This window comes from Chelonia mydas, chromosome 20, assembly GCF_015237465.2.
Source record: "Chelonia mydas isolate rCheMyd1 chromosome 20, rCheMyd1.pri.v2, whole genome shotgun sequence".
Lineage (NCBI taxonomy): Eukaryota > Metazoa > Chordata > Testudines > Cheloniidae > Chelonia > Chelonia mydas.
This window is the reverse complement of record NC_051260.2, coordinates 13513071-13575771: the sequence shown is the minus strand read 5'-3', so window position 1 is coordinate 13575771 and position 62701 is coordinate 13513071. Positions and strand designations below refer to the sequence as shown.

Genomic DNA, 62701 nt, shown 5'->3' with positions numbered 1-62701 from the left:
ACTTCCGGAGGCCGTGGCATCCCCGTCACCGGAGGTTTTGAAGAGCAGGTTGGACGAACCCGTCAGGGATGGGCTGGGCTTATGGGCTCCTGTCTCAGCAGGGGGATGAGCTAGTGACCTCTCCAGGTACTTTCCAGCCTGACGTGTCTATGATTTGGTGAGTGAAACGGATGAGAGCAAAAAGCATAAATGGGTCGTAGGCCTGATCCTGGCAGTGTGAGCGTCCTTACCCTGCTCTTGCAATCTGTACATCCTGAGGCGCTTTACCAAGCAGGTCAGTATCATCACCCCTGTTTTACACATGGGGAAACTGAGGCACAGAGGGGTGATGGGACTTGCCCATGTCACCCAGCGGGAGAGCCAGGAATAGCACCCAGGTCTCCGGAGTCCCCATCCAGTGCTCCATCTGTTAGGCCATTGGGATGCCCCAGGCAGGCACACCAGAACACGTCTGAAAGTGAACAAGCCTGGCCCTGTCCACTTTTCGCCATGGGCCTGGCCCCCCACCCTTCTCCCCAAGGCCCCACCCTCCAGCCAGACCAGAAACTAGATCCCTGACCAGGTAACATAGGCCCAGGCAGCTGCGGGAAGCCATGGACCCTCCACCTGCCCTGGGCAGGGGCCCCAGGACATGAGCACATGGGCTGGGGGCTGTTCTCAAGGCCCCCCCACCCCAGGCAGGTAGAGGGGCTTGGCTCCCGGCCCAGCTCCAGCTTCCGGCTTGGCTGGGGGGCAGGGTCTCGGTGGGAAGAAGAGGGACAGGGACGGGGCCATGGAGGGGGTAGGGCTTCGTGTGCCCCCTGCCACTTTTAGGAAGAATCTGTCGCCCTTGGCCCCGGGTGCCTAATTATAAATATTTGCAGGAATGGGCCCGAAAAGACTTCAATGAGCTCTGAGGAAGCAACATGGTCTAGTGGATAGAGTACTTGGCTAGGATTCTCTTCTCAGCTCTGCTACTAACCTGCTGGGGACCCTGGGGCTAGCCAGTTCGCTGCCCTCTGCCTCAGTTTTCCCTCCCATCCCATGTCTTTTTCGACCAGAACCTCTCTGGCCAGTGCTGTCTCCCACTATGTGTCTGTGCAGCTCCTGGCACAATGGGGCTATTGCAGTCAATTATACAGCTCCCGTGACCATTGTGTGTGAGCGCCTTACACTTTTAACATACTCCCTGGCAAAGAACTTTGTTAATGCAGAGTTCAGCCAACCTCCACCCTCTGAAAACCCAGGAATTGAGAGTTCATCCATTCCTAGATGCCAAGGCCAGGGGGAACCATTGTGATCAACTGACTCCCTGTACAACGCAGGCCAGAAAACTTCCCCAAAGCAATTCCTTTGGAACGAGAGATCTTTAAACAAAAGTCATCCTGATCATCTAATTGCCAGTGATGGAGGATCCCCCACGCCCATACAACCTTAACTCTGCCCCTGGCGTGGCCAGAAGTCTCTGGCTGCTCTCCGGCTGCATTCACTGAGCTGGGTGCAGCTGCCCTGAAGGGTGAAGGGATTAGCTGGAGCTGCTTGTCAGAGCTGTGATTGTGATACGAGGAGAGCCGGGGGGTGTCTGAGCCCCACCCCCATGCGTGAGATCAAAGGAAAGGGGCGCACATGCCGTGTGAAGGAGCCAGAAAGCCCGGCTTTGGCCCAGAGTTCTGTAAGACACAGAGAGGCTAAGTGACTTGCAGACAGACACGCAGGGAGCCTGTAGCAAGGCAGGGAACTAAACCCATGGACCCCACGTCCAGGGTCAGCACCATAACCACTGGGCAGGTTCTGTGCAGCACCCAGCGCAGTGGGGTCCTGATCTGGCCTGGGGCGACTGCAATTCCAGTGACACGCTGTAAAGTGTCTGAAGCAGGGGCTGGTTTTATGTCATGTCCCTACAGCCCCTGGCACGACGGGCCCAGTGAGTGCCACTGCAGGGTACAGCACAGTCAGGATTAATGCACAGAGCCCAGCATTTCCCACTCTTCCTCTGCTCCGTGGTGTAACCCACCTGCGCGGCTTTCTCTTCAAAGGGTCCCGCTAGCTCCCAGCACCAAGTCGTCCGAGCTGGTCAAGCCATAGGGCGCTGTGCCAAGGGGAGGGGGTGGTGCCTCCACGCAAAGTTTCAGTGACAGACAGCGCTCGTGGGCATGTAGCCGCCCTGCTGCAGCGTGTGTCTGCCCAGCTCTGAGCGGAGCACCTCGCTCTGGCTCCCACTCTCATTGGGTCATCTTCAGGTTTGGTCCTTTTTTCAAAGGTGATTTGTTTGTGTGATTGTAGCCATTTATGGACTTACAGCATTCAGCGATCATCCACCTATCCATCCCCAGGCATGCTCTCTTTCTCTCCCCATAGTATCTATCTGTCCATCCCCACACACCCCTCTCATCTAATCTATCTATCCCCATCCACCCCCTCTATCTATCTATCCCCATATACTCCTCTCATCTAATCTATCTATCTATCCCCATACACCCCTCTTTCTAGCTATCCCCATATAACCCCTCTATTTAATCTATCGATCCCCATATATCCCCTCTATCCACCCCCATACACCCTTCTCATCTAATCTATCTCTCCCATACATCCCTCTATCTGTCCATCCCCATACACCCATCTCATCTAATCTATCTATCTATCCATCCCCATACACCCCTCTATCTATCTATCCCATACATCTCTCTATCTATCCCCATGCACCCCTGTATCTATCCCCATACATCTATCTATCTATCTATCTGTCCATCCCCAAGCACCCTGCTCATCTATCTATCTATCTATCTATCTATCTATCTATCTATCTATCTATCTATCTATCTATCTATCTATCTATCTATCTATCTATCTCCTTGGTATCTAGGCACTAGCATCAGAGCACCAGGTCTCCTTGTGCAAAGCATCCCCATGGACGCCAGAGTTGTAACTTTTCCTAGCGCCGCAGCGCCCCCTGCTGGCCAGTCCCCCCCCACTGCGGGGCCCACCATTTACGCCTTTTCTTTCTAACCCACTGGGATTCCGGGTTTATTTTGTTTAATTTCAGGGCAACAAGTGAGGTGCTGGGGGCTAAGGCCCTGCCCCCCCGCAGCGGCGCTGGACGGGCCTGGAAATGGCTCCGGGCAAAGGTGCAACGCCCAGCGGGGTGAGACCTGTGCTGTTGGGGTACGTGTAGCTTGTCGGGTGCAGGGTGGCTGTAGCCGCGTTGGTCCCAGGATATTAGAGAGCCAAGGTGGGTGAGGTCACAGCGCCCAGCAGGCCACTGCACCGCTGTGGGGCACTGGGGCCCTCACTGACAGCCGGGGGAGCATGCCCCCTACTGAGCCCCGCACCCCACCGCCTGCCGCACAGCGCCCCCTAATGACAACATCCCTTCTCTGCAGATGTATTTAAAGCCTGATGACAGAGCCTAGTTCCCGCTCGTCCCACATCCAGAATGAGGCCAGCCTGGGGCTTGGTAGGGTGGAATCATTGTCTGCTTCGTTTGATAACGAATCCCCCCTGTTTACACATTGCCCATCGGTCTGCCATATGCCCAACATTCCTGCGTGGGGGGGCAGCGTATGGGCTTCTGGCACGGAGAGTCGCCAGCTGGGCTCCCACCCACGAGGCTGCAGCAAGGACACCATCAAATTAATGCAGGCCACTTGGGATCTACATTGCTCACAAAGCCCCAGGGTGTTACCAGGGGGTGCTGCAGATCAGTCCCGGCAGGGCAGGGAGAAAAAAACCAACCAACCAAACAGACAAAAGATAGGTGATTAGCAGCAGGAAAATGATGAATTCCGTGGTGGAAATGCTCTGTCTTGCGGTAACTTGGAGAACGGCCCAATACCACAGCTGTGCAGCCCAGGGGGCAGAGGGGAGGGCTGTTTGAGATGAGCACGGCATCATGCCTCACACCACTCTGATAGAATTCTTTGGGGGATCAATACACATGTGGACAAGGGTGATCCAGTCAGTGGATATAGCATGCTTGTGTAACACTGAAAGACTGGTCGACAGTGGGCAGGATCGAACTTGGGATCTCTCGAGCTAAATGCATGAGCCTCTCCTGCATGAGCTAAAAGCTGCGTGGCCCTTAGCTAAGGCTGTAGAGAAGACTCATTCATCTCTCTCTAAGTGGTCTCGGTGCCACTAGACAGGACAGAACACCACACCCAGGACACGTGTGGGTTACACTTGGACTTGCAGAAGGGCTTTGACAAGGTCCCTCAGCAAAGGTGCTCAAGCAAAGTAAGCAGTGATGGGATAAGTAAGAAGATCCTCTCATGGATTGGTAACTGGTTAAAAGACAGGAAACAAAGGGTAGGAATAAATGGTCTCTTTTGACAATGGAGATGAGTAAACAGCAGGGTCTGTGCCGGGACCAGTGTTGTTTAACATTTCCATTCATGATCTGGAAAAAGGGGTGAACAGTGAGCTGGCAGTTGGGAGATGATATAAAATTACTCAAAACGGTAAAGTCCAAAGCTGACTGCGAAGAGTTACAAAGGGATCTCACAAACCTGGGTGATGGGGCAACAAAATGGCAGATGAAATTCAGTGTTGAGCAGTGTAAAGTAACGCACATTGGAGAACGAAAGCCCCACTGTACATACAAAGTGAGTGGGTCTAAATTAGCTGCTACCATGCAAGAAAGAGATCTTGGAGCCATCGCGGATACTTCTCTGAAAACATCCGTTCAGTGGGCAGCGGCCGTCGAAGAAGCGAACACAATGTTGGGAACCATTAGCAAAGGGATAGAAAATAAGCGAGGAAATATCGCAATGCCACGATATAAATCCATGGTCCAGCCACATCTTGAATACTGGGTGCAGCTCTGGTCACCCCGTCTCAGAGAAGATATGTTGAACTGGGACAGGTGCAGAGAAGGGCAACAGATATGATCAGGGGGACGGAACCGCTTCCGTACGAGGCGAGATTAAAAAGGCCAGGACCGTTCAGTGTAGAAAAGAGCTGACCGAGGGGGGATATCGACACAGGGGACTATAAAATCAGGAATGGGGTGGAGAGATTGAATATTTGCCCCTTCACGTAACACAGGAACCCGGGGTCACCGGATGAAATTAACGAGCAAACGGAACAATGGGCTTCTCCGCCAAGAGCTGGGACTGGGCTTGGAGCAGACCTGGCCAGGTCCATCAATGGCTGCTAGCCAAGGCGGCCGGGTTGGTCCCCTGGCTGCCAGCAGTCCTGCCCATCCCCAGTTAAGGCGCCTGCCCACCATGGCCCAGCCTGGCCCTTCTGCGCCTCTGATCCTGGCTGGAAGCTCCTGCCAGCACTCAAGATGGCGTCCCGTTGCCTCCCAGCCCAATGGTGTCTTTCTTTGCCATCAATCAAAATGGCGTCTCACCCCGGGCTTCGCGTGCCCTTTGCACCGCCCGCACTCAGGATGGCAGATCTACCCCCCAAGGAAACCAGTGAAAGAGCGCGGTGACTGACAGGCGAGGCGACGCAATCAACAGGCCGCTTGGAAAGATCGACAGCTCCATCAGCCAATCAACTGGCAATGCGTCTAATTGCACCGCCTCCTTCCGGCGTCAGGCGGGCTTCGGGCCTGGCGAAGACCAATGAGAATGGAGGGCGCGGCCGGAGTGACGGGGCACCGCCCCAATGGGGGCGGAAACGGAAGGAACGCTCTGTCGTCGCCGGGAGGAGGACAAGCCGCGCGGGAGTCGGAGCCGGAGCGCGGCACCACGTGAGCGGCCTCCGGGAGCGCGAGGTGAGAGCGGCCGGGCGGGGCGGTCACGCGAGCCCGGGGCTTGGCCTGCGGCCTGGTCCGGACCCGGGGTCGGGGGCCTGTTGCGGGAGATGCTCTGGTGTCCCCAAGGCGGCGGCCCCCCCCGCCCCCTCCCCGCTCTGCGTTCCCGGGGTCGGGGTGGCTGGGCTCGATCCCCGACAGGAGCAGCTCTCGTGGGGGGCAAGTTCTATGCAGGAGTTTCCCGCCCCCCAGCTCTGTCGGTGCCCCCCACTCCCCGACCCGCAGCCCCCTGCTCGCCCGGCCCTGCCCCCCCCCCAGCTCTGCCGGCGCCCCCCACTCCCGACCCGCAGCCCCCTGCTCGCCCGGCCCTGGGCTCCCCCCCGCACCTCTACCAGCGCCCCCCACTCCCCGACCCGCAGCCCCCTGCTCGCCCGGCCCTGCCCCCCCCAGCTCTGCCGGCGCCCCCCACTCCCAACCCGCAGCCCCTGGTACCTCAGCCCCGGGCTCCCCCCAGCTCTGGCAGTGCCCCTCAATCCCGACCCGCAGCTCCCTGCCAGCCCTCCCCCCCCCCCCAGCTCTGCCGGTGCCCCCCACTCCCAACCCGCAGCCCCTGCTACCCCAGCCCTGGGCTCCCGCCGCACCTCTACCAGCGGCCCTCAATCCTGACCCACAGCTCCTGATACCTCAGCCCTGGGCTCCCCCCAGCTCTGCCGGTGCTCCTCACTCCCGATCCGCAGCCCTTGCTAGCCCAGTCCTGGGCTCTCCCCCCACTTCTACCAGTGCCCCCAATCCCGACCCGCAGCCCCTGCTAGCCCAGCACTGGGCGCGTGTCCCCCCCCACCCAGCTCTGTCGGTGCCCCTCACTGCTGACCCGCAGCCCCCCGCACCTCTACCAGCGCCCCTCGATCCTGATACGTCAGCCCTGGGCTCCCCCCAGTTCTGGCAGTGCCCCTCAATCCCCACCTGCAGCCCCTTGCTAGCCCAGCTTCAGCTCCCCACCAGCTCTGTGGGTTCTCCTCAGTCCCGACCCGCAGCCCCCTGCTATCCTAGCCCTGGGCTCCCCCCAGCTCTGCCAGTGCCCCTCAATCCTGACCCGCAGCCCCCTGCTAGCCCGGCCCTGGGCTCCTCCCCGCACCTCTACCACCGCCCCTCAATCCTGACCCACAGCTCCTGATACCTCAGCCCCGGGCTCCCCCCAGCTCTGCCGGTGCCCCTCAATCCCCACTTGCAGCCCCCTGGCAGCCCAGCCTTGTCCCCCTCCGCGCTCTGCCAGTGCCCCTCAATCCTGACCCGCAGCCCCTGCTAGCCCAGCTCTGGGTGTGTGTTCCCCCCCCCGCCCCCAGCTCTGTCGCTGCCCCTCACTGCTGACCCGCAGCCCCCCACACCTCTACCAGCGCCCCTCAATCCTGACCCGCAGCTCCTGATACCTCAGCCCTGGGCTCCCCCCAGCTCTGGCAGTGCCCCTCAATCCCCACCTGCAGCCCCCTGCTAGCCCAGCTTCAGCTCCCCACCAGCTCTGTGGGTTCTCCTCAGTCCCGACCTGCAGCCCCCTGCTACCCCAGCCCTGTTCCCCCTGCCCCTGATCCGCTGGTGCCCCTCAGTGCGGACCCGCAGCCGCTGAGCGTGTCTGTTCCTCACAGAATGGCTGAGCAGGACGTGGAGAACGAGCTGCTGGATTATGAGGAGGACGAGGAGCCCCAGGTGGTGGCGGATGCGGTGCCCCCTCCAGCAAAGAAGGACGTGAAAGGCTCCTACGTGTCCATCCACAGCTCGGGCTTCCGGGATTTCCTGCTCAAACCTGAGCTACTGCGAGCCATCGTGGACTGTGGCTTTGAGCACCCGTCTGAAGGTAGGAGCGGAGCCGAGGCCCCCGGCCCCCAGGAGCGCAACCCCCTTGCCAGCCCGCCTGGGAGGAGCTGCGGGCGGGGGCCGTAGAGAGCGGCGCTGCCTGGTGAGAGCTGCGGGGGGACGGGGGCGTCGGCAAGGGAGTGAGATCCTCGAGATCTGCCCTGCCAAGTGGGGGAAGCAGGGGCTCAGCAGGGGGCGCTCTCCCCCACAGTCCGTGCTGGCTCCAGTGCAGCACTAGGGGGCGCTGTGCTGCAGGGAGTGGGGTGGGGCTCAGCAGGGGGTGCTCTCCCCAGTGTTGGTCCCAGTGTGGCACTAGGGGGCACTGTGCCCCTGGGAGAGGGGTGGGGCTCAGTAGGGGGCTGACCCTAATGCTCCAGAGCAGGAGGGGGTTGGGGTTTAGTGGGTTAGAGCAGGGGGCTGGGAGTCAGGACTCCTGGGTTCTATCCCCAGCTCTACCTCGTTCTGTTGTGCCCCGTGTAACGGCCGTGCGTCCGCCTTTGCTCCCACAGTGCAGCACGAGTGCATCCCGCAGGCCATCCTGGGCATGGACGTGCTGTGCCAGGCCAAGTCGGGCATGGGCAAGACGGCCGTCTTCGTGCTGGCCACGCTGCAGCAGATCGAGCCGGTGGATGGACAGGTACAGGGTGGGGGCGGGTGTCTGTGTGCGTGTGTCTGGGCTGTGGGATTTGCTGGGGAGAGGAGCAGGCTTGCCTCCCCGGCCCCCTCGCCTCTCTCTGCCCCACCCCATGTGGGAAGGCACCTGGGGTCTCTCGCATGGCTGTGCTGTGGGGTAGACTTGGCAAGGAGAACATGGCACCAGATGCTTCAGAGGGAGTGAGCGGAGCAGGGCAATTAGCGAGTGATCCATCCCTTGTCCCGCAGTCCCAGGTTTAGGGACACCCACTGCGTCCTTGACCATGCTGGCTCATAGCTGTGGCTGGACCTGTACTGCAGGAACTCAACTCATTCGTTTCTGAGCCCACGTGTACTTTTGGCCACCTCTTGCTTGCGCTGTTGCTCGTTAAGCAAATGAGGGCCGCGCGTGGTTCACAGCGAAGGGGGTTAACCCTGGGAACGACGCCAGGGCAGGGCTGGATTCTCCGCGTCTCGATGCCTTGCACGCGAGCCGCCGTGGGGAAGGTGCCTTAGCCTGATGCGCTGTTGGGCTCAGTACAGGGGTGAGCGGAGGCCGGTCCCTGGCCGTGCTACAGGAGGTTGGAGTTAGACGGGCCCCTCTGGCCTGCAGCTCCTGGGAAGTGGATCCCTGGGAGGCTGGTTCTGGGCCTGCCCCTGGCGGGGACTTTGGGGTGCTGCTGATGCAGTGGGAGAATCCAGTGTGGCCAGAGCCGTGTGTTTCTCTGGCCCAGGCTAGCCTCGGAGTCCAGGACAGGCTGTTGCTGAGAAGCATCCCTTCTGCCTTCAAATCTGACTATGGGTTGGGGGGGGAGGCCAGGGGTCCCTGGTGGGGATCACACTGGGCTGTGGGGCTGGCGCCACCCCAGCGATGCTGGAGGGATCTCCGGAGCAGGTGGGGACCGGGCAGCAGCAGGGAGACTGCTGCGGTGCTGATCCGAGAGCTGGCGAACTCGCTGCATGTGAGCGCCCTGAAGCGCGGCCCTGGGCCCTCGCTGACCCAGCTGGATGTGCCTCAGGAGCCTGCTGCCTCCCGGCCACGCCCTGCTGCCCCCGGCACTGCAGGGAGCATGGGGCTTTGCCCACTCCTGGCTGGGGATGGGCCTGCCTGGGCGCTGCTGCCATGTGTCTGGATCTCCAGTGGCTCCACTGCCTCGGGGGGCTGGCTCGGAGCCGCCAGCCTGGCACTGGGCTGGTGCTGGGATACCCCCTGTGGGCTGGATCCTGCCCCGGGACAGCCTCCCAGCGGGCCGTAGCCGCATGGGGCTGGCAGCCACCGAACTCTGCTCCGCTGAGCCCGGGCCACTGGGGCCCATGGCCTGCCCCGGATCCATGGGCCAGAGCGATCCTGGCTAGCAGTGGGGCCTGTTCCTGCTGTTGCAGCATTAGCAGCATGGACCCTCGTTGCTCTGGATTAGTCCGGTCTTCATGGGGGTGGGGGAAGTTCTGAAAGCTCAGGGGAAGGGGCAAAGATGGGGGCACCTGTTCTCCAGGATTTGTGGGAGGTGGCAGCTATCCCTGAGGGGATGGGGGAGGGGTGTCTCTGAGTGGGGGCGTCGGGCTGTATCCCAGGGGGGCAGGGCAGGGTCTCTGCTGGGGTGACCCCTTCTCTTCTCCCCCCCGCCTCAGGTGTCGGTGCTGGTGATGTGCCACACGCGGGAGTTGGCATTCCAGATCAGCAAGGAGTACGAACGCTTCTCCAAGTACATGCCCAGCGTCAAGGTGAGCCTGGCCCCCCGGCATCGAGGGGAACCCCCTCCCCCGCGCCCCTGGTGCCTCCGGTGGAGCCACGAGTGTTACTCCCCCCACTCCTCACTCACTGGAGCCAGGCTGAATATCTCCCCTTCCAGGGGGCTAGACCTTGGAGACACAGCCCCACCCCCCACAGCGTGAGCCGCTCAGCAGCTGCCCATATGACTGTGTTGAGGGCCTGAAGCTTGGAAGCTGCAAGGGTGGGTCTCCGTCTTCTCCGTCCTCATGTGGGAGACCCAGAGAGTGGCTGGGGGTGGGTCAGGACTCCTGGGTTCAAGTCTAGGCCCTGCCACTAAACTGCCCTTGGACAAGTCCTGTCCCTCCTGCCTCAGTTTCCCCCCAGTGGGAGTGGAGGGATGCTCCCCTAGCCCCAGGCCTGCCCGGTGCTGGGGGTTCGCTGCCTGGCCACTGACCCTGCTGTTCCCCCGGCCGCCTGCAGGTGGGGGTGTTCTTCGGGGGCCTGTCCATCAAGAAGGATGAGGAGGTGCTGAAGAAGAACTGCCCCCACATCGTGGTGGGGACCCCGGGGCGCATCCTGGCCCTGGTGCGCAACAAGAGCCTCAACCTGCGGAGCGTCAAGCACTTCGTGCTGGACGAGTGCGACAAGATGCTGGAGCAGCTTGGTGAGATGGGGTGGGGGGCGCTAGGGGGTGTGGGTGTGGGGGGGGGATCCCCAGAGTGTCCCAACCTGCCTGGGGTACCTGAGGCCTAGGGGCTGTCTGCATCATCTGTCAGGGCTCCTGGGTTCTAATCCAAGCCCTGGGAGGGGAGTGGGGCCTAGTGGTTAGACCAGGGGAGACTGGGGGGTGGGGAGTACGGCCCCTGGGTTCAAGCCCCGCTCCCCTCCCAGCGCTGGGAATACATGACAGGGTCTGAACCTTCTCCAGCTGCCTGGGTGGCGAGCGTCTCCTTTCTCTGGGGCAGGGATGGCGACAGCTGGTTCTGCCCTAGGGACCCTGCCAGCATCAGGGCTGGAGCTGCTGTGTGTCCCTGGGTCCTGCTGGTCTGAAGGCCAGGCCTGTGTGTCTGGGGTGTGACCCCAGGCCGGGGGGGGGGGTGCAGACACCTGGCGGGGAGCGAGGGGGAGGCTGCCTGCAGGGGAGTGGGATCAGACAGTCTGGGATTAAGTCACCGGTTGCAGGGAGCGACTTGGGGGGGCTCAGCTGGCTCTAGTCTGGGGGGTGGCTGGAGCTTTCACCCCAGCGGCCTGGTTCTGGGCCTTGATCCCAGGGCTGGACCTCTGGGGGTTAAACGTGAGGCCCCCCAGCTGTCTCCAGTGCAGTGACCCTCCCTCCCCACAGACATGCGGCGGGACGTGCAGGAGATCTTCCGGCTGACGCCCCACGAGAAGCAGTGCATGATGTTCAGCGCCACCCTCAGCAAGGAGATCCGGCCGGTGTGCCGCAAGTTCATGCAGGATGTGAGTCCCCGGCCCCCCCCGGCCCGGCCCATCACCCCTCACCCCCTGCCGCCCAGCCTGCCCCCAGCTCATCACCCCGCGTGGGCCTGGCCCTGCCCTCCCAGCCCATCACCCCTCCCACCCCCCGCCACCCAGCCTGCCCCCGACCCCTCACCACCCGGCCCATCACCCCTCGTGGGCCTGCTCCTTGGCCCTCCCCCCCCCCCCCCAGCCCATCACCCCTGCCACCCAGCCTGCCCCTGATCCCTCACCCACTGGCCCATCACCCCTGCCCCCCTCGGCCTCTCACCCCCTGCTGCCCTGCCCCCCCTGCCCCCGGCCCATCACCCCTCATGGGCCTGCCTGTGGCCACTCACCCCCTGCTGCCCAGCCTGCCCCCCTGCCACTCACCCCTCATGGGCCCTGCCCCTCACCTGCTGTCACCTGGCCCGCTCCCCTGCCCCTCACCCCCTGCGGCCCAGCCTGTCCCCCTGCCCCTCACCCCTCGTGGGCCTGGTCCCTCCCCAGCCTGGCCAGGAAAGGTGCCCTCAATCCCCGGCTGGGCTCAGCATTGAACAGCCCTAAGCCTCCGGGCCTGGCCACCAGCAACTCACCCAGCACCTGCTGGCTTGATGGGGGCACCCAGCCAGGTCCCCTGCTCCGGGCAGGAGGAAGCATGGTGGGGGGCCAGCTGGTCTGGGGTTCCTGGCCCCCTCACGCAGGGTCTCTGGGACCCCAGCCTTGTGTGGGAGGGTCTGCTGTGGAAAAGCCTTCCCACCACTCTGGCTGCTGCCCCAGGCCCTGGCACAGCGAGGTTTGGCGGTCCTTTGCCCCTGGCACATCCATAGCCTGGGTGAGGCAGGCCCTGCTGTGGGGGTGTTGCTGACCCATGCTGGAGGTGGAGCTTTGACTCCCTCTGGTGGCTGGGTGGTGTGGGGAGGGTAAGGGTCTACTACGGCTGCTGTCGAAGGGAGCTCCTCCCCCAGCTCAAGTGGCGGAGCCCCTGCTCAGTGCTGGGTTCAAACCGGGGGTTGGCTCACGGAGAGCTGGATTGAAGCCTCTTTGGCAGTGAGGGGGTGTCACTGAGCTGCTCCCTCCCCCCAGCCCATGGAGGTCTTCGTGGACGACGAGACCAAGCTGACGCTGCACGGCCTGCAGCAGTATTATGTCAAGCTGAAGGACAGCGAGAAGAACCGCAAGCTCTTCGACCTGCTCGACGTGCTGGAGTTCAACCAGGTGTGTGTGTGCGTGTGCGGGGGGGGACGCCTGGGTCCCGTCCCCAGCTCTGGGAGGGGAGCGTGGGACTGGGAGCAGGACTCCTGCGTTCCGGCTGGCTGTGATGCCAGGGCCAGGCTGTGGAACCTTGCCAGAGCCACCCACAGCGCTAGGCCCCTGGGAGAGCCAGGAGGGTGAGGAGCCTTGCTTGGTTCGGGGGGGCGGGGGGGTTAGAGCATGCTCAGTCTCCTCTGGCTGCACTCTGTGTGTGTGGGGGGGGGGGGGGGGAGGGGGGGAGGGGCAGTGACACCCCCCAGATGGGAGACCAGAGCAAGATGGGCCCTTTAGACTCCACTGCAGAAGGGGTGAGGCCTGTGGATGGCTGGGAAGAGGGGGGCAGGAGCAGGATTGACCTTGGGGGGGTCTGATCCCAGGCAAGATCCGGGGGGTGGTCCGGGCTGGGGTTGAACAGCTGGTGTCCTGTCCGCCCCCCTTCACCTCCTGTGCTGATGGGGTGGGGGCAGGGAGGAGGTGGAGCTGTCTGGTGAGGTGGGGGGTGCTGGGTGCTAACCCTCCACCCCTCCCCCAGGTGGTGATCTTCGTCAAGTCGGTGCAGCGCTGCATGGCCCTGGCCCAGCTGCTGGTGGAGCAGAACTTCCCGGCCATCGCCATCCACCGGGGCATGTCGCAGGAGGAGAGGTGGGTGCTGGGCACTGGAGGTGCTGGGCAGGGCCTGGCGAGTCTCGTTGACCTGATTTGTGCTGGCACCAGGCTCTGGGAGGGGAGCGGGGCCTAGTGGTTGGAGCAGGGCTGGGGTCTCAGGTGTGATTCCCCCCCCCAGGCTGTCCCGGTACCAGCAATTCAAGGATTTCCAGCGCCGCATCCTGGTGGCCACCAACTTGTTCGGGCGGGGGATGGACATCGAGCGTGTCAACATCGTCTTCAACTACGACATGCCCGAGGACTCGGACACCTACCTGCACCGGGTGAGCTCTGCCGCTGGGGAGAGCCGGGCCTGGCCCGGCATGCGGGGGGGGGGCCTGACCCTGTGGCTGCTGGCCCAGGCACATCATGGGCATCGGTGGGGAGCCTCATTGCCCACAGGCTCTGCCCAACACTGGGGGCCCAGCACCCCTGGACCAGCTGCTACTCTGGTATCTGCTGTTACTGGAGCAAGGGGTGCCCTTGCTGACAAGCGGTATGGCCCTGGCTGCCCAGGGATGGGTTTGATCTGGGCCTGTTGTTAAGGAAAAGTTAGCATATGTGACTCCATTTTGGTTTGGGACCCACCATTGTCTAAAAGCAAGCACATCATGCACCCGGAGGGGTGTTCCTTAGATACTGCATTCCTGTGAAAGCCCCCCCTTATCTCCGGCCTGTCTCGACTCCCGGTTTCTGTTCTTTGTCTGTTTCTAATTCCCTGCCTCCTGGCCTTGATGTGAGCCTCCCATCCTGATAGGAGAGGCTACTGGTGCATTGCTTTGGGACCATGTTGTGGGACCATGTTGTGTAGTTGAAGTAATGGTCTAGCACGGGGAATGTACCTAGCAGGGACAGGTGGTAGATAAGGGAAGGGTTTGTCTACTGGCTAAGGTTTCCGATGCACGAGGGCAACATGCTTTGCTAAAAGGTATATAATCTCTGTATAACCTGCATTCGGGGCCCCCTCCTGACTAGCAGGGGGGCACCACGCTCGAGCGTAATTAACTTAGTGTCTCTGGAAACTCTGCAGTTGTAGACTTTGTTCGTGTGCCTCAGCCGAGGCTCGAACTGTGCGTGACCTATCGGGTGTAATTCATAACACTGTCGGGATGTGGGGGGCTCTTTGCCGGGCTCTTTAATAATCAGGCAGGGCGGGTGCTTGGCAAGTGGCCCCTGCTGATGCCCCCATAGGGTTGGGGGGGCATACCTGGGGGGCCTCAGAGTTGCCTTTGCCCCTCCCCCCCCCGCTGCATCGCCCAGGGTGGGTCACAGAACCCCAGCCTCTCCTGGCCCCATGCCCTCCCACACCTGCGCTGGGCTCCCAGGCGGTTGCAGGTTCCTAGGGGGAGGAGCTCCCAGGAGTCCAGTGCCTTGCCAGCCCCATCGTGTTCCTGTCACATGGTGCAGGTGGGCGTGGCTCCTGGAGGCCCCTCCCCACTGACAGCCCCGCCCCGTTCATTGCAGGTGGCACGTGCCGGGCGCTTCGGCACCAAGGGCCTGGCCATCACCTTCGTGTCGGACGAGGGCGACGCCAAGATCCTCAACGAGGTGCAGGATCGCTTCGAGGTGAACGTGGCAGAGCTGCCTGAGGAGATCGACATTTCCACGTACAGTACGTACCGGCCGGGGGGCAGCCCTTGGCCCTTCGCCCTCCCCCCAGGGAGCAGCTGCGGGGCTTGGGCCCAAATCCTGTCTTTCTGGGGGACATCACAGCTGGGGAGCCCCATGCCCTCAGGGCGCCCAGGTGCCATGGTGATGGGCCTGTAGATTAGACTCAGCATGGGGTGGGGCCTCTCCTGATCTCTGATGCTTGTGGAACGGCAGCAGCCACTGACTCCTCCCCCCATGGCTTCTGCCCCCATGACTGTAGGGGGAGGATTCTGGTGGCTGCCATGCCAGCTGCTCCGGGGGGCCACAGTGGTGGAGCCCCCTAGTGGTGGTGGTGGGGAGTCTGGTCACAGTGAAGAACTGAATGGGGTGAGGGAGCCCTCTGGTGGGAGCAGTGGGATTAACAGCCTCTTTCTCTTACAGTTGAACAGAGCCGATAACGGGATCGGACCCCCCTGCCCAGAACCAGCCCGGCTGCTCTTTTTAACCCTTTCTAAGTCAGATCACGGGTATTTCATTTTTTATGCAGTTTTTAAACCTGTAGATGTGTGTGTAACAGTGTCTCAAATAAACTTTTTATTACCAAGTGCCTGTGGTGGGGTTTTAGCTTCTTGAAGGGCTTAATGAGATTTTAATTTGTTTTGTGTGTAATGGCCCCCTGCAAGGGAGGTTCTAATTAATTTGGTTTAAATGCCTTATCTGGAGTGGGCTGGAAAGTGGCTGCAGCTTTTCACAACAGCTGTGTCCCACCCCAGAGATGGCCGCATCTATCTGTGGGATTAAAAACGGTTTCAGAGTATTACATGTTCTGTCTCCCCGAGACACTGGGAGTCAGGACTCCTGGGTTCTATCCCAGCAACGAGGGGAAGTAGGGTGTCGTGTAGGCCATACTTGCAGGAGGGGGACGCTATCCTGCAAAGCAGATTTGGGGTTATGGTGGATAATCGGCTGAAGAGGAGCTCCCATGGCAATGCTGTAGCTAAAGGATGCGTGAAGAGGGGATGCTCAGGTAGGAGTAGGGAGGTTATTTTACTATATAGCTGGCCCCGGGCTGTGTGCCACTTAACTAATGCCCCCACTTCTAGATAGATGCTGATAAATTGAAGAGAGGCCAGAAGGCCTGCGAGGATGGTGGAAGGATTCGCAAACCTGCCCTGTAGTGACAGACTCCAGGAGCTCAATTTGGTTAGCAAAGAGACAGGGACGGGGTGACTTGGTCAGTCTACAGGGACTTTGATAATGGGCTCTTCAGTCTAGCAGCCACAGGGCTGGAAGTGACACCAAGTCACGCTGGAAATCAGCAAAGAGGGTAAATTAAGCACTGGGACAGCTTCCCCTGGGCGGGGTGGATTCTCATCACTGGCCTTTTCCCAATGGAGCTGGGGTGTTCTGCTCTCAATGGAGCAGGAATTAATCCAGGGAGGGCGCAGGCCTGTTCTGCAGCTGGTTGGACTCAGAGGATCACAGGGGGCTCAGCTGCCCTTAGAACATGTAACAGAGGGTTACAGCAGCGGGGGCTGGGAGTCAGGACTCCTGGGTTCTCTCCAGCTGCCCCACACATGGCTCCTCGAAGCAGCTGTTTGTCACAAAAACTTAATATTTTAATAACTTTAAAAAGGTCATTTTAAAAAAAAGTGTTACCCGTGAGACACAGACAGCCGAGCCCTGGGGGCTGCCGCTTGCCTCCTTCGGCTCAGGCCGTGTGGTACCGTCATCGAAGCCAAGGGCAGTGGCTGATGCTGCAGACCCTGGGTGGAGGGTTCATCACCGCCGGCTGGGCTCATCTCCACTGCACGCACTCGGCCCAGCCCATCGTGGTGCCGCAGGCGGGGACAGGGAACCGTTCGTACCAAAGGGAAAGGCGCCCCCAGGTGGCCAGAGTACATCGCGTCGGAGCCGAGCGGCAGCCCTGCTGGCCGCTGCATGCAGGCCTGGGGCTGGCGCGAGTGACCAGCGGGTGGGGGCAGCTGGGCAGCGTAATGGTGCCCCCCGCTGCCTGGCAGGTTCCACTGGGCAACCGTTGAAGCATCTGCGTGCGGCGAGTCCAGGTGCGTGGTGGGGCTCCTGCTCACGGGCCCTGCCGGGCAGGGGGCCGGGTTTTCTTACGTGCAAAGCTGCGGTGTCCAGAAATGGGCTGAGCGCAAGAGTGCTACAACCCTGACTCCTGCGAAGGCTGGAGCCCCTGCTGGAAAGGGGTGGGGGGGGGGAGTTAGAGCAGGACTTAACCCCCCACTCTCCCCTCCCCTCCCCCTAGGCTGGTCACTAGTGGCCCTAAGGCCTCATGGTGAGTCAAAATGACAAATGGGGTCCTGGCTCTCAGCCCCACCCAGAGCTGGGGACAGACCCCAGGGGTCCTGGCTCCTAGATTTCCCCTCCCCTCCCAGAGCTGGGCACAGACCCCAGGGCTCCCAGCCCCTCTCTCTGGCTTCGACTTCCTTCTCAGCCCAGCTCTGCCTCATTTCTCTTCTAACCCCCGCCCCTCCCCCCCCCCCAAACACAGGGAGGAGGCAGTGAGCACTTGCTGGGTGGGGTTTGGCTGTGGGGGCCAGAGCAGGAGGAGAGGGATGGGGGGGGGAAGGGCTGCAAGGCAGAAGGCTCCTGTGCTGTTGTGGGGCACGGCCTGGCCCCCCTTACCCGTGTGGTGGTCGAGCTGCTGAACTCAGAGTACTTGGCCGGTCCCTTGAGGCCGCCGCACCTCAGCCACCTGCGGTACTCGTCCCTCACCTGGCAGGAGAGAGGAGAGGGCTGGTCACCCCACGGCGCAGGGGAGCTCACAGGGGTGGGGCCTCAGCTGTAGGGAGACAAGGGCCCAGAACTGGCTGGGGCGGGGTGGGGGGGAGAGCTCTGATACTCCAGCCCCTCACAGCAGAGGGCACTAGGGAGAGCTCCCAGTGGGGGGGAGCCCCCAGCGGGGGAGGGGGGGGGCTGTGGGGTAGGGGTTGAGCACCAGCTGTGGAAGGAGCCCAGGGGTTGGGCGCTGGCTGTGGGGGTGCTGGGGGGGGGCTGCTGTGGGGCAGGAGCGCTGGCTGGTGGGGGGTGTCTGGGGGGGGCTGCTGTGGGGCAGGGATTGAGTGCCAACTGTGGAAGGAGGCCACGGGTGGAGTGACACTGTGGGGCAGGGAGTGAGGGCTGGCTGTGGGGTGGCCGTTAAGTACCGGCTGGGGGCAGTTGAGTGCTGGCTGTGGAAGGAGCCAAGGGGTGGGGTGACACTGGGGCAGGGGGTGAGCGCTGGTGGTGGGACAGGGGGTGAGCGCTGGTGGTGGGGTGGCCGTTAAGCACTGGCTGTGGGGCGGTGCTGGGGGCAGTTGAGTGCTGGCTGTGGAAGGAGCCCAGGGGTGGGGTGACACTGTGGGGCAGGGGGTGAGCGCTGGCGGTGGGGCGGTGCTGGGGGCAGTTGAGCGCTGGCTGTGGCAGTGCCCGGGGCGGGAGGGGGGCACGGTGGGGCTGAGGTTGAGCGCCGGCTAGGGGGAGACTGGCCTGTTGCTTGAGCAGACAGTGCAGCAGGAAGATGAAGAGCCCCTGCAGGGTGTTGAGGATGACGAAGATGTAGGAGACGACCAGGCTGCGCTGGTTGAACTGGAACATGCCAAAGATCCAGGTGGTGCCCAGGATGCAGAGCTGGGCAATGGCCGTGATGGTGAGCACCCTGCGGGGGAGGGGGGGAACCAGTCACATAGCCCCGCCTCTCAGTCACAGCTCACCTCCCCTCCCCCCCTTGGGGCCCCACCTCCTAGGGCCCTGCCTGTGTGGCATGTGATTGACATCTCCCACACACAGCCCCCATGTCCCGGGACCGTGCCCCCAGCTCCGCCCTCCCAGCCAGTAGGGGGTGGGGGAAAATGTTACTCATATGTGGCCCCCTCCCCCCTGGTACCCCCTACCCTCCCACACATGGGGGGGGGGATAACATCCTGCTAATTATATCCCCCTCCCGCAACTGGGGTCAGCAGGGCACTGCCAGGGTCTCTGCTGCCCCGGGGGCTGTGCCCGCCTGTCCGCTACCTGAGCTTCTTCAGCTGGCTCATGTCAGGGTTGATGTCCGCGAATTTCAGGGACAGCTTCCAGACGGTGACCACGAAGATCACGGCATTGACCTGTCAGGGGGCAGGGGAGAGGCTGGTTGGGAGAGGGGCAAGTGTGTCCCAAGGGTTGGGACTATGGGATTTACCAGCTGTGCAGCCCATGGGGCAGCCCCTTGCCTGGGCCTGGGGCGCCCCACTCCCCCTAGTGACCCAGCTCTGCCTCTGGGGTGGGATGGGGGACGACCAGCGAGGGGCCCAGCTGCCCTGGGGCTGGGTGGCCGAGGAAAGAACCGAGGGACAGCCGACAGCCAGACCCTCTGGGGCCAGCGCTGGCATGGGGCTGGGCTGGGGGAGGGGGGTTTACCGCGATGATGATGCAGACGGGCGCCAGGAAGCTCCAAATGAAGCCCTTGTCCAGCGAGAGCCAGCAGCTGTGGGGGGGAGGGACAGATATGGGGGTTAGTCACTCACCTGCCAGCAGGGGGCACTGTGGGGTGGGGGTCTCCCCAGCACTGGCAGAGTGGGGTATGGAGACATGCCAGCCCCCCCCCTTGGTGCCTGGGCGCTTCCTTGCGTTGTACAAGTGTCCTGGGCTGGGGCCCTGGCCCAAGTGGCAGGCGGGTGACCCCTCCCTCACGCTGGCCTCACCCACCCCAGGGGGGCCCTCCCCTCCCCTCCCCTGGTGGGCCCAGATGGCCGCGGCCCACCCGGCTGAGCCGCTCCTCTCCCCGTGTGCTGCCCTGTCCCCCACGAGGCCCTGGCCGCGAGCAGGGGGCCTGCCCCGCCCCAGCCCGGTGACTCACTGGCGCGCTGTGCCGTAGCCCTTGTGGTAGGTGGCGGCCGAGAGGCCCACGACGAGGGCCGGCACGCCGTAGCCCAGCAGGAACATGTAATGGCGCCGGAGGCCGTGGGGGGTGAAGACCTGAACCACCAGCAGGTAGAGCTCGGCGCCCTCCAGGCACATCCAGCAGAAGGCGGCCAGGAAGAAGTAGTGCAGGAGCCCGGCCACCACGCCGCACACCACCTGTAGCCAAGGGGGTGCGGGCACGTCAGGGCTGGGCTCCCGGCTGCTCCAGCCCAGCGGGGGGCGCTGTAGGGAGCGGGGCAGGAGCACTGGCTGTGGGGGGAGCTCCCGGCTACTTCAGCCCCAGAAGCTGGCGGGGCACTGTGGGAAGCAAGGCAGGACCGCTGGCTGTGGGGGTAGCTCCTGGCTTCTCCCGCCCCAGCCTGTGCCAGCAGGGGGCGCTGTGGGGGAGTGGGGCCCGAGGCTGGCTGTGGGGGGAGCCGCCAGCAGGGGGCGCTGTGGGGAGCGGGGCCCCAGGCTGGCTGGGAGAGGAGCTGCCAGCAGGGGGCGCTGTGGGGAGCGGGGGCCCGAGGCTGGCTCGGGGGCTGCAGGGGGCGCTGTGGGGAGCGGGGCCCCAGGCTGGCTCAGGGGGCGCTGTGGGGAGCGGGGCCCCAGGCTGGCTGGGAGAGGAGCTGCCAGCAGGGGGCGCTGTGGGGAGCGGGGGCCTGAGGCTGGCTCGGGGGCTGCAGGGGGCGCTGTGGCGAGTGGGGCCCCAGGCTGGCTCAGGGGGCGCTGTGGGGAGCGGGGCCCCAGGCTGGCGGGGGGGCCGGGTACCCTGTTGCCGGTGCTGGAGGAGCCGGTGAGGAAGACGGCGTAGGCGATGAAGAGCGCCAGGCAGAGGTGCAGGTGGATGGTGGTGCGGGGGCCCTTGAGGGCGCGGCAGAAGAGGAAGGTGACGATGGAGAGCAGCAGGCACAGCAGCGAGATCACCAGCCCCACCTTGGTGATGATGTCCAGGGTCCAGTCCTGTGCCAGGGGGTGGGGTGGGGGGGGTTAGTCTGGGTCCCCGTGTCTCCCCCCCCCCCGGCAAGGCTGGGCTTCAGGGTACAGCTGGGCTAGCCTGTCGGCCTCGCTCTGGGCCAGGGCTGGGGGAGCCCCCTAGTGGCGACACCGGGCAGCCTGCGGGAACCACAGTGTCTGGCTGGGTCCAGCAGCCCAGATGGAGTCGATGCTGCCCAGCCTGCCCCTCCCCGGGCTGACCCACAGCCCCAGAGCCATGGGGGCTCTAAGGTCACCACCCACCAAGGGGGAATCCCTGGCACCGATCCCTGCACGACGGGGGTGCCAGAAAGTGCGAGGGGCTGGGGCTGTTCCCCTGTAGCAGAGAGCAGAGCGCCCCCATCTGGCGGATGGAAGCCCCTGCCCGGGGGGAGCTGCTTTTAGACCAGACGGATGCCCTTTGGCAAAGGTGCTGCAGCTCAGGACTCCTGGGTTCTATTCCAGCTCTGGGAGGGGAGCAGGGTCTAGGGGTTAGAGCAGGGGGGGCTGGGGGGGTCCGTTCCCAGCTCCGATGTCACCTCCCTGTGTCTCCTTGAGTGAGGCATTTAACCCCTCCCTGCCTCTGTGCGATGGGGATGGGGACCGCTCTGTCCTGCAATGCAATGGGGTGAGCCGGCCAGGCTGGGGGGCACGTCGGTCGCCGCTATCTGGGGAGTCTCCCTGAGCCCGTGGCTGCTTGTGCCCCCGATCGGATCCAGGGTCCGGCCTGCCGGTGGGGAATGGGTTTACTCGGGCGGGGAATCTGGAGTGACTCCTGCTCTGCTGGGGAGGATTGAGGGGAAGAGCAGAACCAGCCCAGCCCTGAGGCCCCAGCGAGGGCCACGCTTACCTCCAGCTCGTAGAAGGCCATGAGCACGGCGAAGCTGGTCAGGTGGCTGCACTGGCAGTGGGTGGTGGTGGCGTTCAACTTCTGCAGGTTGCAGCCGCGGGTGCCCCAGCGCCTGGTGCTGGTATTCCAGTAGGCACAGAGGCGGCGCAGGTCGGCCTTCTTCTCCTGGGGACAGAGAGACACTTGGTGCAAGGGGGGCGGGGGGAGAACTCCCCAGGCCCCAAGAGGGCAGGTCGAGGGGGCACGAGGGGCTGGGGGCACAGAGCCTCAGTTTGTCCCTGGGTGGGAGGCGGATTCGCCTGCTGCCCGGGGTGGGGGGTGTTACTAGATGGGCCCAGCTCTGCCCCCCCGGTGCCCCAGGCTCCCTCCCCTCAGGCGCAGCCCGGAGGCTCACCGGCACCGGGTGGCTGAAGCGGAGGATGACGGAGAGTGCCTGGGTGTCCAGGTCACTGACGAAGGCCGACACCACTGGAGACAGCACCCGGTAGCTGGGCCGCCCCCGTTCCTGCGCCCACTTTCCCGTCTGGCCGATCTTGTCCCACTCGGCCACCTCCACCCGCGCAGCACCGTCCAGGATGGGGCTCATCCCCTGGTAGGTCAGCAGCCCGGCCAGGGTGAAGCCTGCGAGAGCCAGAGGAGATGGATGAAATGGGGGGCAGGAGGGGCCCTGGGGCAGACTGGTGCCAGGGGGCACTGTGCTGCTGGGGGTGCTACCCCCAATGCCCTGGCTGTGCCCCCCCCAATGCCCTGGCCATGCCCCGTCCCCCTACACACCCCAGCCTGGCACCAGGGGGTGCTGTGCTGCTGCTCCCAATGCCCTGGCCATGCCCATCGCTGTACACACCCCAGCACAGGGGATGACCACATACCTTTATTTTCCTGCCCTGGGGCTCCGGCCCACTTTAATTCCACCTGCGTCTTGCTCTGCTGCAGCGTCACGGTCTCCTGGCTCTGGGCCCCAGCCTTCCTGACCGCCAGCCCCAGCTCTGCAACCACAGCGCCAGCCAGGGCTCACAACAGAGAACATGGACAGGAAGCCTGTAGCTAGGCAAGGTGCTTTCCTGGCTGTGGGGGGAGCTCCCGGCTACTCCAGTCCCAGCCTCTCCCAGCAGGGGGTGCTGTGGGGAGCACTGGCTGGGGGTGGGGGAGCTCCCATCTCCCAGCAGGGGGCACTGTGGGGAGTGGGGCGGGAGCACTGGCTGTGGGGGGGAGCTCCTGACTCCCAGCAGGGGGCACGGTGGGGAGTGGGGCGGGAGCACTGGCTGCGGGTGATGAAAGCCCAACGGGGGCCACGTGGCCAGGTGCTGACCTGTGCCGTTGGTGGATGTGATGCTGATCATGCTCTCAGGCAGGGTCAGGGCCAGCAATCTCAGCAGCTTCTCCACTATGGCCATCAGCTCCGTTGCAATCTTGTGTCTCCGCTCCATGCTCTCGCTCTGCTGCCCGACTACATTTATCTGCTTCTCCAGAATGTCCAAGAAGCCCTGGCGAAACAAACATGGGGGGTGTTGGTGTCACAGTGCCTGAGCCCCCCATCCCCAGATTGCTATTCCTCCACTGCCTTCCCACAATCCCCCTGAAAGGAAAGACAGGTTCTCCTGCAATTGACATTGCTGCCTGGGAGGTCAGACTAGATGATCACAATGGTCCCGTCTAGCCTAGGAACCGAGGAGAGCCAGTTTCTTGGGCACAGAGCCCCCTGGAGAGGCAGGCATGGGAATTTCTGGGCAGTGCTGCTGTTTATCTCCTGTTCCAGGCACTGCATTCCTATCTATCGCCCTTAGATTAGATCCGAGTAGGAGCAGCGATTCCTCCCCCTAACGGGAACAAACCCAGCAAGGCCCCGAAGTTTGGCTTGGCACCTTCAGCGGCCCCTTCACAGGCTCAGCGCTCTGAGTCTTCATCTGCTTCAGCCCCTCCAGCGCCGCCTTGCAGAGGCTTCCCGCCTGGGCCTGGAAGCTCCCCAGGAGGTTCTGCAAAACAAGCCCCAGGCCTGGCTCAGGAAACGAGATCACAGAATCGCAGCTCACCCCGTCCTGAGAGGATCCCTCGGCTCAGAAGCCAGGCGCCAGAGGGAGCGTGGGCAATGCCCCATCTGGCCCCAAAGGGGTGCCCAGTGTTTGCAAGGGATGGCAGGGGAAGGCGGTTGCAAGCTGAAGCGTGTTGCAGCAGCCTGATGCTGCTGATCCTGGAGGGTGAGAATCACCCCGGGGGCAAGGCCTAGGTCTTGGCTGGACTGCAGGGGCTCCCAAGGACTGGCCACTGGCTCTTTGCCCAGGGGCGAGTTTGGCCCCAGAATCCTCGTTGGGCGAGATCAGTGAAAAGTAACGTGGCACGTAAAGGGGAATCGGGGTCTATTCCCTGCCCCCCCGGGGTCTCTGCCCCACTCACCTTGGCTTCTGTAGAGTTGTCATCATCCAGCAGCGTTAGGCAGGTGAGCTCTGGGGATGGAAAGGGAGGAGGAGTGAGGGATGGGCCGGGGGAAATGTGAGGTCTGGCTGGGTAGGTGCATGCACCAGAGCCAGGCACAGAGAGCAGCACTCATTCCCTCCAGCAGGGGGCGGCAGGGACACACCCAGCCCATGTCAGTGATATGGGTGTAATAGATCCCCTCCCAGCAGGGGGAGCAGTGACCCTCCCACACACACACTCTCAGCCCCATACATGTGCGCAGCCCCTTCTCCCCATCCTCTGCCCACAAGCCGACCTCTGTGAAAGGGACCCTCCCCCCACCCCACCCCCCGCCCTAGGGGGACTGAGCCACAGTGGGGTGGGGTGAGGGCTATGGAATCAGCCCAGCCTTATCTCCCCTCAACCGTCTCCCCGCAGCTGTGCGTGGTTTTGGTGTGTGTTGGGGGTGGCAGGGGAGAATCCAGCAGGGAGCCCTGGGCTGACGCCACAGTGGCCTCTATCTATTCTATCTGCTACCCAAGATCCATAAACCTGGAAATCTTGGACGCCCCATCATCTCAGGCATTGGCACCCTGACAGCAGGACTGTCTGGCTATGTAGACTCCCTCCTCAGGCTACTAGCACTCCCAGCTATCTTCAAGACACCACTGACTTCCTGAGGAAACTACAATCCATTGGTGATCTTCCAGAAAACACCATCCTAGCCACTATGGACACAGAAGCCCTCTTCACCAACTTTCCACACAAAGATGGACTGCAAGCCGTCAGGAACAGTATCCCCGATAATGTCACGGCAAACTTGGTGGCTGAACTTTGTGACTTTGTCCTCACCCAAAACTATTTCACATTTGGGGACAACGTATACCTTCAAACCAGCGGCACTGCTATGGGTACCCGCATGGCCCCACAGGATGCCAACATTTGTATGGCTAACTTAGAACAACACTTCCTCAGCGCTCGTCCCCTAATGCCCCTACTCTACTTGCGCTATATTGATGACATCTTCATCATGTGGACCCATGGAAAAGAAGCCCTTGAGGAACTCCACCATGATTTCAACAATTTCCATCCCACCATCAACCTCAGCCTGGACCAGTCCACACAAGAAATCCACTTCCTGGACACTACGGTGCTAATAAGAGATGGCCACATAAACACCACCCTATACTGGAAACCTACTGACAGCTATGCTTATCTACATGCCTCCAGACCACATCACACGATCCATTGTCTACAGCCAAGCTCTAAGATAGCATTTGCTCCAACCCCTCAGACAGAGACAAACACCTACAAATCTCTATCAAGCGTTCTTAAAACTACAATACCCACCTGCTGAAGTGAAGTAACAGAATGACAGAGCCAGAAGAGTACCCAGAAGTCACCTACTCCAGGAGAGGCTCAACAAAGAAAGTAACAGAACGCCACTAGCCATCACCTTCAGCCCCCAACTAAAACCTCTACAACGCATCATCAAGGATCTACAGCCTATCCTGAAGGACGACCCATCACTCTCACAGATCTTGGGAGACAGGCCAGTCCTTGCTTACAGACAGCCCCCCAACCTGAAGCAAATACACACCAGCAACCACACACCACACAACAAAAACACTAACCCAGGAACCTATCCTGGCAACAAAGCCCATTGCCAACTTTGTCCACAGATCTATTCAAGGGACACCATCATAGGACCTAATCACATCAGCCACATCATAAGAGGGTTGTTCACCTGCACATCTACCAATGTGATATATGCCATCATGTGCCAGCAATGCCCCTCTGCCATGTACATTGGCCAAACCGGACAATCTCTATGCAAAAGAATAAATGGACACAAATCAGACATCAAGAATTATAACATTAAAAACCAGTCAGAGAACACTTCAACCTCCCTGGTCACTCAATTTCAGACCTAAAAGTCGCAATTCTCCAACAAAAAAACTTCAGAAACAGACTCCAATGAGAGACTGCAGAACTGGAATTAATTTGCAAGCTATTTACCATTAACTTAGGCTTGAATAAAGACTGGGAGTGGATGGGTCATTACACAAAGTAAAAACTATTTCCCCATGCTAATTCTTTCCCGCAACTGTTACTCACACCTTCTTGTCAACTGTTTGAAATGGGCCATTTGATTATCACTACAAAAGTTTTTTTCCTCCTGCTGATAATAGCTCATCTTAATTGATTGGTCTCGTTACAGTGTGTATGGTAACACCCATTGTTTCATGTTCTCTGTGTATATATATCTTCCTACCGTATTTTCTATGGCATGCATCTGATGAAGTAGGTTTTAGCCCACGAAAGCTTATGCCCAAATAAATTTGTTAGTCTCTAAGGTGTCACAAGTCCTCTTTGTTTTTTTTGCTGATACAGACTAACACGGCTACCACTCTGAAACCAGTGGCCTCTAGTAGCCACTAGGCACAGACTGCGCCCCCTAGTGCCATCTTCCCAGGGCAGAGAATCCAGCCATGCAGCAGGAATGCAGGCACTGCTGCGGGGGAGAGACGCCCGGCCCCTGGCAGCCCTGCTCACCCCCTCCCCGGCCTGGCCCCTGCTCTGCTCCCAGAGCCAGACATGGGCACGCTGGTGGCTGTGGCTCTGAGACAACCGGAAAGACCCCAGTGGACGGACAGGCTGGGCTGGGGGGAGGTGATGCCCTGGAGGCTGAGCCCTCCCCTCCTAGGGCTGAAACCCAGAGGGACCCCGTCCATGGGGAGCAGGGGGGCTGGTGCACCATCCCAGACCAGTTCCCAGCTCGCTGCCCCCTCGGGCAAGACCTCAGCCTGTGTAACCCCAGGCCCTGCCCAGACCCCCGAGGTGCCCCCTCCATGCCCCAAGCAGCAGGACCCACCTTGGCACAGGGTCGTGTTCCCGTTGGAGGGGACGTAGCCGGCCCGGCACTCACACCAGTAACTCCCGTTGGTGTTGATACACGTGGCGTTGGGGCCGCAGATATCTGGGGTCTTGTGGCACTCGTCGATGTCTGAGAGGGGAAAGCGGGGGGGGGGGGGTGTCACACACAGCACGGCTGGGGGCGTACTGGGGGCGAATGACCGTGGAGGCACCCCCCCACCGATAGCAAGGGGCGAGGTCTGTCGGTCAGTCTGTCCGCTCCATTTAACCCCCCCCTTCTATTCTCCTTTCTTCCCTGCTATTTGCAGGGCCCCAATCCCTGCAGCACAACCCCTCCCCCACCTCCAGACCGGGGGGCCCAACTTTTGCCAGACCAGGACCCTGCGATCTCCTCCATGCACCAGCCCTGAGAGAGCAGGGTTAAGGCGGGGGGCCGATCAGCCAGTTAAGCTGCAAAGGGGAAGCGACTTAGGCTGCGTGCAGGGCGCTAGCTAGAAGGAAGCTCGCCTGGGAGGGGGGCTTCTATACAGCCCGAGGGCTGGGCCCAGTGGTGGGGGCCTGAGGCAAGGGGGGCTAGGAAGCCCCGAGGCGGGCTAGGAGCCCCGGTGAAAGGGTTTCGCTGGCAGGCATAGGAGAGAGGGGTCTGACTTTGAAAGGCTCCCCCAGCACGGGGATCACAGCATGACCTGGCCGGACGGCCGAGACACGGGGCCGCCGCGACTCCAAGAGAAGAAAGGGGGCGCTGAACTGGAGCTAGTCGCCATAAGGGGGCGCCACGCTCAGCGTTACAGACCCCAGCCCAATGGCTCCCCTCCTGGTCTGGGATACACCCAGCACCGCCCCTTCCATGGAGCACTAGGAGAAGGGTGGGTGGGCTGCGCTCAGGGGCGTGCAGGGGAATTGGGTGGTATCCCTTTTATCTAGTTTCTTTGCTCTCTGGTGGTGTTCACAGGGGTCTATGGCAGAAGCCCGAAGACCCCCGACATTTGGCCAGGCCCTGCACGGCTGGTAAAGGGGTTGTTTGGAAGCCAGCTGGATCCAGGGGATCCCCCTATTCCTAACATTGCGCAGTGAGCAGCGGCCTGACAACGTCCATTCCCGGCCCCTGCTGTGACCCCCAGGCCCAGGGCCCCGCGGGGCAAATCCACCGAGCCCTCGGACGGATGACGCCAGCTCAACACTCGGTGCCGATCCGGCCTGTGGGAACTGAAGCCGGAGGAGACCTGCCCAGCCTGACCCCCAGCATAGCCCCAGCCGGAGTCGCCACCCAGCGGTTCACCAATCCGGCCCCAAAGAGAGAGGACTTTACAGCCCTCGCTGGTCCTGGGGCCTTTCACCACTGAGGAGAGTCTGATCCGACAGACGGGCCCTGCCCTGCTCGGGCGCAGAGAGCCCTGCCGTGATCTAGCCAAACGTTGGAGGGCCGTGCACCCGCCAGGCTGCCAACGCGGGTAGCGCCAGCTGCCGGGCAAAGGGGGATACATGGGGGATGTCAGGGCTCCATAGTGCAGCGGGGTCACTCACCCCGTGCAGGGAGCGGGGTTTTCTACCTGGGGACCCGGCTTGTACGTGCAGAGACTCACTCATTCTGGCCAGCCAGCCCCTGAGGAGCCTGCAGTCCTGTCTGGGGCAATGAGAGGTGGAGAAGCAGAACTGGGACGAAAACCCCTTGAAGTCAGTGGTACTGTACAATTGACACCACTGGGCTCTGGCCCCTGCTTTGTGGCCATTTCACAGACAGAAGCAGTGAGTTCTGGCAACGCATGGGGGACGGGCGCATCGTCAGTCATTCTCATGACCGATTTTCCCGGAAATCCCAGCCAGGAACGAGTGCTGGAATTCGACACTGCTGGGGGGAGAGACGCCTGGCGCCTGGCAGCCCTGCTCACCCCCTCCCCGGCCTGGCCCCTGCTCTGCTCCCAGAGCCAGACATGGGCACGCTGGTGGCTGTGGCTCTGAGACAACCGGAAAGACCCCAGTGGACGGACAGGCTGGGCTGGGGGGAGGTGAGGGCCTGGAGGCTGAGCCCTCCCCTGCTAGGGCTGAGACCCAGAGGGACCCCGTCCATGGGGAGCAGGGGGGCTGGTGCACCATCCCAGACCAGTTCCCAGCTCGCTGCCCCCTCGGGCAAGACCTCAGCCTGTGTAACCCCAGGCCCTGCCCAGACCCCCGAGGTGCCCCCTCCATGCCCCAAGCAGCAGGACCCACCTTGGCACAGGGTCGTGTTCCTGTTGGAGGGGACGTAGCCGGCCCGGCACTCACACCGGTAGCTCCCTTTAGTGTTGATACACGTAGCCCTGGGGCCGCAGATATCTGGGGTCTTGCGGCACTCGTCGATGTCTGAGAGGAGAAAGCGGGGGGGTGGTGTCACACACAGCACGGCTGGGGGCGCACTGGGGACGAATGACCGTGGAGGCACCCCCCCACCGATAGCAGGGGGCGTGGTCTGTCGATCAGTCTGTCCGCTCCATCTAACCCCCCCTTCTATTCTCCTTTCTTCCCTGCTATTTGCAGGGCCCCAATCCCTGCAGCACAACCCCTCCCTCACCCCCAGACCGGGGGGCCCAACCTTTGTCAGACCAGGACCCTGCGATCTCCTCCCTGCACCAGCCCTGAGAGAGCAGGGTTAAGGCGGGGGGCCGATCAGCCAATTAAGCTGCAAAGGGGAAGCGACTTAGGCTGCGTGCAGGGCGCTAGCTAGAAGGAAGCTCGCCTGGGAGGGGGGGCTTCTATACAGCCCGAGGGCTGGGCCCAGTGGTGGGGGCCTGAGGCAAGGGGGGCTAGGAAGCCCCGAGGAGGGCTAGGAGCCCCGGTGAAAGGGTTTCGCTGGCAGGCATAGGAGAGAGGGGTCTGACTTTGAAAGGCTCCCCCAGCACGGGGATCACAGCGTGACCTGGCCGGACGGCCGAGACACGGGGCAGCCGCGACTCCAAGAGAAGAAAGGGGGCGCTGAACTGGAGCTAGTCGCCATAAGGGGGCGCCACGCTCAGCGTTACAGACCCCAGCCCAATGGCTCCCCTCCTGGTTCGGGATACACCCAGCACCGCCCCTCCCATGGAGCACTAGGGAGAAGGGTGGGTGGGCTACGCTCAGGGGCGTGCAGGGGAATTGGGTGGTGTCCCTTTTATCTAGTTTCTTTGCTCTCTGGTGGTGCTCACGGGGGTCTATGGCAGAAGCCCGCAGACCCCCGACATTTGGCCAGGCCCTGCACAGCTGGTAAAGGGGTTCTTTGGAAGCCAGCTGGATCCAGGGGATCCCCCTATTCCTAACATTGCGCAGTGAGCAGCGGCCTGACAACGTCCATTCCCGGCCCCTGCTGTGACCCCCAGGCCCAGGGCCCCGCGGGGCAAATCCACCGAGCCCTCGGACGGATGACGCCAGCTCAACACTCGGTGCCGATCCGGCCTGTGGGAACTGAAGCCGGAGGAGACCTGCCCAGCCTGACCCCCAGCATAGCCCCAGCCGGAGTCGCCACCCAGCGGTTCACCAATCCGGCCCCAAAGAGAGAGGACTTTACAGCCCTCGCTGGTCCTGGGGCCTTTCACCACTGAGGAGAGTCTGATCCGACAGACGGGCCCCGCCCTGCCTGGGCGCAGAGAGCCCTGCCGTGATCTAGCCAAATGCTGGAGGGCCGTGCACCCGCCAGGCTGCCAACGCGGGTAGCGCCAGCTGCCGGGCAAAGGGGGATACATGGGGGATGTCAGGGCTCCATAGTGCAGCGGGGTCACTCACCCTGTGCAGGGAGCGGGGTTTTCTACCTGGAGACCCAGCTTGTACGTGCAGAGACTCACTCATTCCGGCCAGCCAGCCCCTGAGGAGCCTGCAGTCCTGTCTGGGGCAATAAGAGGTGGAGAAGCAGAACTGGGACGAAAACCCCTCGAAGTCAGTGGTGCTGCACCAGTTGACACCACTGGGCTCTGGCCCCCGCTTTGTGCCCATTTCACAGACAGAAGCAGTGAGTTTGTGGCGACACATGGGGGACGGGCGCATCGTCAGTCATTCCAGCGGGCTGGGGGAAGCGGTCGAGCCACTGCGGAAATGGCCATGAACGATTTGCCCGGAAATCCCAGTCAGGAACAAGTGCTGGAATTAGACATTCTCCTGCTTATTAACCCAACATTTCAGCCATCCAATGAGGAAGCAGAGAAAGACCATGGGGCTCAGACAACCAATTGTTCAACATCAGTGACAAGTTTTCGGAGGAAACCGTTTGCTAATAAAATCACAGACATTTATCCACCCAAACAGTTGAAGGGTCGGCTGGTGAACGAGCAGGCTTGGATCAGCAGGCAGAGCTGTTCTGCTGACTCCCCTGGCGTTCAGATCAGCAGTGGCCTATCAGTCACCATGCTTAGGAACAGATGGGTGGCGGCCATTCCTGAAGAAGTAGTGGCAGGGCCACAGAAGAAAGCTAAGCTCTCCCTGATATTTATGCATAACGCTTTTGCTTCTCACAGAAATCCTTGAGGCTAAAATCCCTTTCTCCTGGACACCAGCAAACAAGTCAATCAGCGGCGAGAGTCAAGATCGCTCACGGATCCTTCCCTTGGGCCGTGTTCCAGCAGCTCCTTCTCAGACTCCCCTTCTCTCTCTTTCCCGTGACAGTGTTTTGCTATTTCCCACCACACCTCTTCCCTTTGGTCGTTATCTGCATAAAGGCAGCACCCAGAGCACTGCACACTCACCTCCATAAAGAGCTTCTAGTCTAAATAGACAAGAAGTGGGAGAGAAAACTGAGGCACAGAATTGCCCAAGGACACCTAGCAGTAACAGAGCTGGGACTAGAACCCAAGTCTCCCGAGTCCCAGTCTCTTTCAGCTTGTTTCCTCCATAGAAGGCCAAGAATGTGTCTCCCCTGCCTCACCATGCAGATTTTACCCTCTGCTCCCCCTCACTGAGAGGCGCTTTGTGTCGGGAGTGCATCAGGACTGGAAAAAAATCCCTTGTTCCTTTGGCAGGAAACTCAACTTTTGCTCCATTGTTAAACTTCTTGGAAGGCAACGGGCCTACGCCATGCCTGTGAGGGGGCTTGTATGTGCCAGCCTCTAGCGAAGGCCGCTGAGCAATGGAACAAGGAGAGAGCAAGTTTGTCCGGAGTTACTCCCTTAGCTCCAGCAGCTGCGCTGTGTGCTTTCAGCAGACAAGTCCTGGGTTTGATTCCTGCTTATAACCCAGGCTGGTTCCTTGGTGATGCCAGCTCCTTCCCCAGCCTTAGCAGCTGCTGAGGGTTAGGTTAATGGGGTTCCAGAAATTAATGGGCTTTCTGAGCCCAAGCTCTATTAAAGGTTGTCCAACAGAGTCCTCGGCTCCGTCTCAGCCCAGTTTGCTTTGCAAAGACCTGACCTTCCCCTCCTCAAAGCTCTGCTATGAAAGAGCATCTTGGGCTCTGATTGCAGCTGCAGGTTTGGGGGGATGTTGCAGCTTCTAATGGCGTCCCCAATGCCCTACGCTTGAGCCTCGGCGGAATTAAGCAGCATGGCAAGAGACATGGCGACCTTCAGTCCCTGGGCTCAGTTTCCAATTCGTAAGACAGGCTGGGAGTCAGAACAGACACTTTGCCCGGGTGTGGCGCAGAGAAAGAGTGAGACCTCAGGGCAACCTGGTTAGTTTCACCCTCCATGCGTGCGGGTTAGTTTCAGAGGTCCTGGGTAAGCTCAGTGGCCGTGCATTAACAGCATCGCCAATGTCAAGCAATCAAGAAAAGCCCCAAACCCTGAGCCAGGCTGCAGAAAAGTCATGAGATTTTTTTTTAAAAAAAAAATCTCATGATTTTTAAACCAATCCATTTGATTTTAGCCAAAAGTAGAATCACGTGACTCCAGGAGGTGGGGCTTTAAGGCAACATCACACTTTAGCAACACTGCAGAGAAGCCAGAAACATCATGCCTTTGCCACGACTGTTCCCAGCTCCCGTTGTACCTGTGCAGATCTTAGAGGTATCCCTTTGACTCTTCCCAAATCCCCAACTGCATTTACACCTGTAACTCCCTGGCATGTTGATGCAGTTCCCGTGGGGCTCACAGACTGTGGCGTTTCGCTGGCACTCGTCAATGTCTGCAAGGAGAGAGAAAGCGCTAGGTCAGGCTGATCTAGGAGCTGTACCTTGGGCACTGGGGTGACGCTGCTGGGGGATCCTCCAGGCGTCCGAAATGCACCGTGCTCTGGGGAGACGGGGCTGGTTAGAGCCAGGAGTTCAGTTACTGGGTCAGCGAACGGGAGCAAGTTGGCTATTGTCTGGAATGAGCCACTCCAGCTGGGAAGGGAAAAGCAGCCCCGCCAGGACACGTGCCTTCTGCTTGCTAAAGCTATCAAGCAGATCTGGCGATGCCCCGTGCCGCAATATCAGTGCAGATGGCAATGCCTGAATGAGCCGTCCGCCCCTGGAAGGGACAAATGGGGAGCTGCTTTGGAGGAAAGGGATAGAGAACAACATGAGGGCTAGTCTAATGCCTTGATATCAGTCAATGGGGTGACCCCCTCTGCAACCCATGAGCTGCCCTGGGCACCCCCTTGCACAAAGGACAGTGCAGAACCAGAGGGGGTTCAGGGACAGGCAATGAGAATGATCAGGGGCCTGGAAAAGCCCTCTACAGAGAGAGATTGAAAAGACGGACTGTCAGTTTAGAGTGAACGTAAGAGGGGACGTGCTAAGAGTCTCTACGTGACTGACGGGGATAGAGAAGGGAGATGGGGAGCTTCTGTTCTCCCCATCTCATAACACGAGAGCAGGGGCCAGTCAGGGAAGTTAGAAGAGGGGAAATTTGAAACTGAGCCAAGGAAAGGCTGTTTCGCGCAATGTGCGATTAGCCTGTGGAACTCCTCACCACAGGAGTCACTGAGGCCAAGACTTTAGAACAATTCAAGGAGCGACTGGACATTCATACGGATGATGAGAACAGCCGGAGTGATCAGAGTTAAAGGGCACAAATGTTTGGGAAGAGAGAGAACCTCCTGCTGTGGGCTTCAGCCCACCTGAGTATTAGAGACCAGGAAGTGAGGGCAGATTATCCCCCGGCTGCCACTGAAGGGCTCTTCCACCGTCCTCGGCAGCATCTGGCTTTGGCCCCTGGGAGCCGGGATACCAGGCTAGACGGGCCTCAGCTCTGATCCCGTCTGTACTGTGCAAGTGCCAGCATTACTTATGTCTCAGCCTGGCCGGCACCTCCGTTTCGCCTCTTCAGAGGCTGAGCTGCTCCCGGGGCAGACTGAACCCTGGAAGAACCGACCGGCTGCGTCCTGCCCAGTTCTGCCTCCTCTGCCCCTCGACCCTGCGACCGCTCGCGGGTTCTCCCGAACGCACCAAGGCGGCGCCGCGTTTCCAGAGCCCTGCTTTACTCCGGGAACAACGTACGATCGGGTTCCGCCCCCGAAGGCTTCCAAGAGTCCACGTGGGATGGGAACGGAGCTTCCAGCATCCTTATCCCGCCCATACTGGTTCGATCAGGATGTTTATAGCGGGTAGCGCCGCAGCCGGGGCACCGTGGTGCCAGGTGCTGTACACACATCCAGCCACAGCCGCTGCTCCAACGCGCTTTCCCCCTGCTCCAACGCTCTGTCTGCTGAAGACGGGGCGCCGTGCGCTGGGTTCTTGGTGGGGTGGCCAGAGCTCTCCCCTCCCTCAGGCACACGGGTGTCCCGAGGCTTCCAAACTCGCTCCGAGTTGCAGGGAGCTGAGATCGGGTGTCTCCAGGGGCTTCAGTACACGGGGAAATTGACGGTAACAGCTCCTGTGGAATAGCTCCCCATCCGGACACTCTGGTCTGGAATAATCAGTGCACTTCCAAAGAGAACAGCGATCGCGATCGATTCCCCCTGGGGGCAAGCTCTAGGGATTCTCCCCACGGCTCCCGATACCAGCTATCCCCGGACAATCCCCGGGACGCTGGCTGAGATAACTGCGGCGCTGACTTCTTCTTGTGCCTCGACCCGCCCCAGGACACTGGCTGGGGTTATCCCCCGCGGGCTGGGGCTGAGCGCAGGAACGGCTGGGCGAGGTCTCCGCCAGGGGAAGCGTTTGAACGAATGGGCTCCTGAGTTCTCCCAGTTCTACGGGCCTGGGGCTCTGTGCCCCCCAAACGGGGATGTAAAGGGCAGTTCCCATGGGAACGGCCGGCTGGGACTTGGTACAAGCTCTAACTACCGGCTGAATGTCGCAAACGAGGGCCTGGAAGCCCCCGGCCCCTTCTCCGGTCAGGACGCCCTGGCTGCCTAAGGGGGCATAATGGCCCCCTAGGAAACACCCTCCCATCCAGGGGGCTGCCTGTCAGTGTGGAGCTGGAAAAGGCTCTGCTCCCAGCCGTGAGGGAGGGGGCAGATTGGGGGCATGGCTGGGGTGCCCTGCACTGGGGCTATTCCCTGCTCCCCAGGGCCCATAGGGGCAGAGCGCACTGGGCTGTGTGTGCACCATACACGAGGCCCCTTCCCAGGCTCAGGGGGCTCCAGCAGCCTGGATTCTCTGTGCTGGGGACAGCGAGGGTCCCCACCGGTCTCCCCGGCGCCTCCCCGCAAACCTAGGGGTTTATTCCCAATCCAAACACCGAGGCAGGGGAGATCCTGGCCCCCAGGAGTTGAGGGTCACGGCTGATCACAGCCCCGGTGAGGGGATCGGGGGCCTTTGCTGCAGCCAGCGGCAGCCTCTGGTGCAGCACCAGGCCTGGAACGAGCGCAGGGGTGTGGGGGGGGGGTGCAGGGGGACTGAACAGGGTGCGGTGGGGGCCAGGGGAGAGCTCACCCTGGCAGGTGTTCTCCCTCGCGTGCGTGAACTTGGCTTTCCCAGAGCTGGGCTCGTAGCCATCGGTGCAGCTGCAGGAGGAACTCCCAGGCACGTTGGTGCAGTTTGCGTGGGGTCCGCAGTCTGCCGGGCTCGGGCCCCGACACTCGTCAATATCTGCAGCACAAGAGGGGACGCTCTGTACGGTCCTGGCAGGGAGACGTTCCCCGTATCACCCCCCGGCCCAACCCTCCGCACTGAGCTGGGTGACGGGACCCAGGCGACCGGGCCCCTGGGAGCTTTACAATCACAGGCCTGATTCCCAGCTACGCCCCGGCGGCACTGGGCTGCTCTGGCAGCGGAACGGCCACTCGAGAAGTCCCCACCCTGCAAAAGGGGCCACCCCAGCTGGTGTGGACCTGCTGTCGGGGTCCTGCACCCACCTTGCTCCTAGCCCCTGATGTAGGGGCCGAGGCCGGGGTGCCCAGCACTGCAGCTATTGCCTGCCCCCCAGGACCCATGGGGGAGGATCGGGGGCGTGGCTGGGGAACACTGTGCTGTGGCTATTCCCTGCTCCCCCAGGACCCATGGGGGAGGATCAGGGGCGTGGCTGAGGCACACTGGGCTGTGGCTATTCCCTGCCCCCCAGGACCCATGGGGGAGGATCGGGGGTGTGGCTGGGGCACACTGGGCTGTGGCTATTCCCTGCCCCCCAGGACCCATGGGTGAGGATCGGGGGCGTGGCTGGGGCACACTGGGCTGTGGCTATTCTCTCCTCACCAGGGCCCATAGGAGGCAGAGCGCACTACACGAGGCCCCTTCCCAGCTCAGGGGGACACTAGCAGCCCAGATGCTGCGTGCTGGGGCCAGCGAGGGTCCCCTCCCCTCTCCCCAGCACATCACCGCAGCACAAGGAGTTTGCTCTGTGGCTCTGTTTATTCCCCATCCAAGCACCGGGCACAGGGGTGAGCCCGGCCCCATGCTCTGCAGGAGCAGGCGAGGGTCACGTCTCATCACAGCCTCGCGGACGGCCTCGGGCCACTGCCAAAGCCGGCATCAGCCCCGGTGCGGCGCCAGGCCTGGAACGAGCCTTTGTATGTGCGAGGGGGGGAGGGGGGGTCTCAGCAGGTGGGGGCCGGGGAGAGCTCACCTTGGCAGGTGTCCCCACTCGCGTGTGTGAAGCTGGCATTCCCAGAGCTGGGCTCGTAGCCATGGATGCAGCTGCAGGAGTAACTCCCAGGCACGTTGGTGCAGTTTGCGTGGGGTCCGCAGTCTGCCGGGCTCAGGCCCCGACACTCGTCAATATCTGCAGCACAAGAGGGGATGCTCTGAACAGTCCTGGCAGGGAGACGCTCCTGTATCATCCACCTGTACTGAGCTGGGTGATGGGACCCAGGTGACCGGGCCCCTGGGAGATGAACAATCACAGGCCTGATTCTCAGCTACGCTCCGGCCACGCTAGGCTGCTCCGGCAGCGGAACGGCCACTCGAGAATATGGTGTATTGGAAACTGTGTTAACATCACAAGCTCTCACTTTACATCTGCAAAGGGCTTTCCCGGAGCTTCTTGCATGCTCGGGGGCTCGGGTGACAAGCAGGTGATCTGGGGTTTCCAGCAGTGTGTCTGCCAAAGAGCCAGCCTAGAGCATAGTGGGGTTAGTTGTGCCTGTTTGCCTTCAGGAGCAGCCTGCTTTGTCTCTCTCTGTTTGGGGTCCTCGTGTGCTAGGGTTCTGGATTCTAAGAATAACCCTGTGGTAAGCTGCAGGCTGCCAGGGAGAGGATGTGATGCTGTGTTTCAAACTGTGTGTGTATGCCGTGAACATAACAGAGGAAAGGGGACCTTCAGACCCCAGAACAGCCACTGTTGTCTCTATGGGCCAAGCCCCAGTGGGGCCAAGATTTGGGGAGATTTAGGAGTCCATGTTTGAAGCCGAGTTGCCCAAGGGATGGGAACACTGGGACTTGGCAGAAATCCCCCTCAGGTTCCAACCACAGAGGAACAGACAGGCATTGCCAGCCTCGGTCAACCCCAAGGCCCATTTACCCCGGTATCCCGTCTGTGACAGGTGCTATAGAGGAAGGTGCAGGAGTCCTGCAGCAGCAGCTGGGGGATAATCTGTCCCCGTGAAGGTCTCCTCCTGGTCTCTAATAGTCGGAGGTTGTCTTAAGCCCTGAAGTGGGAGCTTTTCCCTCCCTCCCAGAATTATTGTCCATTAACTAGCACAGCTCCAGGCATTGTCGTCCCCCATAGAAACAGCCAGTCCCTCTTTAAAACCCGACATTCACAGCCTCCATGCCGCGGTAGCAGTGAGTTCCAGAGGCTAATGCTGCCCCGGGTGGAGGAGGAGTATTTCCTTGTATCTGCTTTGAATTTCCCCCTTTTTCAATTCAGTTTAATCTACAGGCTGCCCCCTTGCTCACTGGTCTTTCTAAAGCTCGTGATTTTCTAAGCTAATCTGATTTTCTTCTAATGCCAGGGATTGTCGTCACGAGCTCAGCCGTGCACTTAAGACCCACTGGAGCCGAATTAAGTGCGTAGCTGTGCAGGGATGGAGCTAAGCATGTGCTTTGCTGACTCGGGGGCTCAGGGAGCTCAGACAGGGACCAGCACAAAGCGATTTAGCAGCTGGAAATTCCAGCATCCCCCGGTGGAGACACCAGCATGTGGGTATCCCTGCCATGGGACTTGCATTGGTGCATGCGCCAGCTTCACCAGTGCAAAGGGGTCTCCGAATCCACTGGACTGCGAGCCCAGAAAGACCTCTCGGTCTGTGCCCTGGGCAAACTCCCAGCCCGTGTGTCCCTGAGTGCGGAGCTGGCCAGCCCGTGTGTCCCCGAGCCATGCCGCAGGGTGTCTCAGGGAAGCCTGGGGCTGGGCTGGCAATGCCAGTCTCAGCGCATGCCCCCTCACAGCGCTGCCCTGGGGGAGCGACATGGAGCTGGAGTAGAGAGAGCCTGGAGCAGGGGCCTGGTACAAGGCCCGAACCAAAGTCAGCAAAAGTGATGCTCGGAGCAAAAGTCCGGCCCTGTGGGGACACTGAGCCAGAAAGCATTAAGCAACCTGCAGGCTAAATGACCCAAATTCTGCCTTTAAAGCCACACTAGAAAAGTAGCTGGGTGCTGTGTTTCTGGCTTCGGGGCAGGCAGCCCAGTATCGGAGCACCTGTTTTGTTGCTGGCTTGGTGAATCGAAGTATTGGAAATAATCAGCAGTTTGGGGGATTGTCGGCCCCCCTCCGCAGTTTGCCCTGATTGAGCAATCTCAGTGCGCTCCCCCGAAGCACCAACAGTCACACCCTGTCACAAAGCAGAGGCCTGCCTGCAAGTTCACCATCCGGGGCATGAACTTGGCACCGATATTGCTGGCATTGCCAAAACACAGTGACTACGTAACCACTTTCCAGCACAAGATTCCCCTGCCTAGCGCATGATAAGATGGCTTGACGGATGGGGAGTGTTTTGTCTGAAGCATCAGGAGTAAAGTACAAAGCCAGGTGGTGAATAAGGGATGTTTTGTCTGAAGCAGCAGGAGAAAGGCCCAAGGGTGGGTAGCAAGCATGTTGTGAAACACGCAAGCTGGTTTGTCACTTGTTTATCCCAGATGGTTTGTCTCAGTCTAACTGTCGGGGCCCATTGTCAGAGGCAGACATGTGGCAGTGTCCCTGGGGCATCTAGGGGTGCTAGCACCGGCCTTCTTTGGCGATAAACCCGGCCGAGCGCCTTCGCCACTGACCCGACTCTGTGGGCCGTCTGGGCACTTCGGTGGAGGTCTGCCAGGCCGGGGACCCGCCCAGAGCCGGGACAGCACACGGAGCCGACGACTGCCAACCCCCTGTCCCCGCACCAGACTGCTGGAACTCGGGGTGCCTCAGGGAAGCCCGGGGCTGGGCTGGCAATGCCAGTCACAGCACATGCCCCCTCACAGCGCTGCCCACGCAGGGAACTTGGGGTCCCTCTAACTAGCAGCTGCACCCCCTAGAGGCCAGAGGAGAGCATGGCTGCCTGCCCCCAGCAGAAGCTCAAGCAATAGGGGACCGGGGGCCAAGTCAAGAACGCTTTAGCCCAATTCCCAGAGCTGTTCCCGGGGCCACTTCCGAGGCTTGGGGGGACACTAGCCGCTCAGATGCTGCGGGCCGGGGCCAGCAGGGTCCCCTCCCCTCTCTCCAGCGCATCTCTGCAGCACGAGGAGTTTGCTCCGTGGGTCTGTTTCTAACCCCGAGGGTTTATTCCCTGTCCAAGTGCTGGGCACAGGGGTGAGCCCGGCCCCATGCTCTGCGGGAGCAGGTGAGGGCCACGTCTCTTCCCAGCCTCGCTGACACCCTCGGGCCACTGCCAAAGCCAGCAGCAGCCCCGGGGCAGCGCCAGGCCTGGAAAGAGCATTTGTGTGTGTGAGGGGGGTCTCAGCAGGTGGGGGCCAGGGGAGAGCTCACCCTGGCAGGTGTTCTCACTCGCGTTCATGAATTTGGTTTTCCCAGAGCTGGGCTCGTAGCCATTGAGGCAGGTGCAGAAGTAAGACCCAGCCGTGTTGTTGCAGTTTGTGTTGTGTCCACAGTCTGCCGGGCTCGGCTCCATACACTCGTTAATATCTGTAATGCAAGAGGGGACGCTCTGTACAGTCCTGGCAGGGAGACGTTTCCCGTATCCCCGCTCCAGCCCCCGGCATTGAGCAGGGTGACGGGACCCAGGCTTCCAGGGCCCTGAGCGGTTAGTGATTAAGGCCCTGATTCTCAGTTACCCATTTCTGCAGCTGGAATGTCGGAAATAACCCCCCCAAGCCTCCACTCCCAGGTACGGGGGCATTCGGCCCCACAAACACCCAGATCCCCCATGTGAGGGGAGGGTGGGGAGATGTCCCCCTGGGGCTCCAGGCTCCCTGTGTGTTGTGGGGGGGATGACAAGCTGCCTCTCCTCTGTCCCCTCCCTCCTTGGATCCCTGCGTAGCGGGGGGCAAGGGCAGGGGGGAAGTATAGCCAGGGCTGCCCCGTCCTGCTCCTCTGGGCAGGGATCTGTGGGGCCCTTGTGCCCCTGGACACCCAGGGGCTGATTAGGGCCCAGGCTGGGATTCAGACGGGTCAGTGTGATGGGCCCCCCACCCTGTGCCCAATTCACAGAACCCAAGATTGCTGCTGACACTGGAGGCCCCCGGTTCGATCCCCAGGAGGGCGGCCCTCACCCGTGCTGCCGCCCCCACTCTTTCCCTGGCTGAGCACCCCCCACAGGCCGTGGAGTTAGTTGCTCTTAATGCCCTGCTCTGCCCCAGCCCCGCAGGACAACGTGGGAGCCCCGGTACCGTCACAGGTCTCCGTTGTGTCGGTGAAGAAGCGATTCTTTCCTGAATGGTACCCATCCAGGCAGGTGCAGTGGGTGCTGTTCACACACATGGCGTTTGGTGGGCAGAGCATATGGTTGTTGCAGTCCTCAGTGGTACCTGCAGGGGCGGGAACAGCTGGGCAGGGTCAGCCAGTGCAGAGTGGCCCCCCTGCCCCCCCCCACAGTGGGATCGACTCCTTTCACACGCCCCATTCGCTGATTTTCGTCCCTGGGCGCCTGGCAAACAGCTCCGACGCCATCCACCGCCTGGCAACAAGCTGCCCTCGGCTGCACAGGAGGCCTTGGTTCCCCGGGGGTGCCCCCGGCACAGACAGGCAGAGCCGCCGGAGCCGGGCGTCGGTTCAAGTGAAACGTTTTCAATCTCACCCAATTTGTCCCCTTTTTGTTGCTGTCGTCGTTACTCTGATTAGCGTCAATTTCAAACCCAAACCTCGCTTCGAACCGGAAAACGGGAATTTTTCGTTTTGAAAATTATTTCATCTCCTCCTACCCCCCGCATGCAATTTTTTCCCCGAGTAAAACCAAACATTCCTCCGAACCGAATCGGCCTTGGCTACAGTGGGGATCTGCCCCTCACTCCAGCCCCCAGTGTAGAGCCCTGGGCCCCAGTGTCTATTCTCTGCTGGCCACGGGGCTGGGAAGGTGAGGGCTACACAGGGCGCGTTCTCCTCTCCCCTGCACGTACCCACCGTGCTCTATAATCCCACCCGAAGACGCCCACGCCAAGGGGCTGCTCCTGGCTCACCAGACCCCTGACTCTGCTCTCCTTCCACAAGGGAAGGGACCGGAGGGGGTGGAGGCCAGAGACCCCGGGCAGCCAGGAGCGCTCGGGAAGGTTAGCCAGGGGGAGTCGGCCTTACCTTGTACGCCATTATTCTGGGCCACGGTGCCCCACAGGCACAGGGCGATGCAGAGCCCTGGAAGGCAAAGAGACAGGGTAAGGCACCATGGATAGATGATAACCACCACTCAGCTGCACCCGCCCCCCCAGCCGCCCCAGTCCTGCCAATCCTGGGCCAAGGGCCAGTCAGTGCCCTGACGATGGTGGAGTTAAAAATGCAGACACCTGGTGCTCTGGGAAATCAGCCCCAGCTGGGATCCCTGTTAATATTTTTAACGGGTTCCAGTTGGAACTGGACTTTGGGCCAGGGCAACTGGGTCTTTTATTGTGTGTATTAGCAACAAAGACCAGGAGCCCCCATTGTCAGGGCCGGATTATACTTAGGGCGCCCCTAGGTGTAGGGTCTCAGCGGTGTTCCCCGCCCCCCTGGCTTGGAGCTCCGGGGGCCCCGCTGCCTGGAGGCGGCCAGGAGCAGCAGGGTACCCCTGCTGCCAGGAAGCTCTTAACTGCCACGGGTGGCGGGGGAACCCCACCACTTTTAACTTTTAGGTGCCCTGCCTCCCAGCACCCCCTTGCCCACTGCCCAGCGCCCCCCACCCCCTCTGCCCAGAGCTGCCCCATGAACTCCCCCAGAGACCCACTCTCCCAAGCCCTGCCCCCCGGCCCACACTCACTGGCCCCCCTGGGAGGTGACGCTGTCTGCGGGGCGGAGCGAGGAGTGCTCCAGCAGCAGGGCTGCGTGGGGCTGTCTCCCCCTCAGCCAGCCCTGCCCCCTGCTGGGACCTGAGAGTGGCAAAATTGGAATTTTTAGGCACCCCATAGAATGCCGGCACCCCTAGGCCCGTGCCTGCTGTGCCTAATTGGCAATCCGGCCCCGCCCATTGTGCCAGGTCCTGCACAGAGCCGACCGAGATCAGGGCCACATCACACTCGGTGCTGCACAGACACCCAGTGAGCCAGTCTGTGACCCAAAAGGCTCATGGCAATAGGCAAAGGAAGGAGCATTCTCTCCACTTTACAGATGGGGAAACTGAGGCACAGTGAGGGGTAATAACTTACCCAAGGTCACCCAGTGCGTCCATGCAATGGACAAACCCACTTGGAAAGGGGAAGCACTGAGGGGGGATGGGGTGAAAAGACAACACAGGCTGCTTTTGATCGGCTTTTCACTCAGGTATCACCCAGATCCACCCCCTCCTGCCGGTGTTTATTTATAGCCTGTTGCCCTGAGTCATTAACCACACGTGGGTGCGAAGAACCAGATGATAAAGGACCCGTGGGCCGAGTGCCCGAGGTGATGTGAAAAGCGGAAGCCCAGCGCGTGGTGGAACCCCATTGTGCTTTCCTAAGAAGGGAGCTAGAAAGGGGGCGCGGTTTTGAAATTCAGCTCCGGTCGATCTCCCCCGGGGAGACTCCATGGAGGACGAGGGAGCTGGGGAGCTGACGGCATCACAGTTCCCCCGGGAGTGAAGGCCGAGCCATTAATTCAGAGATTTTAAGGCCAGGAAGGGAGCAGGCTGATCCGGCCTCTCGCACTGCACGGGCCCGAGAACGACCCAGGGATTCCTGCATCCAGCCCGTAGCTGGGGATCGAGCTAGCGCAGAGCTTGAGCGAGCAGAGCCCATCTGTTCGACTCCACGTGATGGAGAAGCTGCCGCGCCCCAGGGCAGTCGTTCCCGAGGGTGACCTCCCCTCCCCGTTAAAACACAAGCCTTAGTCCTGCCCTGAGAGGGGATGTGTTGGCTATTCGGGCTCTTTATAACAGGGGCAGCAGCAGGGCCTGTTCCCAGGCAGCCCCAGCCCCACTGGGACACACCCCACCCCACCCAGGGTGAAGGGCTTTGGCCCCTTGGAGGCCTTTCTTTTGAGATGGTCCATTGGTGCGGGGGCAGAGTTAGGAATAGAACCCAGGAGTCCTGATGCCTACCCCTGCTCTAATCACTAGACCCTACTCCCCTCCCCTCCAAGTTGGAGAGAAAACCCAGGAGTCCTGGCTCCCAGCACCCATTCTAACCACTAGACCCTACTCTCCTCCCCTCTGAGCTGGAGGCAGAACCCAGGAGTCCTGGCTCCCAGTCCCCACTCTAACCTCTAAACCCCACTCCCCTCATCCCAGAGCTGGGCCGGAACCCAGGAGTCCTGATGCCCAGCTTGGAAGCAGGGCCAAACTCATTTCATACAACGCCTGCCAGCAGTTTTTAGTCTCCACCATCGTGGGCTAGACTGGAGCACAGGGGACCTGATCCCCAAGGCCAGGCCAGCCCCCCAACACCTTCCCCCGCCCCCATCGAACCTTTGTGTCCACAGAGTGGCACTGCACAGCCTCAGCCACTAGGGGGCCCCACAGCCCCACGCCAAGGCCACAGCCCCAGCGTCCATGCCTGGGCTGGGTCCGGTCCCTCAATTGTCCCCCAAGTCCCCATAGTGCCTTAGCAGGAGAATCACCCACACGCCAGGCACGCACACTGCACACGCTCGTGTTCCCATGCACGCACACTCCGGCATGCATGCAAACGTGGAGACGTGTGCTCACCTTTGTGGACAAGTACAGATGTACATACTGGTGCGCCCACACCCACGCACGGGCACACACGTGTGCCACACACTCATGCACGGGCACAGAGGTACAGACACGTATGCTCACACACAGTGGCAGCCTGCTGTAGCATCAGATGCAGGAACAAGGAGCCCCCAGGACCCTCCCTGCTGCTCAAACACCAGCCAGGCCGGAACGGAGGGAGAATACTTCAAACCCTCCTGCCGGCGAAGAGCTGCCGTGACTGCCCAGAGAGGAGTGATTGTGGGGCCCTGCCCCCTCTACCCCCCTAGGGACGTGGCCAGAATCCCCTATGCAGCCCCCCACCAGCCCCAGTTCAATCCTCTTAGCAGGGAATCAGTCCTCCCTCTCCCCGAGTATCCCACAGCCAGCGCTCCCGTCCCGCTCCCCACAGCGCCCCCTGCTGGGCAAGGCTGGATCTGGAGAGGCTGGGAGCTCCCACCCCACTCCCCACAGCGCCCCCTGCTGGGTCAGCCCAGGACTGCAATAATAATACTCCAGCACTTTAACCAGGGCTTGCTGCTGCTGCCCCTGGAGTCCCCTGTAGCCGGCAGGAGCCAGGGTATCGCGCCACCCCCAGGCTGTCCCCTCAGGTGGCAACAGCTGGGCGGTGACCACTCCCAGTGAGTGCCGTCCTCTCCCACAGTGCTGGGAAGCCGTGAATCCTGGAACAACCTCGGCCAACAGCTGATGCAGGCACTCAAGTGACCCGAACTCCCCCGCCCCCTGGATTCCCATCTGGCCCCTCTGGACCCCTGAATCCAACCTGCCCCCCCTTGACTCCGGATTCCCACCTGAACCCCCAAACTGACCTCCCTCCTCTCTGGGTCCCACATGGCCTCGCAGACCTCCAGACTCCCACCTACCCCCTGGGTCCAACCTGTCTCCCCTGCTCTCTAGGTCCGAACTGCCCCCCTGCCATCAGCTCTCTGGATCCAACACATCTACCCTGGATCTAGCACCCCCCCGCCAGACACGATGGGGACTCATCCCATCTCCTGTGCTCCCAGGGTACGATCCAGCGCCCCCCTTCCAGGTCTGCCACCACCACAGACACACCCCGACTCCCCTGATGTTTTAGGGCCCCACTGGGGGGAAGGGGGGCGATAAGCCATGTTGCCCACCCCCGGGAATGTCTCAGGCTCATGTCTTAGCCGGAGGCGGGCGCACAGAATAACTGTCCCTTTGTCCCATCTGGCCCCTCCATGCTTTGGCCAGCAGCTGCCTCCCAATGGCCAAGAACATTTTCCCAGGGGGCAGAAGGGATGAAAAGGAACATTAAGGGGGGGCGGGGTGTCAGGAGGTCTTAAAGAGATAGTGTGCAGATGGCCAAGGCTCCTCGCTCTGCCCCCCCCCCCCAAACAGCCCCGATCCTGCCCCTTGGCAGCCACAGCAAAGACACCCCTGGCTGTTGGGGGAGGGGCGGGGGAATCTGAGCGTGGAAAGTTTGGGAGAGGGCTGGGGGTCAGGATTGGGCTCTCACTGAGCGGAGGGGGGCAGGAAGGTGAACGAGAGAGGAGCGGGGTGAGGGGCAGAGACCCAGAGGCCAGGAGACGTGCCCAGATCTGGCTGTGTCACCCCAGGGAGGGATCTGACCCACAGCCTGAGGTGCCTGGAGGGGACGGGGGGGGTGGGGAGCAGCACCCAGACTAGACCTTTCACCCCAAGGGACCCATGGCGCTTGGCACCATCAGCCTGGGGGGGGTGGGTGCAGGGTGGGGGGCAGAGTCTCCTCTCACTGCCCCCAGGAGTCACCCCATTGTAAACCAGGCCCAGTTACCACCACCTGTACAGAAGCTCTTCGTTCTCCTTTCCCATGTGGGGGTGTAAATCTGGAGTAACCCTGCTGGGAAACGGTGTAAGTGTGGGATGGATCAGGCCCTGTGCCCTCCCCCTAACCTGCACGGACTGTCAGCACTCGGGGACCCCCCCAACACAGCTCCATCGGAACCATCCCAGCCCTGAGGATGCCCCACCCCCGAGGTCAGTCTGGGGGGGTGGAATCAGAGCCGCCCCCCACCTCCGGGGCGCTGGAGGAGCAGAGGCTGGCGCTGAGAAATGATCCCGGGACAAATGGGTGATTCTCCCCCTGACGCAATGGAAAGGGCTGCCCGACTCCCACAGCCGCGGCCCCAGACAAAGTGCAGACAGTCCCCATCTCTGCCCGCCTCCATGCCGAGCAGACATGTGATCGCCCTGGGGTGCTGGATCAGAGCCACCGCAGAGCCCGGGCTGCTGGCGGGAGGGAGGGATCCGGGCTGGCGTCAGTCTGGGCACAAACTCTGGGGCAGGAGGGCATCTCAAGGGGGGAGGGGCTGGGCTGATGGGGGTCGGGGGCTGCTTTGGAAAAATGACTCCGCCTGCCCCCACACGCACACACACGTGTGTCAGGCAGATTCACCGACTGGAGTGACGGGCACACAACGCTCTCAGCGCTGGCATGAACGCACCCCAAGCCGGCAGAGCCAGCCCGGCTACCGGCGGACGAGCCAAACTCTCATCCGGATCCAGCATCCTCAGACTGACTCGTTAGCCCCAGCTCAGTCGGCTGCACCTGTGCAGACCTGGGAAGGTCAATGGGGCTATTAGGGGCACGGAGAGCACCTTGGGGTCAGGGTGCAGGAGCAGGGCCATGCAGGGGGCACGTAGACCCTTGTCACAATGCACCAGGCTTACCCCGGGGTGACTGACCTCCCCCCGAATCTGTTCACTGAGTGCCCGTCACATCACTCCCAGTAGCCACCCCACTGCAGGATAACAACCTACTCCTCTGCATGCCGGAGGCACTCCCCCCTTAGCCCACCCCGCTGGGCTGCTCTGCTCTGTGCAGGAGCTGGACTCTAAGAAACAACCAGAGGTTCTGGCCTCAGGAGAATGGTGCCTCCTGCGGCCACAAGGGGTTAAGATGACAGAGCCTTGCGGGGGTGGGATGGGGGCTAAGCCTCCCCCCCCATTTCCTGGCCTGCAGCCCCCCAGAGGCAGCCTGCACAGCTGGTTTGATTTAGCCGCTCGGCACAGTCTGGGCTTCGTTTCTCAGGCAGGCTCAGCTGTGGTTTGCTCTGGAATCTGCTGCCCCCAGGGTGTCCCCCTTCCCCTGACGCACACGGGCTCCTGGCAGTGGGTGCCGCTTCCCAGATGGGGCCGGAAACGCCAGCCAAGTCCCCCCCAGCGCTGGGGGCTGGTGGCCGGCGGCCACGGCTGATCAATCTCTCTCTAGGCTTTCTGCGGTTGCATGAAACCCAATCCCTGGTATGCAGGCAGGAGCCGGGACCGGCTGTTGCTGAAATTCCAACCCAGGAGCTGCTTGCTGGGACCAGCTGGGGGCCGTCTGCAACGGGACCCATGGCTTTCTGACCCCCGGCCGAGCAGCCCCGGCCCCAGGGGCCCGCAGGCCCCTAGCAGCATCCCCGCTCTCGTGCAATCAGACAGGCAGGGCTGGGCTGGCCCCCTGTGCTGAGGCAGGACCAGTTCATCCTAGCCCATCCTTGTAGGGGTTTGTCCAACCTGTTCTTAAACCCCCCCACCCCAGGGCTGGGGTCTCCACAGCTGCCTCTCTTCCACCAACAGAAGTTTGTCCAATAAAAGAAATCACCCCCTGCCCCGTCTCTGAAATCCTGGGGCCGACAGGGCTACACCACCACGGCAATCGTACGGGCAGGAAGGCCCTTCCGTGAACGTCTCCGTCCTCTTTGTAACGGCCCTCAATGTATTTGAGGGCTGTTCTCAGCTCCCCCCTCAGTCGTCGTTTCTCAAGACTAAACATGCCCCGTGTTTTAACCTTTCCGCACACGTCTGGTTTTCTAAATCTTGGATCATGTTTGTGGCTCTCCTCTGGCCTCTCTCCAGCGTGTCCACATCTTCCCGGACGCGCGGGGCCCAGAACTGGACACAGGACTCCAGCTGAGGCCTCCCCAGTGCCAAGCAGGGCGGGACCATCATCTCCCGCTTCTTACAGAGCAGTGGCTCTCAACCAGGGGTACCCGTGCCCCCAGGGGTACGCACAGGTCTTCCCAAGGTACATGAACGGATCTAGATATTTGCCTAGTTTTACAACGGGCGACAGAAAAAGCACTAGTGAAGTCAGGACAAACTAAAATTTCATACAGACAATGACTTGTTTATACTGCTCTATACACCATCCACTGACCTGTAAGTACCATATTTATATTCCAATTGATTTAATTTTATGATATGGTGAAAATGAAGTCAGCCATTTGGCAGGAGGAGCGTGGCTGTGCTGCTTTTCTGTCTGATTTTGCAAGCAATCAGTTTTTAAGTGACGTGAAACTTGGGATACACAAGACAAATCAGACCGCTGGAAGGGGCACAGGGGTCTGGAAAGGTTGAGAGCCTGGGCACAAACTCTGCTATCTGTTTTGCAAAAGGGGAAAGACACAGAGCAGCAGGGTGGTTTGGGGATTAAGGCGCCGGGTTGGGACTCTGGAGATCAGCACTCAGCTCTCTGGTTCTTCCGCAGAGTCCCTGGCCAGGTGACTGCCACCCGCCGTGCCTCAGTTTCCCCATTTGTAAAACAGGGACAAGGCTCTGATTTGTAAAGGTAGTGAGGTGTCTAACTCCCATTGATTTAACAACAAAAAAATCTGTCGCAAGGGCCTTCCTTTGTCTCGCTCTTCGGGGCAAGGGCTGTCTGTGTCGCACCTGGCACAGCAGGGCCCTGAGCACAGACAGGGTTGTGCAGCACCCGGCGCATGGGCCGCCCCATCTCAGTCGGGGATCTATAGCCACTACGATAATACACCTAATGCAAGAGAGGAAGTGACCTGACCCAGTCTCAGTAGAAAGGCCAAAGATGGACTGCACCTAGAGACCCAACACCCAGGCCTGAAGCAGAGTGGCGGGGTGGGGGCAGGGGGAGAAAGGAGGGGGGGGGCAGTAGTTTGCTATGTCAATGAAGCAAGGCTGTCACCCCAGCTGGGGGGCTGGCCCCATGGACTCCCACGGAGTGAGACGGTGGGATCTGGGGGAAGTGCCCAGGCCGATTCTGTTGTGAAAACATCCGGGTGGTAACTAGGGATTTTATCCGTTCCCTTTTCACGAGGCCACTTATCTCCTGGCTACTTCCCCCCACTTCTCTGAAGGGCATGACTCAAGCGGTGTCGAAAGCCTTGAGCCGTTAGGGGCTGCAGTGGGGCAGGTTGCTAGCAAGGCTAGCTGAGGTCATCCCAGATACAAGTGCTGAGCACAGAGCCTGTCCCACTAGGGAGCCTGGCGCTGTGGCAGCTGTTGTGAGGGACCCTGGTGCTAGTGCCCAGATGTGCGAGGACAACAAGGGCCAGAAATTGGTGCAAGGGACCCTGGTGCTAGTGCCCAGGTGTGTGAGGACACCCAGGGGCTGGGGATTGGTGCGAGGGACCCTGGCACTAGTGCCCAGGTGTGCAAGGACACCCATGGGCTGGGGATTGGCGGGAGGGACCCGGGTGCCAGTGCTCGGGTGTGCGAGGACACCCAGAGGCCAGGCAAGGGATCAGACTGGTTCAGACTGGTTCAGACTTTGCCCAGGGCTTCAGCCAGTGACTGGATGTGGGTCCAGCCACGACATGGTGCCGCTTTGCCCGTGGTTCAGCCAGCCCACCCCCCTGGACAGCCAAGGCCTTTCCAGAGCAGGCTGCAGGCCTCTAACCATCATTAATTACTCTCTTCACCCTGCACTTTGGCCCCGTGTCACACAGAGCTGGGGGAGGAGGGGGCCTGGACTCTCTGGAGCCATCACCATTGTCTTTGTTAGCAATCACTTTACAAGCTGGGCTAGGTCAGGAAATTCCTATACAGCTATACACTGGGGGGGGGGGGGCAGAGGGGAGGGGGCCCTCAGCCCAACAGGGAACTGGGAAGAATGGCGCTAACATGGCAGAGTTGGCTAGGGTCCAGAAGGGGAAGTCAGGACGCCAGGGTTCCATTCCCCGACTCTTGTCACTGGCCTGCTGGGTGACCTTGGGTAAGTCACGGCCCCGCTCTGTGCCTCAGTTTCCCTTTCCGCCCCATGTCCAATTAGACTGCGAGCTCTTTAGCACAAGCCTATTTCTAAAGTGACTCAGAGCCCACTGCATGTCTGCACAGTGCCCGGCGCAACAGGGGACCCCGATTTCAGGCCTGGTCTGTGCAGGGCCCAGCCGAACGGAGTTGGGGGGCCCTATACTGGGCGGGGCCTCTATCCCAGGGGTTCTCACCTCAGAGTGCGGCCACCAACTCCTGCTGATGGCCCTTCTGACAAGCCCGTCTTTGTCCCCGCCCCGGGGAAGGTGGGTCGGGAACTCACCTGCAGAGTCCCGGCTGGGTGGGGGGAGCTGCCCAGGGGAGCGTCCTGGCGACCGGACGCAGCCACTGCCCCCACTGAGGAGGGCCTCCTCCGGCGCCACGCACGCCAGCCCCACGTGTCTCTAGGGGCGCTGCCCCCGGGAACAGCTGTTCAGCTGGGCACTGCAGGGAGGGGCCGCTGTTTTGCCCCCCCCCCCGTCTCTGCTTTGGAGGTTGCTGTGGCCATAAAAAAATCCAGCCGCATTTGAGAAATGCTGGTCTAGCCGTTACACAGCAGAGGTTAGACAGACAGACGGATGGACCAGAGCTGCGAGACAGACAGGGGAGCCAAGCAGGCGGCCCGGTTTCCCAGTGGGCAGAGCTGGGGATTTCCCCACCACCACGTCCTGGGTGCCCCTGCCAGACATTTCCATGTCTCCAGCCATTCTCCAGGGAGCCTTGCCAGGAGCATTTGATGCTCTCTTAGTCCCTTTTCAAGGGCACTCCACTCAAGGAGCAACAAAATCATGATCCCCATTTCACACGTGGGGAAACTGAGGCCCACATGAGCAGGCAGGTCACTCAGTGGGTGTGTCAGAGTGGGGTTACAACCCAGGAGTCCAGACTCCCGGTCCCACCCTGTGCTAACCTGCTAGCCCCCACTCCCTTCCAGAGCTGGGGACAGAACCTAGGAGTCCTGACTCCCAGCCCCCTCTGCTCTAACCACTAGGTGTTAGGGTGTGGACAGGGGTTGAGATAGAGGGAGCTGTGTCTCCTCTTAACTCACTAGGGAAGACAAGCCCTTAGAGCTGGATTGTCCAATGAGATCCAAAGATGGGGGGAGAGGAGGTGTCTGGGCTGCTGGGGAATTTGGCCCCGAAACCTTTTACAAATCTGCCTCTTGGTACCTTTGCCAGAACTTTGCATCCTGTCCCTTCCACGGCCCTCTCCCCGCCCTCCGGCCCCAGCCTGTTCCTTATTCTGAGGTCTTGTCAAAAACCCTGTCAGTCTCCTCGGTGTTTGTGTGGATCTGTCACTCAGCAACAGCGGAGAGGAAAAAACACACGAATGGGGTGACACATTGCGGTTGTAAAACCACTGCATTTGGCTGGGGGAGGGCGGGGCGGGGGGAGCTGAAAGGCAGCCTTTGAATTCAACTAGACTGCAGGTGTCCCCTGGAAAGGTTAAGATCTGCATGCGTGCAGCACCAGTCCAGAGCCCAGCCGGGGTCCGTCAGCCGTAGCGCAGCTGGGGTCAGTGGGCCAGGCTCCCAGCTGGCATCAATCAGCATCGCTCCATTAGAGCGGTGGGGTCACTTTACATCTGCTGGGGGCCTGACCCCATTGTCTCATTTTTAACCCTGGGAACATAGGGAGGAGCCATTCCAATTTAGGGGGCCAGACTCTGATCTCGGCTACACCAGAGGGAATCTAGAGTAACTAGTAACATCAGGGCATAATGGCTGGAGGCAGCACGGCCTTGCAGCTCGGCCACAAGACTAGGAGTCAGGACACCTAGGGTCTAGTCCCACCTCTGCCACTGGCTTGTTGGGTGACCTTGGGCAAGTCACTTTCCCCCTCTGTGCCTCAGTTTCTCCTCCAACACGTTATCAGTGTAGATTGCAAGCTCTTCAAGTCAGGGGCTCTCTCTCTTAGGTGTCTGTGCAGCGCCCACCACAATAGGGACCCCTATATCTTGGGCAGGGTCTGTGCAGCACCGATGACAACAGGGGCCTCCAATCTTGGGTGAGGTCTCTGAGTTTCTGTAATCTAAGTAATAAGAGTGTGATATCCAGACCAGACACTGGTTAGTAGAACAGTGTGAAATCACTGGCATAACTGGAGTGACTCTGGATTTATGTAGGGGGCAATAAGAAGAGGATCGGGCCGGATTTTTGAGAGAGCTGGGCTCCCACCGATAACAATGGAGACCTTCCCCCTCCCACGCTTTCCTTCCCACCGAGCAGAATGCCAGGCGCTGGACACGTGGGCAGAGCTAGATGCCAGCTGACCAAATCCACCCCGGTCTCCTATTAATACTCAGGCCCCTGAAATAAAGAAGGCAGCTGGAGGCAGAAAATAGCCCCGGCTGGGGGCAGAGGAGACAGGGGCAGGGAGCGAGGGCTCCATTGTGGAATGGGGCCAAGCGGAGACACTGGGGGCAGATTGGAGTCAGAACGGCAGCATTCTGGGAGTGCTGGCCTGCGCGATTCGCTTCCTGACCGGGCCCCGTGAGTCACCAGGAGAAACGTTCACAGCAGGGTCAGTGCCTTGTGCCCAGCGGTTATTGAGACTGGAGCCTTGTGCCCCAGTGACCTCAGCCCTGGGACGGCCAGGAGGGCAGAGCCCCGGCCTCTGAGAGCAGGGTTAGAGCACACGGGACGGATCGGGCTCTGGGGTAGATCCTCAGCTGCTGGAATCGGGGTAAGCGCATTGAAGTCGATGGGAGCTACGGGATCCGGCCCCGTTGCCTCCCAAGGAGCGACAGCCAGTTTACACCAGCTGGGATCTGGCCTCACTGGAGTAACATCTGTGTAAGGGAGAAACGGCTTTCATCTACTCACTCAGCCAGATCCTGGCCCTGGTGTAACCTCCTCCCGCAGAGCAGCCATTTACCCCAGACTGATTGGGTAGCACTTTCACCCCCAGCCCCCTCCCCAAGCTGGGGATAGAACCCAGGCGTCAGCTGCCAGCCCCCACTCCTCCAACCACCTGCCCACCTGTGCAGTGAGGTGCTGTTTGCCCGGGACGTGGGAGCTCTGGAGCAGCCCCACCACTCTCTGGAGGGTCAGGGTGGGAACCCCTGAGCTGGGCGGGTGACGCAGAGTGAAAGCCTAGTGTCATCCTACCCAGGGAACACCCCGTCCCCGCAGGCAATCCCCTGCCCCTCCCTCCTGGGATTGCTGGCCCCTGGGAGGCAACAGCTTCCCCACGGGTCCCACATTCCCAGCCGGACACCAAGCAGTGTCTCCCCCGGCCCGGCGTTCCCAGCCGAGCAGATGCTGAGTGCCCCCTCCATGCACCCGGCCTAGGTGGGGGCGGAAGCAGCTGATGCAGCGCCCCCTCCCTCCCCATCCCCGCGGCTTCCCCTGGAAAGTCCCCGCTCCTCTAAAGAGGCAGGAAACGCGCTGCTCTTTCCCCCCGTCTCTGCACCCCTCAGGAGCCCAGAACAGCTGCTGCTTCAAACCCCGGCCCGGCCCTGGGAGTCCCGCACTAACCACTACACCACACTGCCCTCCCACAGCTGGGGCTAGAACCCAGGAGTCCTGGCTCCCAGCCCCCCCTGCTGTAACCACTACACCACACTGCCCTCCCAGAGCTGAGGCTAGAACCCAGGAGTCCCTAGCTGCTGTAAACCGGCCTAGCCCTATTGAGCTCAGTGAAAGGAGGCCGGTTCACACCAGCCAGGCTTCTGGCCCCCTGTACTTTCCTCTGCCCTGGGTAGTTTCCAGGAATCGCTATCACCTCAGCATCTCGCTGCTACTGAGTAACCGTGCAGAGATCCGGAGAAGTGCCCCTGATACTGTATCTGCATTTCTGTCCAGCCCCTGCATCTCACACCCGGGGCCTGGTTCCCCCAGGTGGGCCCGATCCATCACTGATCTGCCCCTTGTGTCATCAGTTCCACCAGCCCCAAGCCAGGGAGGTGCCTGCCCTGCTGCCAAGCTGACCTGGGAGAATTTAAAACACCCCCGTGCCCCTGCCCACGCTGGCTCACGCTCACTCCGCCCAGGTGCAAGCCCTGGCACAAGACGAGGGGGTTTTTGGGGGGAGGAGGAGCGGTTACGAGACCCGTCATTTTCCCAGACCTGTCACCATTTCCCCACAACTCATCACCCGCCTTTCTGTTATGCTCTTGATTTCGAAATCAGCCGTGCAACACCTCACCCAGCAAAACAGTGCCCGCCTCCCCCCCGGCCAGGTTAACTCATCCGCCAACTCCCCCCACCCCCAAGATATGAGGCACCCCTCCCCCAGCCCACAGCCTCCCCCCAATCCCTGGAGATGCAACCAATCCCCACCCCGACCCCCAGCCAGCCACTTCTCCCAAAGCTCTGAGTCCCGATACAGGAGAGAAAGGGCATCACGGCGCTGCCGACACTTGCAATTTTACCACCGGCCTTGTGACAGTTGTTGCTTTCCTGAAAGCCCCAACTCCTGGACTCCTGGGATTGTGAGGATCTGGGCTCTCTTTAAAAGCAAGTTTCTAACCCTTCTGATGACAGAGTGGAGCTCAGAAATGGGACACACCCCAGAGGGCTACGAGACCGCAAGGAACCCAAAGTTGCAATCTCACTATCTTTTTCAAGTCACGCATGATTTTCGAGGGCTTGTCTCAATTTTCAAGGGCACCCACATGCCAGAAGGCTGGAGTTAGTAGTAAGTGTATTATGGTAGCGCTTAGCCTGGGACTGGGTCCCCATTGTACCAGAAAGATGGCCCCTGCCAAAGAGGAGACAGGCCAGCCCTAAAGCACTACATGGGCATTCACAGCCCGCATGGCTCCACCTGCTGAGACAGGTGCTGCCACCAGCCCCATTTTACAGGTGGGGAAACTGAGGCACTGAGCGACAACTCACCCACTGTCTCAGAGCAAATGGCAGCTGGGAATATGTCACAGAGTGTGGGGAAGTCCGGGGCCTGCACCCCTCTTCCTGGTATTCACTGTGACTCTCAGCCAGCCAGTAAAACAGAAGGTTTATTGGACAATAGGAACACAGTCCAAAACAGAGCTTGTGGGTACAACCAGGACCCCTCAGTCAAGTCCTTCTGGGGTGCAGGGAGCTTAGACCCCAGCCCTGGGGTTCCCTGCGTTCCACCACCCAGCACCAAACTGAAACCAAACCCGCCCGCAGCTGGCTCTCTCCTGCAACCTTTGTCCAGTTTCCCGGGCAGAGGTGTTACCTACCCCTCCCTGTCCTGGCTCAGGTTACAGGCTCTCAGGTCTCCCATCCCCAGTGAAACTCCCCTGCCACATTCCCAGGTCAACACTCCTCCCTCCCTGCTGCATCACAGAATAGAACCCAGGAGTCCTGGCTCCCAGCTCCCTTCTCTAACCACTAGACCCCACTCCCTTTCCAGAACCAGGAAGAGAACCCAGGACAGCCCCACTGGCTCTTTGCTCCACATTATCTCCCCACACACTTTATGAAACCAGGAAATCAAATGCAAAAACAAAGTCACTGATCAAACAAATGGCTGGCACCAATCCTACCATCGCAGACACAAGCCACAGCTTGTATTTATTAGCCATACTGCGGTGGCACCAAGGCCCCATTGTTGCCCCTCAGCATCGATTCGAGAGCCAATATGACTCAAACAGACAAGGCAACTGAAGAACCATTCACCCCATTTTACTGCTGTGGAAACTGAGTCATAGAGCGATTCAGTGCCAGAGCTGAGAATTGAACCTGGATTTTCCCCGTGCCAGCGCAGCCCCTGAACCACTCAGGCACCTGTGCCACACAGCAGCTGCTAGCAAGGCTGTGCCACACAGATCTAAGGAGGCATCAAAGATAACTGTGGATACAGGAGCTCAAACTACTCCTGGATCCAACCCTGAGCCCATCACACCAGCAGGACAGTGCCTGCCACCAACGGGAGCTTAGTTGGAACATGCAGCGCAGGATCCAGCCCCCAGCTGGGGACCCACGTGCCAAACCTGGGCACCTAAAATCTGGCACCTAAATCCACATCAAGACTCCTAAAATAGCTGGCCTAGCTGGCTGGTTATGCCCAGATTCTGCAGGATCTGGGAATGCTCGTTATTAAATGAATTACGGCAGCAACTACCAGCCCTGAAAAAAACGGAGGCCCTATTGTGCCAAGGGCTGCACAGACCCACAGCGAGAGACAGCCCCTGCCCCAAAGGGCTCCCAGTCTCAACTGACAAAAGGCAAGTGGGGAAACTGACAGAGCAGGGAAGTGACTTGCCAAATCAGTGGAAAGAACCCAGGTGTTCTGACTCCCACGCCAACACTCTTTCGACTAGACGGCGCTGCCTGCTTACAAATCGCAGCCCCTTTGTACGTCAGGCTTCTCGTTTCAGGAGCCTAAATCTGGATTGAAAACTGGATCCCCCCAAAGCTCTGGAAAGGTGGGTGGGCACAGACCCAGGGCAGCACTGATGTCTTCCTCTCCCTTCCTCCTTCCCCAGAGGGCGGCTGGACTGGCAGGGCCAAGTAGGGCAAGGAATGCTTCATTTTATTAATCACTTGGCACAACATGGACAGAAATATTTCTGAAAACGATGCTTCTCTGCTCTCGTCATAGGCGGGGCACTCCCCCCTCCCCAGGACATAGGACGCACGGAGGGGCGGGGCACTGAACACCCAACCAGCCACTTAGACAAGAACTCTTGACCAACACCCCTCCCCACAGCTGCGGGGATAGAACCCAGGAGTCCGGGCCCCCAGCCTCCCCTGCTCTAGCCATTAGACCCCGCTCCTCTCCCACTGTGGGGATAGAAGCCAGGAACCCTAGGCTTGCTTTTTGCCCTGACGGCGTCTAAAGCCAGGCAAATGCTCCGATAAGTGAAAGGCATAAGAGTGGCCCAACTGGGTCAGAGCAAAGGTCCATCCAGTCCAGTGTTCTGTCTGCCGACAGTGGCCAGTGCCCGGTGCCCCAGAGGGAATGAACAGAACAGGGCATCATCACGTGCTCCATCCCCTGTCGCTCATTACCAGCTTCTAACAAACAACCGCGAGGGACACCATCCCTGCCCATCCTGGCTAATAGCCATTGATGGACCTGTCCTCCATGAATTTATCTAGTTCTTTTTTTAACCCTGTTATGGTCTTGGCCTTCACAACATCCTCTGGCATGGAGTTCCACAGGTTAACTGTGTGTTGTGTGAAGAAATACTTCCTTTTGTTTGTTTTCAACCTGCTGCCTATTAATTTCATTGGGTGACCCCTGGTTCTTGCGTCATGAGAAGCAGTAAACAACACGGCCTTATCTACTTTCTCTACACCAGTCATGATTTTATAGACCTCAATCATATCTTCCCTTAGCCGTCTCTTTTCCAAACTGAAAAGTCCCAGTCTTATTAATCTCTCCTCATATGGAAGCCGAAGACTTCGAAGACCCCAAAGCAAAGGACCCTGACCCGTATTCCAACCCGCCCCCTCCCCATCCAGCCTCCTCTGAACCCCGGGACACCAGGCACCCAGCTCCTGATGCTGCAGCTCCCAGCTCCGAGGTGGATCCCACGCTCCAGCACCACCCACAGCCCAAAGGGGATGCGACTGCGGATGCATCAGTGGCCAGTGGGGGTGGGGAAGGTGACCCTGGAACTTCCCCTGCCCCCAACGATCAGATCAAGTCTGGATGAAGCTTGGAGAGGGAGCTGACTGGACCCAGGACGACCCGTGACCAGAACAGCTGGGAAGGGAGGGGAGGCATTTGGGGCACCTTCACCTGGGACACGCTGACACTACAGGCTTTGTCTCCAGTGGGGGCAGGATCAGGCTCAGAGAGGGGCAGAGCCAGGACACATGCAGGCAACTGCATCCAGCCTTCTGCACGGTCATCAACTACTCGGGACTCGTCCAGGGGTTCGGAGGGGCAGCCCCCAGACAACACCAGCACCCCTACCCCCGCTCTGATCCTCATACCCAACGATTCCAGCCCTGGGGGAAGTGCAAAGCCTGATCACCCCAAAAGGGACCCGAAAGGGGTCCTCAAAGGGCTTTCAAACCTGGTCCCTGTGCCTCTCCACTCCTGGTGTAAAGCCAGCTGACACACCCCGGAAATCAGTTTACAAACCCTGCTTCTGTAGCCTGAGGGAACAGGGTCTAGTAGTTAGAGCTGGGGGGGGGGGGGGGGCGGCGCTGGTTGTCAGGACACCTGGGTTCTATTCCCAGCAGTGAGAGGGGAGTGGGGCTGGTGGGTTAGAGCAGGGCGGTTAGAAGCCAGGACTCCTGGGTTCACTTCCCAGCACCATCTTGCCAGGAGCCTGGATAAACCAGCTGGCCTCTCTGTCAAAGAAGGATCATCTCTCTCTGGAACACAAGCCAGAATGGGAGAGCCTGTGACACCCCCCCAGTAACACGCTGCTCCCTAGGGTGTCAGAGACGAGCCCAGCCCAGCCGGACATACAGCACAATCCTCTACTGCCCTGGGCAGCCCAGCAGATCCCTGCCCCGCCTCCCGTCAGAGACAAGTCTCCTGCTCCCATTTACACCAGCACGGGATCCAGGAGTCACTCCACTGGCGTCACACAAGGGGAAAACTTGTGGGAGCAGAATCGGGCCCAGCTGCTCCAGCTTTCCAGCAGGGGGAGGGGAGAATCAGCCCCAGCCGGCACTGGCTGGGCCGGATCCTGCCCTCACTCGCTCACACTCACAACCCTGTAAAGGCAGCGGCTGTAAATTAGCGTCACTCCCCGGGAGACCACGCAGCAAAATACACCAACTGGGGATCCGCCCCCGTGGATTTACACCACAGTAAGTGGCGTCAGAATCGGGCCCATCCCCCACGGGCACCAGCTCTGCTCTGGCCCCTGGACTCGGAGCCCAGCCCGCGGAGATCCCAGCTCTACCGGGGGCCGCAGCCCGCTGGCAGCCACGGCGGAGCGACACCGGAGTCACTCCCCGGGCATTTACACCCGGGGAGCTCAGAAACGCGCCCGGGAAGCAGCAGACCGGCCCGAGCACCTGGTGGAGCCGGGGCCGGGATCGGGGGCTCACCGAGGGTCAGCAGGCGGCGAGCCGGGGCCATGCTGTGGGGCGAGGGAATCCGGCGAGCGGCGCGCACCGAGCTGCAGCCAGAGGGCAGCGCCCCCAAGCGCAGGGCCCGCTATATGGGGGAGGGGGGCCCCGCCCAGGAAGGCTGGGGCGGGGGGGAGTTATTCTCTGCTGGGGTTGGCGATCCGGCGGGGTGGGGGGGAGCCTGGGTGGGAGGAGAGCGGGATCGGGGGAGGGCTGTGTGTGGGGAGGCGGGGGGGGTGTCGGAAAAGGGGGCCAGCTGACAGGCAGGGGCGGGCAATATTTTAACCAGGGGCTCCCACTAAATGACAGACCCCGGTCTGGGCTGAGCCCCCATCCCAGGGGGGCTCGAGGGGGCGGGGCATGGATTCGGTTCCGTTTACACAGCTGCCCCCGACCAGGCAGCCACATGGGCCAATCGGGGTGCCCCGGGGCTGCTACAGCGGGTGTCTGCCCGAGGTGCAGACTGGGGGGCAGAGAAGCCCCCCCTTCCTGGGGTTAGCAATGGGGGAGACCAGAGGGAGAGGTGCCTGGGGAACGCCTGAAGACGGGATGGCGGCAGGGGCTGGATGGGTGTGCGTGGGGCTGGGGCTGGATAGATCGAGGGAGGGGGCAGGGGGTGTGGCTGGAGGGAGGTGGGGAAGGCAGGGTGGGGTGGGTGAGTGGATGGAGGGGTGTGTAGGCCATTGAGGGAGGCTGGCTGGGAGGGAGGGGTCCGGTGTATATGGGGATATCTGCGTTGCAGACCAATGAGCTGGGCTCCGATCCAATCTGACGCACCACAGACACTGCTCTAAACTCCCAGGCCCAGGGGACCCTTCTTTCGACCAGAGACACCCCTACCCCCAGACACGTCCCCTGAGATGGCCCCAAGAATGACCCAGTGTGACGAAGCAGGACTGTTCTTATGTTTCCTCTGAATATTGTGGGGGTGCCTCAGTTTCCCCTATGCAGTTCTTAAGTATCTATACACCCTTATGATCGTTGCAGAGCCCTAGAGGGTAGGTGTGTGCAGGGGTGTGGACATAGAGAATGGCCGACACCCTGTTTCTTGGCAACTGGTGGCCTGGGCCCTTCCCCCCGTCAAGGTGAGAGCTAAAGGGTTGAAGACAAAAAGATTAGGTGACCTCCTGGCCCGGGAAAGGGACAAAGCCCAGAGGGAGGTGGGGGTGGGGGCTGGAGAGAGTTAGTCAGTTTGGGGCTGGCTGGGACATGGAGTGAAGTGCAGATGTGGTTGTCTGGCTCACTGCCCCCCAAAATGGACCCAGCTGAGGGGTCCGGTTCTCTGCACCTACAAGCTCTGTTTAGACCATGTTCCTGGCATCTAATAAACCTCTGTTTTACTGGCTGGCTGAGAGTCACGTCTGACTGCGGAGTTGGGGGGCAGGACCCTCTGGCTTCCCCAGGACCCCGCCTGAGCGGACTCGCTGTGGGAAGCGCACGGAGGGGCAGAGGATGCTGAATGCTCCAAGGTCAGACCCAGGAAGGTGGAAGCCGGGTGAGCTGTGTGTCCTGCAGACAGGCTGCTTCCAGAGAGGAGACTTCCCCAGAGTCCTGACTGGCTTCATGGGGAGCAGTTCCAGAGCAGCGCCCGGGGACTCTGTGACACTCAGCAGGGCCCATACCAGCCCGGCCCCCAGCCCCAAGCTTATCTCCACCCCATGCCACCACTGCCCCTGTCTGTGCTGCCTCCCCATACACTGCTGTTGTCACCCCTCGTGCCTCCGGGAACGCAGCCCCAGCATGGTGCGGAGCCCAGATTAGCAGGGTCGGGGCAGCCGGGGGCTGCTTTTCCCCTTGGGGCGCAACAGCTGAAGAGCTGCCAACATTCCAGCCCAGCTGGGGCCAGATCCGAAGCCCACCCAAGTCCCGGGAACAGCCCCCCCAGTGCAGAAAGGCCCTGGGGCAGATCTGTGCTTGGCTGGGAGCTCACGACCTGCACTCACCCCCACCGTTGCCTGTAAATCCCTTCAGCCTTGTGTTGTTAACCTGGGGAACTCCCTGCCACAGGAGAGCGGGGGAAGACAAGAGCCTCACAGGGTTCGGAAAGGGCTGTGATATTGATACGGGGCAATGTGGCCGTCCAGTGTGATGCTCTTCATGAGGAGAGAGAGATGGTAAAGAAGGGAATAGAACCCATGAGTCCTGATGCCAAGACCCCCCTGCTCTAACCACTAGAGCCCACTTTCCTCCTCAAGGTGAGACTAGAACTCAGGAGTGCTGACCCCCAGCCTGCTCTCACCCCACAGGCTGCCTCCTGCTTGGCAGGGTCATACCCTTTGGCATGTGTGTGGGGGGGTTCAGGTCAGGCTGCTGAGGCCCCGTGGCTGGAGCCCTGGGGATTGTGTCACTGCGGGGATATCCTGGCCACCCCTTGGGCAGGCACCAGAGACCTCATGGAAACATTGCCCCAGCAGAAACAGGAACCGGTGGGTGAGATCAGCTCCGGGGATGGGGGTGGGGAGAACGTCCAGCTGTGGGGCTCCGGCCTGGGATGACAGGGGCCTGTGAGTCAGGACTGAGGGGCATCAGCAAAGTGTGGGGACAGGGCTGGAATAGCGGGGGGCTGCAGGTCACAGTCCCCCGCCCTAAAATACTCTGTAGTGCTGGGCAGCTCTGGCACAACTCAACCCCCCTTTGGGCCCCCCATCAATACACCCCCCAACCCCTTGTACCCCCACAAGTGTACTCTGACCCCCCCCCCACCAACAGCTCAAATACACCCCATCTCCTGTGCCCCCACAACCCTCTCCCCGTGGTATTGGGGGTCATGACCCAGCAGCAGGGCTCTCCCCGGGGTGAGGTTAGAGGCTGGGAGCCCTGGTCCCCGTGTCCAGCCGGGGGCAGGTTTCCTGATTGCGATTGTCATTCTGTGGGGTTCCTCAAACCCCCTCCTGCCCCAGTTGGCCCCGGGGTTTTTCCATGGACAGTTTCATGCCAAGGGGATCAGTTTCCATGGCTGGCCTGGATTCCGGGGGGGGGGAGGGTGGGAATTGGCGGCTGACCCTGCTGCTCCGGAACCAGGCAATCAAACCACAAACCAGCCCCGGCCCCAGGGGTTCATGCTTCGCTGGAGCGAGAGAGGCCGAGTAACGAGAGACGAGCTCCAAATGCTGCAGCTCGGCCCATGGGCCCGATCCTGAGATGGGCCCCCAGTGACTACAGAGGAGCAGGGATGTGATCAGGGCAGTGGGGTCAGCACCCCCAGCAGCACAGCGCCCCCTGGCCCAGGCTGGGGCGTGTAGGGGGACGGGGCACACGCAGGGCAGTGGGGGCAGGACCCCCAGCAGCACAGCACCCCCTGGCGCCAGGCTGGGGCGTGTAGGGGGACGGGGCACACTCAGGGCATTGGGAGCAGGACCCCCAGCAGCACAGCGCCCCCTGGCACCAGGCGGGGCGTGTAGGGGGACGGGACACACGCAGGGCAGTGGGGGCAGGACCCCCAGCAGCACAGCGCCCCCTGGCGCCAGGCTGGGGTATGTAGGGGGACGGGGCACACGC

At 60.9% G+C, this 62701-nt stretch overlaps 2 protein-coding genes across 41 annotated transcripts; one reads left to right on the top strand and one right to left on the bottom strand.

Moving 5' to 3' along the window:
- The first annotated feature begins 5545 nt into the window (after positions 1-5545).
- Positions 5546-15424, top strand: DDX39A (DExD-box helicase 39A). Of its 3 annotated transcripts, none has more exons than XM_037887950.2 (11): positions 5546-5701; positions 7321-7529; positions 8038-8165; positions 9791-9883; positions 10353-10536; positions 11215-11333; positions 12417-12548; positions 13117-13226; positions 13369-13513; positions 14694-14841; positions 15261-15424. In XM_037887950.2, the coding sequence occupies exons 2-11, from the start codon at positions 7322-7324 to the stop codon at positions 15275-15277; spliced, it is 1284 nt and encodes a 427-aa protein (XP_037743878.1). In that variant the 5' UTR covers positions 5546-5701; position 7321; the 3' UTR covers positions 15278-15424. The 3 variants fall into 3 exon arrangements, with proteins under 3 accessions (XP_037743878.1, XP_043388633.1, XP_037743879.1); XM_043532698.1 differs by having other exon boundaries at positions 5579-5678; positions 7319-7529; XM_037887951.2 differs by lacking the exon at positions 5546-5701 and having other exon boundaries at positions 7495-7631.
- Positions 15425-16416: 992 nt separating this feature from the next.
- On the bottom strand, positions 16417-59349 carry ADGRE5 (adhesion G protein-coupled receptor E5). Of its 38 annotated transcripts, none has more exons than XM_043532671.1 (22): positions 59183-59307; positions 41700-41756; positions 40799-40954; positions 39939-40094; positions 36660-36815; positions 35531-35686; positions 32719-32853; positions 29008-29139; positions 26798-26929; positions 23923-23972; positions 23394-23504; positions 22841-23015; positions 22401-22517; positions 21926-22152; positions 21532-21696; positions 20478-20669; positions 19663-19883; positions 19224-19290; positions 18840-18931; positions 18315-18483; positions 17472-17561; positions 16417-17022 (listed from the first exon to the last, which is right to left on the bottom strand). In XM_043532671.1, the coding sequence occupies exons 1-22, from the start codon at positions 59211-59213 to the stop codon at positions 16987-16989; spliced, it is 2823 nt and encodes a 940-aa protein (XP_043388606.1). In that variant the 5' UTR covers positions 59214-59307; the 3' UTR covers positions 16417-16986. The 38 variants fall into 38 exon arrangements, with proteins under 38 accessions (XP_043388606.1, XP_037743862.1, XP_043388603.1 ...); XM_037887934.2 differs by having other exon boundaries at positions 40799-40936; XM_043532668.1 differs by having other exon boundaries at positions 59150-59228.
- Between the last annotated feature and the right edge of the window lie 3352 nt (positions 59350-62701).

Bases quoted from the DNA above. Each gene is read 5' to 3' on its own strand.
- DDX39A (XM_037887950.2), top strand. From the start codon at position 7,322: ATGGCTGAGCAGGACGTGGAGAACGAGCTGCTGGATTATGAGGAGGAC. The intron at 11,334-12,416 runs GTGAGTCCCCGG...CCCTCCCCCCAG, and splicing joins GCCGCAAGTTCATGCAGGAT to CCCATGGAGGTCTTCGTGGA. The intron at 13,514-14,693 runs GTGAGCTCTGCC...CGTTCATTGCAG, and splicing joins CGGACACCTACCTGCACCGG to GTGGCACGTGCCGGGCGCTT.
- ADGRE5 (XM_043532668.1), bottom strand. From the start codon at position 59,213: ATGGCCCCGGCTCGCCGCCTGCTGACCCTCGGTGAGCCCCCGATCCCG. The intron at 36,816-39,938 runs GTGAGCTCTCCC...CTTGTGCTGCAG, and splicing joins GAGTGAGAACACCTGCCAGG to ATATTGACGAGTGTCGGGGC. The intron at 22,518-22,840 runs GTCAGCACCTGG...CTGTGGTTGCAG, and splicing joins CACATCCACCAACGGCACAG to AGCTGGGGCTGGCGGTCAGG.